We start from the raw sequence: 72,089 nt of genomic DNA, 5'->3' as shown, positions 1-72,089 counted from the left end.
GAAAAACATCGCGGGGTGGTGCGCATTGTATGGGTCTGTAATATTACACTCACTAGTAGGAGTGAGAAAAACATCCTGGGGTGGTGTGAATCATACGGTCTGAATTAGGATAGGCAGTGAGTGGCAATGTAGGATGGAGGAAAGCACCACGGCGTGGTCAGCATGTGGAGCTCAGGACACATGCAGTTGCAGTATAGGCTAGGTTTCTGAAAAACGTCGCGTGGTGGTGCGCATTGTATGGGTGTGTAACATTACTTTGACTAGGAGGAGTGAGAAAATCATCACGGGGTGATGTGAATCATAGTGTCTGAATTAGGATAGGCAGTGAGTGGCAACGTAGGATGGAGAAAAGCACCACGGGGTGGTCAGCATGGGGAGGTCAGGAAACATGCAGTGGCAAAGTTGAATAGCTTTCTGAAAAACCTCGCGGGGTGGTGCACATTGTATGGGTGTGTAACATTACATTCTCTAGTAGGAGTGAGAAAAACTTCACGGGGTGGTGTGAATCATAGAGTCTGAAATAGGATAGGCAGTGAGTGGCAATTTAGGATGGAGAAAAGCACCACGGGGTGGTCAGCATGGGGAGGTCAGGAAACATGCAGTGGCAAAGTTGAATAGCTTTCTGAAAAACCTCGCGGGGTGGTGCACATTGTATGGGTGTGTAACATTACATTCACTAGTAGGAGTGAGAAAAACTTCACGGGGTGGTGTGAATCATAGAGTCTGAAATAGGGTAGGCAGTGAGTAGCAATTTAGGATGGAGAAAAGGACCACGGGGTGGTCAGCTTGGGGAGGTCAGGAAACATGCGGTGGCAATGTGTGATAGTTTTCTGAAAAACATCGCGGGGTGGTGCACACTGTATGGGTCTGTAACATTACACTCACTAGTAGGAGTGAGAAAAACATCATGGCGTGCTGTGAACCATAGGGTCTGAATTAGGATAGGTAGTGAGTGGCAATGTAGGATGGAGAAAAGCACCACGGGGTGGTCAGCATGGGGAAGTCAGGACACATGCAGTGGCAATGTAGTATAGGTTTCAGAAAAACATAGCGGGGTGCTGCGCATTGTATGGGTGTGTAACATTACATTCACTATTAGGAGTGAGAAAAACATCACGGCTGGTGTGAATCATAAGGTCTGATTTAGGATAGGCAGTAAGTGGCAATGTAAGATGGAGAAAGGCACCACGGGGTGGTCACAATTGGGAGATCAGTAAACATGCAGTGGCAATTTAGGATAGGTTTCTAGAAAACATCGCGGGTTGGTGCGCATTGTATGGGTGTGTAACATTACATTCACTAGTAGGAGTGAGTAAAACATCACGTGGTGGTGGGATTTATAGGGTCTGAATTAGGATAGGCAGTGAGTGGCAATGTAGGATGGAGAAAAGCACCACGGGGTTGTCAGCATGGGGATGTCAGGAAACATGCAGTGGCAATGTAGGATAGGTTTCTGAAAAACATCGCAGGGTGGTGCGCATTGTATGGGTGTGTAACATTGCATTCACTAGGAGGAGAGAGAAAAACATCACGGGGTGGTTTGAATCATAGGGTCTGAATTAGGATAGGCAGTGAGTTCAATGTAGGATGGAGAAAAGCACCACGGAGTGGTCAGCATGTTGAGGTCAGGACACATACCGTGACAATATAGGATAGGTTTCTGAAAAACCTCGCGGTGTGGTGCGCATTGTATGGGTGTGTAACATTACTTTCACTAGTAGGAGTGAGAAAAACATCACGGGGTGGTGTGAATCATAGGGTCTGAATTAGGATAGGCAGTGAGTGGCAATGTAGGATTGAGAAAAGCACCGCGGGGTGGTCACCATGGGGAGGTCAGGGAACATGCAGTGGCAATGTAGGATAGGTTTGTGAAATACATCTTGGGGTGGTGCGCATTGTATGGGTGTGTAACATTACATTCACTAGTAGGAGTGAGAAAAGCTTCACGGGGTGGTGTGAATCGGAGGGTCTGAATTAGGATAGGCATTGAGTGGCAATGTAGGATGGAGAAAAGCACCGCGGGGTGGTCAGCATGTCGAGGTCAGGGAACATGCAGTGACAATGTAGGATTGGTTTCTGAAAAACATCGCGGGTTGGTGCACATTGTATGGGTGTGTAACATTACATTCACCAGTAGGAGTGAAAAAAACATGACAGGGTGGTGTGAATCGGAGGGTCTGAATTAGGATAGGCAGTGAGTGGCAATGTAGGATGGAGAAAAGCACCGCGGGTTGGTCAGCATGGGGAGGTCAGGGAACATGCAGTGGCAATGTAGGATAGGGTTCTGAAAAACATCGCGGGGTGGTGCGCATTGTATGGGTCTGTAGCATTACATTCACTAATAGGAGTGAGAAAAACATCACAGGGTGGTGCACATTGTATTGGTGTGTAACATTACATTCACTAGTAGGAGTGAGAAAAACATCATGGGGTGTTGTGAATCGGAGGGTATGAAATAGGATAGGCAGTGAGAGGCAATGTAGGATGGAGAAAAGCACCGCGGGGTGGTCAGCATGGGAAGGTCAGGGAACATGCAGTGGCAATGTAGGATAGGTTTCTGAAAAACATCGTGGGGTGGGGCGCATTGTATGGGTGTGTAACGTTACATTCACTAGTAGCAGTGAGAAAAACATCACGGGGTGGTGTGAATCGGAGGGTCTGAATTAGGATAGGCAGTGAGTGGCAATGTAGCATGGAGAAAAGCACCGTGGGGTGGTCAGCAAGGGGAGTCAGGAAACATGCAGTGGCAACGTAGGATATATTTCTGAAAAACATCGCGGGGTGGTGGGAATTGTATGGGTGTGTAACATTACATTCACAAGTAGGAGTGAGAAAAACATCACAGGGTGGTGCGCATTGTATGGGTGTGTAACATTACATTCACTAATAGGAGTTAGAAAAACATCACGGGGTGATGCGAATCGGACGGTCTGAATTAGGATAGGCAGTGAGTGGCAAAGTAGGATGGGGAAAAGCACCGCAGGGTGGTCACCATTGGGAGGTCAGGGAACATGAAATGGCAATGTAGGATAGGTTTCGGAAAAACATCCGGAGGTGGTGCGCATTGTATGGGTGTGTAACATTACATTCACTAGTAGGAGTGAGAAAAACAGCACGGGGTCGTGTGAATCGTAGGGTCTGAATTAGGATAGGCAGTGAGTGGCAATGTAGGATGGAGAAAAGCACCGTGGGGTGGCCAGCATGGGGAGGTCAGGGAACATGCAGTGGCAATGTAGGATAGGTTTGTGAAATACATCGTGGGGTGGTGCGCATTGAATGGGTGTGTAACATTACGTTCACTAGTAGGAGTGAGAAAAGCTTCACGGGGTGGTGTGAATCAGAGGGTCTGAATTAGGATAGGCATTGAGTGGCAATGTAGGATGGAGAAAAGCACCGCGGGGTGGTCAGCATGTCGAGGTCAGGGAACATGCAGTGACAATGTAGGATAGGGTTCTGAAAAACATCGCGGGGTGGTGCGCATTGGATGGGTGTGTAACATTACATTCACTAGTAGGAGTGAGAAAAACATAAAGGGGTGGTGTGAATCGGAGGGTCTGAATTAGGATAGGCAGTGAGTGGCAATGTAGGATGGAGAAAAGCACCGCGGGGTGGTCAGCATGGGGAGGTCAGGGAACATGCAGTGGCAATGTAGGATAGGTTTCTGAAAAACATCGCGGGTTTGGCGCATTGTATGGGTGTGTAACATTACATTCACCCGTAGGAGTGAGAAAAACATCACGGGGTGGTGTGAATCGGAGGGTCTGAATTAGGATAGGCAGTGAGTGGCAATGTAGGATGGAGAAAAGCACCGTGGGGTGGTCACCATGGGAAGGTCAGGGAACATGCAGTGGCAATGTAGGATAGGTTTCTGAAAAACATCGTGGGGTGGTGCGCATTGTATGGGTGTGTAATGTTATATTCACTAGTAGGAGTGAGAAAAACATCACGGGGTGGTGTGAATCGCAGGGTCTGAATTAGGATAGGCAGTGAGTGGCAATGTAGGATGGAGAAAAGCACCGCGGGGTGGTCAGCATGGGAAGGTCAGGGAACATGCAGTGGCAACGTAAGATATGTTTCTGAAAAACATCGCGGGGTGGTGTGAATTGTATGGGTGTGTAACATTACATTCACTAGTAGGAGTGAGAAAAACATCACAGGGTGGTGCGCATTGTATGGGTGTGTAACATTACATTCACTAGTAGGAGTGAGAAAAACATCACGGGGAGATGCAAATCGGACGGTCTGAATTAGGATAGGCAGTGAGTGGCAATGTAGGATGGGGAAAAGCACCGCGGGGTGGTCACCATTGGGAGGTCAGGGAACATGCAGTGGCAATGTAGGATAGGTTTCTGAAAAACATCCGGGGGTGGTTCGCATTGTATGGGTGTGTAACATTACATTCACTAGTAGGAGTGAGAAAAACATCACGGGGTGGTGTGAATCGTAGGGTCTGAATTAGGATAGGCAGTGAGTGGCAATGTAGGATAGAGAAAAGCACCGTGGGGTGGTCACCATGGGGAGGTCAGGGAACATGCAGTGGCAATGTAGGATAGGTTTGTGAAATACATCGTGGGGTGGTGCGCATTGTATGGGTGTGTAACATTACATTCACTAGTAGGAGTGAGAAAAGCTTCACGGGGTGGTGTGAATCGGAGGGTCTGAATTAGGATAGGCATTGAGTGGCAATGTAGGATGGAGAAAAGCACCGCGGGGTGGTCAGCATGCCGAGGTCAGGGAACATGCAGTGGCAATGTAGGATAGGTTTCTGAAAAACATCGCCTGGTGGTGCGCATTGCATGGGTGTGTAACATTACATTCACTAGAAACAGTGAGAAATACATCACAGGGTTGTGTGAATCGGAGGGTCTGAATTAGTATAGGCAGTGAGTGGCAATGTAGGATGGAGAAAAGCACCACGGGGTGGTCAGCATGGGGCTGGTCAGGGAACAAGCAGTGGCAATGTAGGATAGGGTTCTGAAAAACATCGCGGGGTGGTGCGCATTTATGGGTGTGTAACATTACATTCACCAGTAGGAGTGAGAAAAACATGACAGGGTGGTGTGAATCGGACGGCCTGAATAAGGATAGGCAGTGAGTGGCAATGTAGGATGGAGAAAAGCATGGCGGGGTGGTCAGCATGGGGAGGTCAGGGAACATGCAATGGCAATGTAGGATAGGTTTCTGAAAAACATCGCGGGGTGGTGGGAATTGTATGGGTGTGTAACATTACATTCACTAGTAGGAGTGAGAAAAACATCACAGGGTGGTGCGAATTGTATGGGTGTGTAACATTACATTCACTAGTATAAGTGAGAAAAACATCAGGAGGTGATGCGAATCGGAGGGTCTGAATTAGGATAGGCAGTGAGTGGCAATGTAGGATGGGGAAAAGCACCGCGGGGTGGTCACCATTGGGAGGTCAGGGAACATGCAGTGGCAATGTAGGATAGGTTTCTGAAAAACATCCGGGGGTGGTGCGCATTGTATGGGTGTGTAACATTACATTCACTAGTAACAGTGAGAAAAACATCACGGGGTGGTGTGAATCGTAGGGTCTGAATTAGTATAGGCAGTGAGTGGCAATCTAGGATGGAGAAAAGCACCACGGGGTGGTCACCATTGGGAGGTCCGGGAACATGCAGTGGCAATGTAGGATAGGTTTCTGAAAAACATCCGGGGGTGGTGCGCATTGTATGGGTGTGTAACATTACATTCACTAGTAACAGTGAGAAAAACATCACGGGGTGGTGTGAGTCGTACAGTCTGAATTAGGATAGGCAGTGAGTGGCAATGTAGGATGGAGAAAAGCACCACGGGGTGGTCACCATGGGGAGGTCAGGGAACATGCAGTCGCAATGTAGGATAGGTTTGTGAAATACATCGTGGGGTGGTGCGCATTGTATGGGTGTGTAACATTACATTCACTAGTAGGAGTGCGAAAAGCTTCACGGGGTGGTGTGAATCGGAGGGTCTGAATTAGGATAGGCATTGAGTGGCAACGTAGGATGGAGAAAAGCACCAAGGGGTGGTCAGCCTGTCGAGGTCAGGGAACATGCAGTGACAATGTAGAATAGGTTTCTGAAAAACATTGCAGGGTGGTGCGCATTGTATGGGTGTGTAACATTACATTCACTAGTAGGAGTGAGAAAAACATAAAGGGGTGGTGTGAATCGGAGGGTCTGAATTAGGATAGGCAGTGAGTGGCAATGTAGGATGGAGAAAAGGACCGCGGGGTGGTCAGCATGGGGAGGTCCGGGAACAGGCAGTGGCAATGTAGGAGAGGTTTCTGAAAAACATCGCGGGGAGGCGCGCATTGTATGGGTGTGTAACTTTACATTCACTAGTAGGAGTGAGAAAAACATCACGGGGTGGTGTGAATCAGAGGGTCTGAATTAGGATAGGCAGTGAGTGGCAATGTAGGATGGAGAAAACCATCGCGGCGTGGTCAGCATGGGGAGGTCAGGGAACATGCAGTGGCAATGTAGAATGGGTTTCTAAAAAACATCGCGGGGTGGTGATCATTGTATGGGTGTGTAACATTACATTCACTAGTAGGAGTGAGAAAAACATCACGGGGTGGTGTGAATCGGAGGGTCTGAATTAGGGTAGGCAGTGAGTGGCAATGTAGGATGGAGAAAAGCACCGCGGGGTGGTCAGCATGGGGAGGTAAGGGAACATGCAGTGGCAATGTAGAATGGGTTTCTGAAAAACATCGTGAGGTGGTGCGCATTGTATGGGTGTGTAACATTACATTCACCCGTAGGAGTAAGAAAAACATCATAGGGTAGTGTGAATCGGAGGGTCTGAATTAGGATAGGTAGTGAGTGGCAATGTAAGATGGAGAAAAGCATGGCGGGGTGGTCAGCATGGGGAGGTCAGGGAACATGCAGTGGCAATGTAGGATAGGTTTCTGAAAAACATCGCGGGGTGGTGGGAATTGTATGGGTGTGTAACATTACATTCACTAGTAGGAGTGAGAAAAACATCACAGGGTGGTGCGAATTGTATGGGTGTGTAACATTACATTCACTAGTATAAGTGAGAAAAACATCAGGAGGTGATGCGAATCGGAGGGTCTGAATTAGGATAGGCAGTGAGTGGCAATGTAGGATGGGGAAAAGCACCACGGTGTGGTCAGCATGGGGAGGTCAGGAAACATGCAGTGGCAATGTGTGATAGGTTTCTGAAAAACATCGCGGGGTGGTGCACATTGTATGGGTCTGTAACATTACACTCACTAGTAGGAGTGAGAAAAACATCCTGGGGTGCTGTGAATCATACGGTCTGAATTAGGATAGGCAGTGAGTGGCAATGTAGGATGGAGAAAAGCACCACGGCGTGGTAAGCATGTGGAGGTCAGGACACATGCAGTGGCAGTATAGGCTAGGTTTCTGAAAAACGTCGCGTGGTGGTGCGCATTGTATGGGTGTGTAACATTACTTTGACTAGGAGGAGTGAGAAAATCATCACGGGGTGATGTGAATCATAGGGTCTGAATTACGATAGGCAGTGAGTGGCAACGTAGGATGGAGAAAAGCACCACGGGGTGGTCAGCATGGGGAGGTCAGGAAACATGCAGTGGCAAAGTTGAATAGCTTTCTGAAAAACCTCGCGGGGTGGTGCACATTGTATGGGTGTGTAACATTACATTCTCTAGTAGGAGTGAGAAAAACTTCACGGGGTGGTGTGAATCATAGAGTCTGAAATAGGATATGCAGTGAGTGGCAATTTAGGATGGAGAAAAGCACCACGGGGTGGTCAGCATGGGGAGGTCAGGAAACAGGCAGTGGCAAAGTTGAATAGCTTTCTGAAAAACCTCGCGGGGTGGTGCACATTGTATGGGTGTGTAACATTACATTCACTAGTAGGAGTGAGAAAAACTTCACGGGGTGGTGTGAATCATAGTGTCTGAAATAGGATAGGCAGTGAGTGGCAATTTAGGAAGGAGAAAAGCACCACGGGGTGGTTAGCTTGGGGAGGTCAGGAAACATGCGGTGGCAATGTGTGATAGGTTTCTGAAAAACATCGCGGGGTGGTGCACATTGTATGGGTCTGTAACATTACACTCACTAGTAGGAGTGAGAAAAACATCATGGCGTGCTGTGAACCATAGGGTCTGAATTAGGATAGGTAGTGAGTGGCAATGTAGGATGGAGAAAAGCACCACGGGGTGGTCAGCATGGGGAAGTCAGGACACATGCAGTGGCAATGTAGGATAGGTTTCAGAAAAACATAGCGGGGTGCTGCGCATTGTATGGGTGTGTAACATTACATTCACTATTAGGAGTGAGAAAAACATCACGGCTGGTGTGAATCATAAGGTCTGATTTAGGATAGGCAGTAAGTGGCAATGTAAGATGGAGAAAGGCACCACGGGGTGGTCACAATTGGGAGATCAGTAAACATGCAGTGGCAATTTAGGATAGGTTTCTGGAAAACATCGCGGGTTGGTGCGCATTGTATGGGTGTGTAACATTACATTCACTAGTAGGAGTAAGTAAAACATCACGTGGTGGTGTGAATTATAGGGTCTGAATTAGGATAGGCAGTGAGTGGCAATGTAGGATGGAGAAAAGCACCACGGGGTTGTCAGCATGGGGATGTCAGGAAACATGCAGTGGCAATGTAGGATAGGTTTCTGAAAAACATCGCAGGGTGGTGCGCATTGTATGGGTGTGTAACATTGCATTCACTAGGAGGAGAGAGAAAAACATCACGGGGTGGTTTGAATCATAGGGTCTGAATTAGGATAGGCAGTGAGTGGCAATGTAGGATGGAGAAAAGCACCACGGAGTGGTCAGCATGTTGAGGTCAGGACACATACCGTGACAATGTAGGATAGGTTTCTGAAAAACCTCGCGGTGTGGTGCGCATTGTATGGGTGTGTAACCTTACTTTCACTAGTAGGAGTGAGAAAAACATCACGGGGTGGTGTGAATCATAGGGTCTGAATTAGGATAGGCAGTGAGTGGCAATGTAGGATGGAGAAAAGCCCCACGGGGTGGTCAGCATGAGGAGGTCAGGAAACATGCAGTGGCAATGTAGGATAGGTTTCTGAAAAACATTGCTGGGTGGTGTGCATTGTATGGGTGTGTAACATTACATTCACTAGTAGGAGTGAGAAAAATATCACGGGGTGGTGTGAATCATAGGGTCTAAATTACGATAGGCTGTGAGGGGCAATGTAGGATGGAGAAAAGCACCACGGGGTGGTCAGCATGGGGACGTCAGGAAACATGCAGTGGCAGTATAGGATAGGTTTCTGAAAAACATTGCGGGGTGCTGCGCATTGTATGGGTGTGTAACATTACATTCACTAGTATGAGTGAGAAAAACGTCACGGGGTGGTGTGAATCATAGGGTCTGAATTAGGATAGGCAGTGAGTGGCAATGTACGATGGAGTAAAGCACGACGGTGTGGTCAGCTTGGGGAAGTCAGGAAACATGCAGTGGCAATGTAGGATAGGTTTCTGAAAAACATCGCTGGGTGGTGCGCATTGTATGGGTGTGTAACATTACATTCACTAGTAGGAGTGAGAAAAATATCACGGGGTGGTGTGAATCATAGGGTCTGAATAAGTATAGGCATTAAGTGGCAATGTAGGATGGAGAAAAGCACCACGGGGTCGTCACCAAGGGAGGTCAAGAAACATGCAGTGGCAATGTAGGATAGGTTTCTGAAAAACCGCGTTGTGGTGAACATTGTATGGGTGTGTAACATTACATTGACTAGGAGGAGTGAGAAAAACATCACGGGGTGGTGTGAATCATAGGGTCTGAATGAGGATAGGCTGTGAGTGGCAATATAGGATGGAGAAAAGCACCACGGGGTGGTCAGCATGGGGATGTCAGGAAACATGCAGTGGCAATGTAGGATAGGTTTCTGAATAACATCCCGGGGTGGTGTGCATTGTATGGGTGTGTAACATTACATTCACTAGTAGGAGTTAGAAAAACATCACGGGGTGGTGTGAATCATAGTGTCTGAATTAGGATAAGCAGTGAGTGGAAATGTAGGAAGGAGAAAAGCACCACGGGGTGGTCAGCATGAGGAGGTCAGGAAACATGCAGTGGCAATGTATGATACGTTTCTGAAAAACATTGGTGGGTGGTACACATTGTATGGGTGTGTAACATTACATTCACTAGTAGGAGTGAGAAAAATATCACAGGGTGGTGTGAATCATAGGGTCTAAATTACGATAGGCTGTGAGGGGAAATGTAGGATGGAGAAAAGCACCACGGCGTGATCAGCATGGGGAGTTCAGGAAACATGCAGTGGCAATGTAGCATAGGTTTCTGAAAAACATCGCGGGGTGTTGTGCATTGTATGGGTGTGTAACATTACATTCACCAGTAGGAGTGAGAAATATATCACGGGGTTGTGTGAATCATAGGGTCTGAATAAGAATAGGCATTGAGTGGCAATGTAGGATTGAGAAAAGCACCACGGGGTCGTCAGCAAGGGGAGGTCAATAAACATGTAGTGGCATTATAGGATAGGTTTCTGAAAAACGTCGCGTGGTGGTGCACATTGTATGGGTGTGTAACATGATACTGACTAGGAGGAGTGAGAAAAACATCACGGGGTGGTGTGAATCATAGGGTCTGAATTAGGATAGGCAGTGAGTGGCAATGTAGGATGGAGAAAAGTACCACGGGGTGGTCAGCATGGGGAGGTCGGGAAACATGCAGTGGCATTATAGGATAGGTTTCTGAAAAACGTCGCGTGGTGGTGCATATTGTATGGGTGTGTAACATTACACTGACTAGGAGGAGTGAGAAAAACATCACGGGGTGGTGTGAATCATAGGGTCTGAATTAGGATAGTCAGTGAGTGGCAATTTAGGATGGAGAAAAGCACCACGGGGTGGTCAGCTTGGCGAGGTCAGGAAACATGCGGTGGCAATGTGTGATAGGTTTCTGAAAAACATCACGGGGTGGTGCACATTGTATGGGTCTGTAACATTACACTCACTAGTAGGAGTGAGAAAAACATCATGGGGTGGTGTGAATCATAGGGTCTGAATTAGGATAGGCAGTGAGTGGCAATGTAGGATGGAGAAAAGCACCACGGGGTGGTCAGCATGGGGAGGTCAGGACACATGCAGTGGCAATGTAGGATAGGTTTCAGAAAAACATAGCGGGGTGCTGTGCATTATATGGGTGTGTAACATTACATTCACTATTAGGATTGAGAAAAACATAACGGCTGGTGTGAATCATAAGGTCTGAATTAGGATTGGCAGTGAGTGGCAATGTAAGATGGAGAAAGGCCCCACGGGGTGGTCAGCATGGGGAGGTCAGTAAACATGCAGGGGCAATTTAGGATAGGTTTCTGAAAAACATTGCGGGGTCATGTGCATTGTATGGGTGTGTAACATTACATTCACTAGAAGGAGTGAGAAAAACATCACGGGGTGGGGTGAATTATAGGGTCTGAATTAGGATAGGCAGTGAGTGGCAATGTAGTATGGAGAAAAGCAACACGGGGTTGTCAGCATGGGGAGGTCAGGAAACATGCAGTGGCAATGTAGGATAGGTTTCTGAAAAACATCTCAGGGTGGTGCGCATTGGATGGGTGTGTAACATTACATTCACCAGTAGGAGTGAGAAAAATATCACAGGGAGGTGTGAATCATAGGGTCTGAATTAGGATAGGCAGTGAGTGGCAATGTAGGATGCAGAAAAGCACCACGGGGTGGTCAGCATGAGGAGGTCAGGAAACATGCAATGGCAATGTATGATAGGTTTCTGAAAAACATTGCTGGATGGTGCGCATTGTATGGGTGTGTAACATTACATTCACTAGTAGGAGTGAGAAAAATATCACGGGGTGGTGTCAATCATAGGATCTAAATTAAGATAGGCTGTGAGGGGCAATGTAGGATGGAGAAATGCTCCACGGGGTGATCAGCATGGGGAGTTCAGGAAACATGCAGTGGCAATGTAGGATAGGTTTCTGAAAAACATGGCGGGGTGGTGCGCATTGTATCGGTGTGTAACATTACACTGACTAGGAGGAGTGAGAAAAACAATCCGGGGTGTTGTGAATCATAGGGTCTGAATTAGGATAGGCAGTGAGTGGCAATGTAGGATGGAGAAAAGCACCGCGGGGTGATCAGCATGGGGAGTTCAGGAAACATGCAGTGGCAATGTAGGATAGGTTTCTGAAAAACATCGCGGTGTGTTGCGCATTGTATGGGTGTGTAGCATTACATTTATTACGAGGAGTGAGAAAAACATCACGGGGTGTGTGAATCATAGGGTCTGAATTAGGATAGGCAGTGAATGCAATGTAGGATGGAGAAAAGCACCAAGGGGTGGTTAGCATGGGGAGGACAGGAAACATGCAGTGGCAATGTAAGATACGTTTGTTAAAAACATCGCGGGGAGGAGCGCAGTGTATGGTGTGTAACATTTCATTCACTAGCAGCAGTGAGAAAAACATCACAGGGTGGTGTGAATCATAGGGTCTGAACTAGGATAGGCAGTGAGTGGCAATGTAGGATGGAGAAACGCACCACGGGGTGGTCAGCATGCGGAGGTCAGGAAACATGCAGTGGTAATGTAGGATAGGTTTCTGAAAAACATCGCGGGTTGGTGCGCATTGTATGGGTGTGTAACATTACATTCACTAGTAGGAGTGAGAAAAACATAAAGGGGTGGTGTGAATCGGAGGGTCTGAATTAGGATAGGCAGTGAGTGGCAATGTAGGATGGAGAAAAGCACCGCGCGGTGGTCAGCATGGGGAGGACAGGGAACATGCAGTGGCAATGTAGGATAGGTTTCTGAAAAACATCGCGGGTTGGTGCGCATTGTATGGGTGTGTAACATTACATTCACCAGTAGGAGTGAGAAAAACATCACGGGGTGTTGTGAATCGGAGGGTCTGAATTAGGATAGGCAGTGAGTGGCAATGTAGGATGGAGAAAAGTACCGCGGGATGGTCACCATGGGGAGGTCAGGGAACATGCAGTGGCAATGTAGGATAGGTTTCTGAAAAACATCGCGGGGTGGTGCGCATTGTATGGGTGTGTAAAATTACATTCACTAGAAGGAGTGAGAAAAACATCACGGGGTTGTGTGAATCGGAGGGTCTGAATTAGGATAGGCAGTGAGTGGCAATGTAGGATGGAGAAAAGCACCGCGGGGTGGTCAGCATGGGGAGGTCAGGGAAAAAGCAGTGGCAATGTAGATTAGGGTTCTGAAAAACATCGCGGGGTTGTGCCCATTGTATGGGTGTGTAACATTACATTCACCAGTAGGAGTGAAAAAAACATGACAGGGTGGTGTGAATCGGAGGGTCTGAATTAGGATAGGCAGTGAGTGGCAATGTAGGATGGAGAAAAGCACCGCGGTTTGGTCAGCATGGGGAGGTCAGGGAACATGCAGTGGCAATGTAGGATAGGGTTCTGAAAAACATCGCGGTGGTGCGCATTGTATGGGTGTGTAACATTCCTTTCACTACAAGGAGTGAGAAAAACATCACAGGGTGGTGTGAATCATAGGGTCTGAAATAGGATAGTCAGTGAGTGGCAATGTAGTATGGAGAAAAGCACCACGGTGTGGTCAGCATGGGGAGGTCAGGAAACATGCAGTGGCAATGTGTGATAGGTTTCTGAAAAACATCGCGGGGTGGTGCACATTGTATGGGTCTGTAATATTACACTCACTAGTAGGAGTGAGAAAAACATCCTGGGGTGGTGTGAATCATACGGTCTGAATTAGGATAGGCAGTGAGTGGCAATGTAGGATGGAGGAAAGCACCACGGCGTGGTCAGCATGTGGAGCTCAGGACACATGCAGTTGCAGTATAGGCTAGGTTTCTGAAAAACGTCGCGTGGTGGTGCGCATTGTATGGGTGTGTAACATTACTTTGACTAGGAGGAGTGAGAAAATCATCACGGGGTGATGTGAATCATAGTGTCTGAATTACGATAGGCAGTGAGTGGCAACGTAGGATGGAGAAAAGCACCACGGGGTGGTCAGCATGGGGAGGTCAGGAAACATGCAGTGGCAAAGTTGAATAGCTTTCTGAAAAACCTCGCGGGGTGGTGCACATTGTATGGGTGTGTAACATTACATTCTCTAGTAGGAGTGAGAAAAACTTCACGGGGTGGTGTGAATCATAGAGTCTGAAATAGGATAGGCAGTGAGTGGCAATTTAGGATGGAGAAAAGCACCACGGGGTGGTCAGCATGGGGAGGTCAGGAAACATGCAGTGGCAAAGTTGAATAGCTTTCTGAAAAACCTCGCGGGGTGGTGCACATTGTATGGGTGTGTAACATTACATTCACTAGTAGGAGTGAGAAAAACTTCACGGGGTGGTGTGAATCATAGAGTCTGAAATAGGTTAGGCAGTGAGTAGCAATTTAGGATGGAGAAAAGGACCACGGGGTGGTCAGCTTGGGGAGGTCAGGAAACATGCGGTGGCAATGTGTGATAGTTTTCTGAAAAACATCGCGGGGTGGTGCACACTGTATGGGTCTGTAACATTACACTCACTAGTAGGAGTGAGAAAAACATCATGGCGTGCTGTGAACCATAGGGTCTGAATTAGGATAGGTAGTGAGTGGCAATGTAGGATGGAGAAAAGCACCACGGGGTGGTCAGCATGGGGAAGTCAGGACACATGCAGTGGCAATGTAGTATAGGTTTCAGAAAAACATAGCGGGGTGCTGCGCATTGTATGGGTGTGTAACATTACATTCACTATTAGGAGTGAGAAAAACATCACGGCTGGTGTGAATCATAAGGTCTGATTTAGGATAGGCAGTAAGTGGCAATGTAAGATGGAGAAAGGCACCACGGGGTGGTCACAATTGGGAGATCAGTAAACATGCAGTGGCAATTTAGGATAGGTTTCTAGAAAACATCGCGGGTTGGTGCGCATTGTATGGGTGTGTAACATTACATTCACTAGTAGGAGTGAGTAAAACATCACGTGGTGGCGGGATTTATAGGGTCTGAATTAGGATAGGCAGTGAGTGGCAATGTAGGATGGAGAAAAGCACCACGGGGTTGTCAGCATGGGGATGTCAGGAAACATGCAGTGGCAATGTAGGATAGGTTTCTGAAAAACATCGCAGGGTGGTGCGCATTGTATGGGTGTGTAACATTGCATTCACTAGGAGGAGAGAGAAAAACATCACGGGGTGGTTTGAATCATAGGGTCTGAATTAGGATAGGCAGTGAGTTCAATGTAGGATGGAGAAAAGCACCACGGAGTGGTCAGCATGTTGAGGTCAGGACACATACCGTGACAATATAGGATAGGTTTCTGAAAAACCTCGCGGTGTGGTGCGCATTGTATGGGTGTGTAACATTACTTTCCCTAGTAGGAGTGAGAAAAACATCACGGGGTGGTGTGAATCATAGGGTCTGAATTAGGATAGGCAGTGAGTGGCAATGTAGGATGGAGAAAAGCACCACGGGGTGGTCACCATGGGGAGGTCAGGGAACATGCAGTCGCAATGTAGGATAGGTTTGTGAAATACATCGTGGGGTGGTGCGCATTGTATGGGTGTGTAACATTACATTCACTAGTAGGAGTGCGAAAAGCTTCACGGGGTGGTGTGAATCGGAGGGTCTGAATTAGGATAGGCATTGAGTGGCAACGTAGGATGGAGAAAAGCACCAAGGGGTGGTCAGCCTGTCGAGGTCAGGGAACATGCAGTGACAATGTAGAATAGGTTTCTGAAAAACATTGCAGGGTGGTGCGCATTGTATGGGTGTGTAACATTACATTCACTAGTAGGAGTGAGAAAAACATAAAGGGGTGGTGTGAATCGGAGGGTCTGAATTAGGATAGGCAGTGAGTGGCAATGTAGGATGGAGAAAAGGACCGCGGGGTGGTCAGCATGGGGAGGTCCGGGAACAGGCAGTGGCAATGTAGGAGAGGTTTCTGAAAAACATCGCGGGGAGGCGCGCATTGTATGGGTGTGTAACTTTACATTCACTAGTAGGAGTGAGAAAAACATCACGGGGTGGTGTGAATCAGAGGGTCTGAATTAGGATAGGCAGTGAGTGGCAATGTAGGATGGAGAAAACCATCGCGGCGTGGTCAGCATGGGGAGGTCAGGGAACATGCAGTGGCAATGTAGAATGGGTTTCTAAAAAACATCGCGGGGTGGTGATCATTGTATGGGTGTGTAACATTACATTCACTAGTAGGAGTGAGAAAAACATCACGGGGTGGTGTGAATCGGAGGGTCTGAATTAGGGTAGGCAGTGAGTGGCAATGTAGGATGGAGAAAAGCACCGCGGGGTGGTCAGCATGGGGAGGTAAGGGAACATGCAGTGGCAATGTAGAATGGGTTTCTGAAAAACATCGTGAGGTGGTGCGCATTGTATGGGTGTGTAACATTACATTCACCCGTAGGAGTAAGAAAAACATCATAGGGTAGTGTGAATCGGAGGGTCTGAATTAGGATAGGTAGTGAGTGGCAATGTAAGATGGAGAAAAGCATGGCGGGGTGGTCAGCATGGGGAGGTCAGGGAACATGCAGTGGCAATGTAGGATAGGTTTCTGAAAAACATCGCGGGGTGGTGGGAATTGTATGGGTGTGTAACATTACATTCACTAGTAGGAGTGAGAAAAACATCACAGGGTGGTGCGAATTGTATGGGTGTGTAACATTACATTCACTAGTATAAGTGAGAAAAACATCAGGAGGTGATGCGAATCGGAGGGTCTGAATTAGGATAGGCAGTGAGTGGCAATGTAGGATGGGGAAAAGCACCACGGTGTGGTCAGCATGGGGAGGTCAGGAAACATGCAGTGGCAATGTGTGATAGGTTTCTGAAAAACATCGCGGGGTGGTGCACATTGTATGGGTCTGTAACATTACACTCACTAGTAGGAGTGAGAAAAACATCCTGGGGTGCTGTGAATCATACGGTCTGAATTAGGATAGGCAGTGAGTGGCAATGTAGGATGGAGAAAAGCACCACGGCGTGGTAAGCATGTGGAGGTCAGGACACATGCAGTGGCAGTATAGGCTAGGTTTCTGAAAAACGTCGCGTGGTGGTGCGCATTGTATGGGTGTGTAACATTACTTTGACTAGGAGGAGTGAGAAAATCATCACGGGGTGATGTGAATCATAGGGTCTGAATTACGATAGGCAGTGAGTGGCAACGTAGGATGGAGAAAAGCACCACGGGGTGGTCAGCATGGGGAGGTCAGGAAACATGCAGTGGCAAAGTTGAATAGCTTTCTGAAAAACCTCGCGGGGTGGTGCACATTGTATGGGTGTGTAACATTACATTCTCTAGTAGGAGTGAGAAAAACTTCACGGGGTGGTGTGAATCATAGAGTCTGAAATAGGATATGCAGTGAGTGGCAATTTAGGATGGAGAAAAGCACCACGGGGTGGTCAGCATGGGGAGGTCAGGAAACAGGCAGTGGCAAAGTTGAATAGCTTTCTGAAAAACCTCGCGGGGTGGTGCACATTGTATGGGTGTGTAACATTACATTCACTAGTAGGAGTGAGAAAAACTTCACGGGGTGGTGTGAATCATAGTGTCTGAAATAGGATAGGCAGTGAGTGGCAATTTAGGAAGGAGAAAAGCACCACGGGGTGGTTAGCTTGGGGAGGTCAGGAAACATGCGGTGGCAATGTGTGATAGGTTTCTGAAAAACATCGCGGGGTGGTGCACATTGTATGGGTCTGTAACATTACACTCACTAGTAGGAGTGAGAAAAACATCATGGCGTGCTGTGAACCATAGGGTCTGAATTAGGATAGGTAGTGAGTGGCAATGTAGGATGGAGAAAAGCACCACGGGGTGGTCAGCATGGGGAAGTCAGGACACATGCAGTGGCAATGTAGGATAGGTTTCAGAAAAACATAGCGGGGTGCTGCGCATTGTATGGGTGTGTAACATTACATTCACTATTAGGAGTGAGAAAAACATCACGGCTGGTGTGAATCATAAGGTCTGATTTAGGATAGGCAGTAAGTGGCAATGTAAGATGGAGAAAGGCACCACGGGGTGGTCACAATTGGGAGATCAGTAAACATGCAGTGGCAATTTAGGATAGGTTTCTGGAAAACATCGCGGGTTGGTGCGCATTGTATGGGTGTGTAACATTACATTCACTAGTAGGAGTAAGTAAAACATCACGTGGTGGTGTGAATTATAGGGTCTGAATTAGGATAGGCAGTGAGTGGCAATGTAGGATGGAGAAAAGCACCACGGGGTTGTCAGCATGGGGATGTCAGGAAACATGCAGTGGCAATGTAGGATAGGTTTCTGAAAAACATCGCAGGGTGGTGCGCATTGTATGGGTGTGTAACATTGCATTCACTAGGAGGAGAGAGAAAAACATCACGGGGTGGTTTGAATCATAGGGTCTGAATTAGGATAGGCAGTGAGTGGCAATGTAGGATGGAGAAAAGCACCACGGAGTGGTCAGCATGTTGAGGTCAGGACACATACCGTGACAATGTAGGATAGGTTTCTGAAAAACCTCGCGGTGTGGTGCGCATTGTATGGGTGTGTAACCTTACTTTCACTAGTAGGAGTGAGAAAAACATCACGGGGTGGTGTGAATCATAGGGTCTGAATTAGGATAGGCAGTGAGTGGCAATGTAGGATGGAGAAAAGCCCCACGGGGTGGTCAGCATGAGGAGGTCAGGAAACATGCAGTGGCAATGTAGGATAGGTTTCTGAAAAACATTGCTGGGTGGTGTGCATTGTATGGGTGTGTAACATTACATTCACTAGTAGGAGTGAGAAAAATATCACGGGGTGGTGTGAATCATAGGGTCTAAATTACGATAGGCTGTGAGGGGCAATGTAGGATGGAGAAAAGCACCACGGGGTGGTCAGCATGGGGACGTCAGGAAACATGCAGTGGCAGTATAGGATAGGTTTCTGAAAAACATTGCGGGGTGCTGCGCATTGTATGGGTGTGTAACATTACATTCACTAGTATGAGTGAGAAAAACGTCACGGGGTGGTGTGAATCATAGGGTCTGAATTAGGATAGGCAGTGAGTGGCAATGTACGATGGAGTAAAGCACGACGGTGTGGTCAGCTTGGGGAAGTCAGGAAACATGCAGTGGCAATGTAGGATAGGTTTCTGAAAAACATCGCTGGGTGGTGCGCATTGTATGGGTGTGTAACATTACATTCACTAGTAGGAGTGAGAAAAATATCACGGGGTGGTGTGAATCATAGGGTCTGAATAAGTATAGGCATTAAGTGGCAATGTAGGATGGAGAAAAGCACCACGGGGTCGTCACCAAGGGAGGTCAAGAAACATGCAGTGGCAATGTAGGATAGGTTTCTGAAAAACCGCGTTGTGGTGAACATTGTATGGGTGTGTAACATTACATTGACTAGGAGGAGTGAGAAAAACATCACGGGGTGGTGTGAATCATAGGGTCTGAATGAGGATAGGCTGTGAGTGGCAATATAGGATGGAGAAAAGCACCACGGGGTGGTCAGCATGGGGATGTCAGGAAACATGCAGTGGCAATGTAGGATAGGTTTCTGAATAACATCCCGGGGTGGTGTGCATTGTATGGGTGTGTAACATTACATTCACTAGTAGGAGTTAGAAAAACATCACGGGGTGGTGTGAATCATAGTGTCTGAATTAGGATAAGCAGTGAGTGGAAATGTAGGAAGGAGAAAAGCACCACGGGGTGGTCAGCATGAGGAGGTCAGGAAACATGCAGTGGCAATGTATGATACGTTTCTGAAAAACATTGGTGGGTGGTACACATTGTATGGGTGTGTAACATTACATTCACTAGTAGGAGTGAGAAAAATATCACAGGGTGGTGTGAATCATAGGGTCTAAATTACGATAGGCTGTGAGGGGAAATGTAGGATGGAGAAAAGCACCACGGCGTGATCAGCCTGGGGAGTTCAGGAAACATGCAGTGGCAATGTAGCATAGGTTTCTGAAAAACATCGCGGGGTGTTGTGCATTGTATGGGTGTGTAACATTACATTCACCAGTAGGAGTGAGAAATATATCACGGGGTTGTGTGAATCATAGGGTCTGAATAAGAATAGGCATTGAGTGGCAATGTAGGATTGAGAAAAGCACCACGGGGTCGTCAGCAAGGGGAGGTCAATAAACATGTAGTGGCATTATAGGATAGGTTTCTGAAAAACGTCGCGTGGTGGTGCACATTGTATGGGTGTGTAACATGATACTGACTAGGAGGAGTGAGAAAAACATCACGGGGTGGTGTGAATCATAGGGTCTGAATTAGGATAGGCAGTGAGTGGCAATGTAGGATGGAGAAAAGTACCACGGGGTGGTCAGCATGGGGAGGTCGGGAAACATGCAGTGGCATTATAGGATAGGTTTCTGAAAAACGTCGCGTGGTGGTGCATATTGTATGGGTGTGTAACATTACACTGACTAGGAGGAGTGAGAAAAACATCACGGGGTGGTGTGAATCATAGGGTCTGAATTAGGATAGTCAGTGAGTGGCAATTTAGGATGGAGAAAAGCACCACGGGGTGGTCAGCTTGGCGAGGTCAGGAAACATGCGGTGGCAATGTGTGATAGGTTTCTGAAAAACATCACGGGGTGGTGCACATTGTATGGGTCTGTAACATTACACTCACTAGTAGGAGTGAGAAAAACATCATGGGGTGGTGTGAATCATAGGGTCTGAATTAGGATAGGCAGTGAGTGGCAATGTAGGATGGAGAAAAGCACCACGGGGTGGTCAGCATGGGGAGGTCAGGACACATGCAGTGGCAATGTAGGATAGGTTTCAGAAAAACATAGCGGGGTGCTGTGCATTATATGGGTGTGTAACATTACATTCACTATTAGGATTGAGAAAAACATAACGGCTGGTGTGAATCATAAGGTCTGAATTAGGATTGGCAGTGAGTGGCAATGTAAGATGGAGAAAGGCCCCACGGGGTGGTCAGCATGGGGAGGTCAGTAAACATGCAGGGGCAATTTAGGATAGGTTTCTGAAAAACATTGCGGGGTCATGTGCATTGTATGGGTGTGTAACATTACATTCACTAGAAGGAGTGAGAAAAACATCACGGGGTGGGGTGAATTATAGGGTCTGAATTAGGATAGGCAGTGAGTGGCAATGTAGTATGGAGAAAAGCAACACGGGGTTGTCAGCATGGGGAGGTCAGGAAACATGCAGTGGCAATGTAGGATAGGTTTCTGAAAAACATCTCAGGGTGGTGCGCATTGGATGGGTGTGTAACATTACATTCACCAGTAGGAGTGAGAAAAATATCACAGGGAGGTGTGAATCATAGGGTCTGAATTAGGATAGGCAGTGAGTGGCAATGTAGGATGCAGAAAAGCACCACGGGGTGGTCAGCATGAGGAGGTCAGGAAACATGCAATGGCAATGTATGATAGGTTTCTGAAAAACATTGCTGGATGGTGCGCATTGTATGGGTGTGTAACATTACATTCACTAGTAGGAGTGAGAAAAATATCACGGGGTGGTGTCAATCATAGGATCTAAATTAAGATAGGCTGTGAGGGGCAATGTAGGATGGAGAAATGCTCCACGGGGTGATCAGCATGGGGAGTTCAGGAAACATGCAGTGGCAATGTAGGATAGGTTTCTGAAAAACATGGCGGGGTGGTGCGCATTGTATCGGTGTGTAACATTACACTGACTAGGAGGAGTGAGAAAAACAATCCGGGGTGTTGTGAATCATAGGGTCTGAATTAGGATAGGCAGTGAGTGGCAATGTAGGATGGAGAAAAGCACCGCGGGGTGATCAGCATGGGGAGTTCAGGAAACATGCAGTGGCAATGTAGGATAGGTTTCTGAAAAACATCGCGGTGTGTTGCGCATTGTATGGGTGTGTAGCATTACATTTATTACGAGGAGTGAGAAAAACATCACGGGGGGTGTGAATCATAGGGTCTGAATTAGGATAGGCAGTGAATGCAATGTAGGATGGAGAAAAGCACCAAGGGGTGGTTAGCATGGGGAGGACAGGAAACATGCAGTGGCAATGTAAGATACGTTTGTTAAAAACATCGCGGGGAGGAGCGCAGTGTATGGTGTGTAACATTTCATTCACTAGCAGCAGTGAGAAAAACATCACAGGGTGGTGTGAATCATAGGGTCTGAACTAGGATAGGCAGTGAGTGGCAATGTAGGATGGAGAAACGCACCACGGGGTGGTCAGCATGCGGAGGTCAGGAAACATGCAGTGGTAATGTAGGATAGGTTTCTGAAAAACATCGCGGGTTGGTGCGCATTGTATGGGTGTGTAACATTACATTCACTAGTAGGAGTGAGAAAAACATAAAGGGGTGGTGTGAATCGGAGGGTCTGAATTAGGATAGGCAGTGAGTGGCAATGTAGGATGGAGAAAAGCACCGCGCGGTGGTCAGCATGGGGAGGACAGGGAACATGCAGTGGCAATGTAGGATAGGTTTCTGAAAAACATCGCGGGTTGGTGCGCATTGTATGGGTGTGTAACATTACATTCACCAGTAGGAGTGAGAAAAACATCACGGGGTGTTGTGAATCGGAGGGTCTGAATTAGGATAGGCAGTGAGTGGCAATGTAGGATGGAGAAAAGTACCGCGGGATGGTCACCATGGGGAGGTCAGGGAACATGCAGTGGCAATGTAGGATAGGTTTCTGAAAAACATCGCGGGGTGGTGCGCATTGTATGGGTGTGTAAAATTACATTCACTAGAAGGAGTGAGAAAAACATCACGGGGTTGTGTGAATCGGAGGGTCTGAATTAGGATAGGCAGTGAGTGGCAATGTAGGATGGAGAAAAGCACCGCGGGGTGGTCAGCATGGGGAGGTCAGGGAAAAAGCAGTGGCAATGTAGATTAGGGTTCTGAAAAACATCGCGGGGTTGTGCCCATTGTATGGGTGTGTAACATTACATTCACCAGTAGGAGTGAAAAAAACATGACAGGGTGGTGTGAATCGGAGGGTCTGAATTAGGATAGGCAGTGAGTGGCAATGTAGGATGGAGAAAAGCACCGCGGTTTGGTCAGCATGGGGAGGTCAGGGAACATGCAGTGGCAATGTAGGATAGGGTTCTGAAAAACATCGCGGTGGTGCGCATTGTATGGGTGTGTAACATTCCTTTCACTACAAGGAGTGAGAAAAACATCACAGGGTGGTGTGAATCATAGGGTCTGAAATAGGATAGTCAGTGAGTGGCAATGTAGTATGGAGAAAAGCACCACGGTGTGGTCAGCATGGGGAGGTCAGGAAACATGCAGTGGCAATGTGTGATAGGTTTCTGAAAAACATCGCGGGGTGGTGCACATTGTATGGGTCTGTAATATTACACTCACTAGTAGGAGTGAGAAAAACATCCTGGGGTGGTGTGAATCATACGGTCTGAATTAGGATAGGCAGTGAGTGGCAATGTAGGATGGAGGAAAGCACCACGGCGTGGTCAGCATGTGGAGCTCAGGACACATGCAGTTGCAGTATAGGCTAGGTTTCTGAAAAACGTCGCGTGGTGGTGCGCATTGTATGGGTGTGTAACATTACTTTGACTAGGAGGAGTGAGAAAATCATCACGGGGTGATGTGAATCATAGTGTCTGAATTACGATAGGCAGTGAGTGGCAACGTAGGATGGAGAAAAGCACCACGGGGTGGTCAGCATGGGGAGGTCAGGAAACATGCAGTGGCAAAGTTGAATAGCTTTCTGAAAAACCTCGCGGGGTGGTGCACATTGTATGGGTGTGTAACATTACATTCTCTAGTAGGAGTGAGAAAAACTTCACGGGGTGGTGTGAATCATAGAGTCTGAAATAGGATAGGCAGTGAGTGGCAATTTAGGATGGAGAAAAGCACCACGGGGTGGTCAGCATGGGGAGGTCAGGAAACATGCAGTGGCAAAGTTGAATAGCTTTCTGAAAAACCTCGCGGGGTGGTGCACATTGTATGGGTGTGTAAGATTACATTCACTAGTAGGAGTGAGAAAAACTTCACGGGGTGGTGTGAATCATAGAGTCTGAAATAGGTTAGGCAGTGAGTAGCAATTTAGGATGGAGAAAAGGACCACGGGGTGGTCAGCTTGGGGAGGTCAGGAAACATGCGGTGGCAATGTGTGATAGTTTTCTGAAAAACATCGCGGGGTGGTGCACACTGTATGGGTCTGTAACATTACACTCACTAGTAGGAGTGAGAAAAACATCATGGCGTGCTGTGAACCATAGGGTCTGAATTAGGATAGGTAGTGAGTGGCAATGTAGGATGGAGAAAAGCACCACGGGGTGGTCAGCATGGGGAAGTCAGGACACATGCAGTGGCAATGTAGTATAGGTTTCAGAAAAACATAGCGGGGTGCTGCGCATTGTATGGGTGTGTAACATTACATTCACTATTAGGAGTGAGAAAAACATCACGGCTGGTGTGAATCATAAGGTCTGATTTAGGATAGGCAGTAAGTGGCAATGTAAGATGGAGAAAGGCACCACGGGGTGGTCACAATTGGGAGATCAGTAAACATGCAGTGGCAATTTAGGATAGGTTTCTAGAAAACATCGCGGGTTGGTGCGCATTGTATGGGTGTGTAACATTACATTCACTAGTAGGAGTGAGTAAAACATCACGTGGTGGCGGGATTTATAGGGTCTGAATTAGGATAGGCAGTGAGTGGCAATGTAGGATGGAGAAAAGCACCACGGGGTTGTCAGCATGGGGATGTCAGGAAACATGCAGTGGCAATGTAGGATAGGTTTCTGAAAAACATCGCAGGGTGGTGCGCATTGTATGGGTGTGTAACATTGCATTCACTAGGAGGAGAGAGAAAAACATCACGGGGTGGTTTGAATCATAGGGTCTGAATTAGGATAGGCAGTGAGTTCAATGTAGGATGGAGAAAAGCACCACGGAGTGGTCAGCATGTTGAGGTCAGGACACATACCGTGACAATATAGGATAGGTTTCTGAAAAACCTCGCGGTGTGGTGCGCATTGTATGGGTGTGTAACATTACTTTCCCTAGTAGGAGTGAGAAAAACATCACGGGGTGGTGTGAATCATAGGGTCTGAATTAGGATAGGCAGTGAGTGGCAATGTAGGATTGAGAAAAGCACCGCGGGGTGGTCACCATGGGGAGGTCAGGGAACATGCAGTGGCAATGTAGGATAGGTTTGTGAAATACATCTTGGGGTGGTGCGCATTGTATGGGTGTGTAACATTACATTCACTAGTAGGAGTGAGAAAAGCTTCACGGGGTGGTGTGAATCGGAGGGTCTGAATTAGGATAGGCATTGAGTGGCAATGTAGGATGGAGAAAAGCACCGCGGGGTGGTCAGCATGTCGAGGTCAGGGAACATGCAGTGACAATGTAGGATAGGTTTCTGAAAAACATCGCGGGTTGGTGCACATTGTATGGGTGTGTAACATTACATTCACCAGTAGGAGTGAAAAAAACATGACAGGGTGGTGTGAATCGGAGGGTCTGAATTAGGATAGGCAGTGAGTGGCAATGTAGGATGGAGAAAAGCACCGCGGGTTGGTCAGCATGGGGAGGTCAGGGAACATGCAGTGGCAATGTAGGATAGGGTTCTGAAAAACATCGCGGGGTGGTGCGCATTGTATGGGTCTGTAGCATTACATTCACTAATAGGAGTGAGAAAAACATCACAGGGTGGTGCACATTGTATTGGTGTGTAACATTACATTCACTAGTAGGAGTGAGAAAAACATCATGGGGTGTTGTGAATCGGAGGGTATGAAATAGGATAGGCAGTGAGAGGCAATGTAGGATGGAGAAAAGCACCGCGGGGTGGTCAGCATGGGAAGGTCAGGGAACATGCAGTGGCAATGTAGGATAGGTTTCTGAAAAACATCGTGGGGTGGGGCGCATTGTATGGGTGTGTAACGTTACATTCACAAGTAGCAGTGAGAAAAACATCACGGGGTGGTGTGAATCGGAGGGTCTGAATTAGGATAGGCAGTGAGTGGCAATGTAGCATGGAGAAAAGCACCGTGGGGTGGTCAGCAAGGGGAGTCAGGAAACATGCAGTGGCAACGTAGGATATATTTCTGAAAAACATCGCGGGGTGGTGGGAATTGTATGGGTGTGTAACATTACATTCACAAGTAGGAGTGAGAAAAACATCACAGGGTGGTGCGCATTGTATGGGTGTGTAACATTACATTCACTAATAGGAGTTAGAAAAACATCACGGGGTGATGCGAATCGGACGGTCTGAATTAGGATAGGCAGTGAGTGGCAAAGTAGGATGGGGAAAAGCACCGCAGGGTGGTCACCATTGGGAGGTCAGGGAACATGAAATGGCAATGTAGGATAGGTTTCTGAAAAACATCCGGAGGTGGTGCGCATTGTATGGGTGTGTAACATTACATTCACTAGTAGGAGTGAGAAAAACAGCACGGGGTCGTGTGAATCGTAGGGTCTGAATTAGGATAGGCAGTGAGTGGCAATGTAGGATGGAGAAAAGCACCGTGGGGTGGCCAGCATGGGGAGGTCAGGGAACATGCAGTGGCAATGTAGGATAGGTTTGTGAAATACATCGTGGGGTGGTGCGCATTGAATGGGTGTGTAACATTACGTTCACTAGTAGGAGTGAGAAAAGCTTCACGGGGTGGTGTGAATCAGAGGGTCTGAATTAGGATAGGCATTGAGTGGCAATGTAGGATGGAGAAAAGCACCGCGGGGTGGTCAGCATGTCGAGGTCAGGGAACATGCAGTGACAATGTAGGATAGGGTTCTGAAAAACATCGCGGGGTGGTGCGCATTGGATGGGTGTGTAACATTACATTCACTAGTAGGAGTGAGAAAAACATAAAGGGGTGGTGTGAATCGGAGGGTCTGAATTAGGATAGGCAGTGAGTGGCAATGTAGGATGGAGAAAAGCACCGCGGGGTGGTCAGCATGGGGAGGTCAGGGAACATGCAGTGGCAATGTAGGATAGGTTTCTGAAAAACATCGCGGGTTTGGCGCATTGTATGGGTGTGTAACATTACATTCACCCGTAGGAGTGAGAAAAACATCACGGGGTGGTGTGAATCGGAGGGTCTGAATTAGGATAGGCAGTGAGTGGCAATGTAGGATGGAGAAAAGCACCGTGGGGTGGTCACCATGGGAAGGTCAGGGAACATGCAGTGGCAATGTAGGATAGGTTTCTGAAAAACATCGTGGGGTGGTGCGCATTGTATGGGTGTGTAATGTTATATTCACTAGTAGGAGTGAGAAAAACATCACGGGGTGGTGTGAATCGCAGGGTCTGAATTAGGATAGGCAGTGAGTGGCAATGTAGGATGGAGAAAAGCACCGCGGGGTGGTCAGCATGGGAAGGTCAGGGAACATGCAGTGGCAACGTAAGATATGTTTCTGAAAAACATCGCGGGGTGGTGTGAATTGTATGGGTGTGTAACATTACATTCACTAGTAGGAGTGAGAAAAACATCACAGGGTGGTGCGCATTGTATGGGTGTGTAACATTACATTCACTAGTAGGAGTGAGAAAAACATCACGGGGAGATGCAAATCGGACGGTCTGAATTAGGATAGGCAGTGAGTGGCAATGTAGGATGGGGAAAAGCACCGCGGGGTGGTCACCATTGGGAGGTCAGGGAACATGCAGTGGCAATGTAGGATAGGTTTCTGAAAAACATCCGGGGGTGGTTCGCATTGTATGGGTGTGTAACATTACATTCACTAGTAGGAGTGAGAAAAACATCACGGGGTGGTGTGAATCGTAGGGTCTGAATTAGGATAGGCAGTGAGTGGCAATGTAGGATAGAGAAAAGCACCGTGGGGTGGTCACCATGGGGAGGTCAGGGAACATGCAGTGGCAATGTAGGATAGGTTTGTGAAATACATCGTGGGGTGGTGCGCATTGTATGGGTGTGTAACATTACATTCACTAGTAGGAGTGAGAAAAGCTTCACGGGGTGGTGTGAATCGGAGGGTCTGAATTAGGATAGGCATTGAGTGGCAATGTAGGATGGAGAAAAGCACCGCGGGGTGGTCAGCATGCCGAGGTCAGGGAACATGCAGTGGCAATGTAGGATAGGTTTCTGAAAAACATCGCCTGGTGGTGCGCATTGCATGGGTGTGTAACATTACATTCACTAGAAACAGTGAGAAATACATCACAGGGTTGTGTGAATCGGAGGGTCTGAATTAGTATAGGCAGTGAGTGGCAATGTAGGATGGAGAAAAGCACCACGGGGTGGTCAGCATGGGGCTGGTCAGGGAACAAGCAGTGGCAATGTAGGATAGGGTTCTGAAAAACATCGCGGGGTGGTGCGCATTTATGGGTGTGTAACATTACATTCACCAGTAGGAGTGAGAAAAACATGACAGGGTGGTGTGAATCGGACGGCCTGAATAAGGATAGGCAGTGAGTGGCAATGTAGGATGGAGAAAAGCATGGCGGGGTGGTCAGCATGGGGAGGTCAGGGAACATGCAATGGCAATGTAGGATAGGTTTCTGAAAAACATCGCGGGGTGGTGGGAATTGTATGGGTGTGTAACATTACATTCACTAGTAGGAGTGAGAAAAACATCACAGGGTGGTGCGAATTGTATGGGTGTGTAACATTACATTCACTAGTATAAGTGAGAAAAACATCAGGAGGTGATGCGAATCGGAGGGTCTGAATTAGGATAGGCAGTGAGTGGCAATGTAGGATGGGGAAAAGCACCGCGGGGTGGTCACCATTGGGAGGTCAGGGAACATGCAGTGGCAATGTAGGATAGGTTTCTGAAAAACATCCGGGGGTGGTGCGCATTGTATGGGTGTGTAACATTACATTCACTAGTAACAGTGAGAAAAACATCACGGGGTGGTGTGAATCGTAGGGTCTGAATTAGGATAGGCAGTGAGTGGCAATCTAGGATGGAGAAAAGCACCACGGGGTGGTCACCATTGGGAGGTCCGGGAACATGCAGTGGCAATGTAGGATAGGTTTCTGAAAAACATCCGGGGGTGGTGCGCATTGTATGGGTGTGTAACATTACATTCACTAGTAACAGTGAGAAAAACATCACGGGGTGGTGTGAGTCGTACAGTCTGAATTAGGATAGGCAGTGAGTGGCAATGTAGGATGGAGAAAAGCACCACGGGGTGGTCACCATGGGGAGGTCAGGGAACATGCAGTCGCAATGTAGGATAGGTTTGTGAAATACATCGTGGGGTGGTGCGCATTGTATGGGTGTGTAACATTACATTCACTAGTAGGAGTGCGAAAAGCTTCACGGGGTGGTGTGAATCGGAGGGTCTGAATTAGGATAGGCATTGAGTGGCAACGTAGGATGGAGAAAAGCACCAAGGGGTGGTCAGCCTGTCGAGGTCAGGGAACATGCAGTGACAATGTAGAATAGGTTTCTGAAAAACATTGCAGGGTGGTGCGCATTGTATGGGTGTGTAACATTACATTCACTAGTAGGAGTGAGAAAAACATAAAGGGGTGGTGTGAATCGGAGGGTCTGAATTAGGATAGGCAGTGAGTGGCAATGTAGGATGGAGAAAAGGACCGCGGGGTGGTCAGCATGGGGAGGTCCGGGAACAGGCAGTGGCAATGTAGGATAGGTTTCTGAAAAACATCGCGGGGAGGCGCGCATTGTATGGGTGTGTAACTTTACATTCACTAGTAGGAGTGAGAAAAACATCACGGGGTGGTGTGAATCAGAGGGTCTGATTTAGGATAGGCAGTGAGTGGCAATGTAGGATGGAGAAAACCATCGCGGCGTGGTCAGCATGGGGAGGTCAGGGAACATGCAGTGGCAATGTAGAATGGGTTTCTAAAAAACATCGCGGGGTGGTGATCATTGTATGGGTGTGTAACATTACATTCACTAGTAGGAGTGAGAAAAACATCACGGGGTGGTGTGAATCGGAGGGTCTGAATTAGGGTAGGCAGTGAGTGGCAATGTAGGATGGAGAAAAGCACCGCGGGGTGGTCAGCATGGGGAGGTAAGGGAACATGCAGTGGCAATGTAGAATGGGTTTCTGAAAAACATCGTGAGGTGGTGCGCATTGTATGGGTGTGTAACATTACATTCACCCGTAGGAGTAAGAAAAACATCATAGGGTAGTGTGAATCGGAGGGTCTGAATTAGGATAGGTAGTGAGTGGCAATGTAAGATGGAGAAAAGCATGGCGGGGTGGTCAGGATGGGGAGGTCAGGGAACATGCAGTGGCAATGTAGGATAGGTTTCTGAAAAACATCGCGGGGTGGTGGGAATTGTATGGGTGTGTAACATTACATTCACTAGTAGGAGTGAGAAAAACATCACAGGGTGGTGCGAATTGTATGGGTGTGTAACATTACATTCACTAGTATAAGTGAGAAAAACATCAGGAGGTGATGCGAATCGGAGGGTCTGAATTAGGATAGGCAGTGAGTGGCAATGTAGGATGGGGAAAAGCACCGCGGGGTGGTCACCATTGGGAGGTCAGGGAACATGCAGTGGCAATGTAGGATAGGTTTCTGAAAAACATCCGGGGGTGGTGCGCATTGTATGGGTGTGTAACATTACATTCACTAGTAACAGTGAGAAAAACATCACGGGGTGGTGTGAGTCGTACAGTCTGAATTAGGATAGGCAGTGAGTGGCAATGTAGGATGGAGAAAAGCACCACGGGGTGGTCACCATGGGGAGGTCAGGGAACATGCAGTCGCAATGTAGGATAGGTTTGTGAAATACATCGTGGGGTGGTGCGCATTGTATGGGTGTGTAACATTACATTCACTAGTAGGAGTGCGAAAAGCTTCACGGGGTGGTGTGAATCGGAGGGTCTGAATTAGGATAGGCATTGAGTGGCAACGTAGGATGGAGAAAAGCACCAAGGGGTGGTCAGCCTGTCGAGGTCAGGGAACATGCAGTGACAATGTAGAATAGGTTTCTGAAAAACATTGCAGGGTGGTGCGCATTGTATGGGTGTGTAACATTACATTCACTAGTAGGAGTGAGAAAAACATAAAGGGGTGGTGTGAATCGGAGGGTCTGAATTAGGATAGGCAGTGAGTGGCAATGTAGGATGGAGAAAAGGACCGCGGGGTGGTCAGCATGGGGAGGTCCGGGAACAGGCAGTGGCAATGTAGGATAGGTTTCTGAAAAACATCGCGGGGAGGCGCGCATTGTATGGGTGTGTAACTTTACATTCACTAGTAGGAGTGAGAAAAACATCACGGGGTGGTGTGAATCAGAGGGTCTGAATTAGGATAGGCAGTGAGTGGCAATGTAGGATGGAGAAAACCATCGCGGCGTGGTCAGCATGGGGAGGTCAGGGAACATGCAGTGGCAATGTAGAATGGGTTTCTAAAAAACATCGCGGGGTGGTGATCATTGTATGGGTGTGTAACATTACATTCACTAGTAGGAGTGAGAAAAACATCACGGGGTGGTGTGAATCGGAGGGTCTGAATTAGGGTAGGCAGTGAGTGGCAATGTAGGATGGAGAAAAGCACCGCGGGGTGGTCAGCATGGGGAGGTAAGGGAACATGCAGTGGCAATGTAGAATGGGTTTCTGAAAAACATCGTGAGGTGGTGCGCATTGTATGGGTGTGTAACATTACATTCACCCGTAGGAGTAAGAAAAACATCATAGGGTAGTGTGAATCGGAGGGTCTGAATTAGGATAGGTAGTGAGTGGCAATGTAAGATGGAGAAAAGCATGGCGGGGTGGTCAGGATGGGGAGGTCAGGGAACATGCAGTGGCAATGTAGGATAGGTTTCTGAAAAACATCGCGGGGTGGTGGGAATTGTATGGGTGTGTAACATTACATTCACTAGTAGGAGTGAGAAAAACATCACAGGGTGGTGCGAATTGTATGGGTGTGTAACATTACATTCACTAGTATAAGTGAGAAAAACATCAGGAGGTGATGCGAATCGGAGGGTCTGAATTAGGATAGGCAGTGAGTGGCAATGTAGGATGGGGAAAAGCACCGCGGGGTGGTCACCATTGGGAGGTCAGGGAACATGCAGTGGCAATGTAGGATAGGTTTCTGAAAAACATCCGGGGGTGGTGCGCATTGTATGGGTGTGTAACATTACATTCACTAGTAACAGTGAGAAAAACATCACGGGGTGGTGTGAATCATAGGGTCTGAATTAGGATAGGCAGTGAGTGGCAATCTAGGATGGAGAAAAGCACCACGGGGTGGTCACCATTGGGAGGTCAGGGAACATGCAGTGGCAATGTAGGATAGGTTTCTGAAAAACATCCGGGGGTGGTGCGCATTTTATGGGTGTGTAACATTACATTCACTAGTAACAGTGAGAAAAACATCACGGGGTGGTGTGAGTCGTACGGTCTGAATTAGGATAGGCAGTGAGTGGCAATGTAGGATGGAGAAAAGCACCACGGGGTGGTCACCATGGGGAGGTCAGGGAACATGCAGTCGCAATGTAGGATAGGTTTGTGAAATACATCGTGGGGTGGTGCGCATTGCATGGGTGTGTAACATTACATTCACTAGTAGGAGTGCGAAAAGCTTCACGGGGTGGTGTGAATCGGAGGGTCTGAATTAGGATAGGCATTGAGTGGCAACGTAGGATGGAGAAAAGCACCAAGGGGTGGTCAGCATGTCGAGGTCAGGGAACATGCAGTGACAATGTAGAATAGGTTTCTGAAAAACATCGCGGTGTGGTGCGCATTGTATGGGTGTGTAACATTACATTCACTAGTAGGAGTGAGAAAAACATAAAGGGGTGGTGTGAATCGGAGGGTCTGAATTAGGATAGGCAGTGAGTGGCAATGTAGGATGGAAAAAAGGACCGCGGGGTGGTCAGCATGGGGAGGTCCAGGAACATGCAGTGGCAATGTAGGATAGGTTTCTGAAAAACATCGCGGGGAGGCGCGCATTGTATGGGTGTGTAACTTTACATTCACTAGTAGGAGTGAGAAAAACATCACGGGGTGGTGTGAATCGGAGGGTCTGAATTAGGATAGGCAGTGAGTGGCAATGTAGGATGGAGAAAACCATAGCGGCGTGGTCAGCATGGGGAGGTCAGGGAACATGCAGTGGCAATGTAGAATGGGTTTCTAAAAAACATCGCGGGGTGGTGATCATTGTATGGGTGTGTAACATTACATTCACTAGTAGGAGTGAGAAAAACATCACAGGGTTGTGTGAATCGGAGGGTCTGAATTAGGATAGGCAGTGAGTGGCAATGTAGGATGGAGAAAAGCACCGCGGGGTGGTCAGCATGGGGAGGTAAGGGAACATGCAGTGGCAATGTAGAATGGGTTTCTGAAAAACATCGTGAGGTGGTGCGCATTGTATGGGTGTGTAACATTACATTCACCCGTAGGAGTAAGGAAAACATCATAGGGTAGTGTGAATCGGAGGGTCTGAATTAGGATAGGTAGTGAGTGGCAATGTAGGATGGAGAAAAGCATGGCGGGGTGGTCAGCATGGGGAGGTCAGGGAACATGCAGTGGCAATGTAGGATAGGTTTCTGAAAAACATCGCGGGGTGGTGGGAATTGTATGGGTGTGTAACATTACATTCACTAGTAGGAGTGAGAAAAACATCACAGGGTGGTGCGAAGTGTATGGGTGTGTAACATTACATTCACTAGTATAAGTGAGAAAAACATCAGGAGGTAATGCGAATCGGAGGGTCTGAATTAGGATAGGCAGTGAGTGGCAATGTAGAATGGGGAAAAGCACCGCGGGGTGGTCACCATTGGGAGGTCAGGGAACATGCAGTGGCAATGTAGGATAGGTTTCTGAAAAACATCCGGGGGTGGTGCGCATTGTATGGGTGTGTAACATTACATTCACTAGTAACAGTGAGAAAAACATCACGGGGTGGTGTGAATCGTAGGGTCTGAATTAGGATAGGCAGTGAGTGGCAATCTAGGATGGAGAAAAGCACCACGGGGTGGTCACCATGGGGAAGTCAGGGAACATGCAGTCGCAATGTAGGATAGGTTTGTGAAATACAACGTGGGGTGGTGCGCATTGTATGGGTGTGTAACATTACATTCACTAGTAACAGTGAGAAAAACATCACGGGGTGGTGTGAATCGTAGGGTCTGAATTAGGATAGGCAGTGAGTGGCAATCTAGGATGGAGAAAAGCACCACGGGGTGGTCACCATGGGGAAGTCAGGGAACATGCAGTCGCAATGTAGGATAGGTTTGTGAAATACAACGTGGGGTGGTGCGCATTGTATGGGTGTGTAACATTACATTCACTAGTACGAGTGAGAAAAGCTTCACAGGGTGGTGTGAATCGGAGGGTGTGAATTAGGATAGGCATTGAGTGGCAACGTAGGATGGAGAAAAGCACCGAGGGGTGGTCAGCATGTCGAGGTCAGGGAACATGCAGTGACAATATAGAATAGGTTTCTGAAAAACATCGCGGGGTGGTGCGCATTGTATGGGTGTGTAACATTACATTCACTAGTAGGAGTGAGAAAAACATAAAGGGGTGGTGTGAATCGGAGGGTCTGAATTAGGATAGGCAGTGAGTGGCAATGTAGAATGGAGAAAAGGACCGCGGGGTGGTCAGCATGGGGAGGTCCGGGAACATGCAGTGGCAATGTAGGATAGGTTTCTGAAAAACATTGCGGGAGGTGGGCATTGTATGGGTGTGTAACTTTACATTCACTAGTAGGAATGAGAAAAACATCACGGGGTGGTGTGAATCGGAGGGTCTGAATTAGGATAGGCAGTGAGTGGGAATGTAGGATGGAGAAAACCATCGCGGCGTGGTCAGCATGGGGAGGTCAGGGAACATGCAGTGACAATGTAAAATGGGTTTCTAAAAACATGGCGGGGTGGTTATCATTGTATGGGTGTGTAACATTACATTCACTAGTAGGAGTGAGAAAAACATCACGGGGTGGTGTGAATCGGAGGGTCTGAATTAGGATAGGCAGTGAGTGGCAATGTAGGATGGAGAAAAGCACCGCGGGGTGGTCAGCATGGGGAGGTAAGGGAACATGCAGTGGCAATGTAGAATGGGTTTCTGAAAAACATCGTGAGGTGGTGTGCATTGTATGGGTGTGTAACATTACATTCACCCGTAGGAGTAAGAAAAACATCACAGGGTGGTGTGAATCGGAGGGTCTGAATTAGAATAGGTAGTGAGTGGCAATGTAGGATGGAGAAAAGCATGGCGGGGTGGTCAGCATGGGGAGGTCAGGGAACATGCAGTGGCAATGTAGGATAGGTTTCTGAAAAACATCGCGGCGTGGTGGGAATTGTATGGGTGTGTAACATTACATTCACTAGTAGGAGTGAGAAAAACATCACAGGGTGGTGCGAATTGTATGGGTGTGTAAAATTACATTCACTAGTATAAGTGAGAAAAACATCAGGGGTGATGCGAATCGGAGGGACTGAATTAGGATAGGCAGTGAGTGGCAATGTAGGATGGGGAAAAGCACCGCGGGGTGGTCACCATGGGGAGGTCAGGGAACATGCAGTTGCAATGTAGGATAGGTTTCTGAAAAACATCGCGGGGTGGTGCGCATTGTATGGGTGTGTAACATTACATTCACTAGTAGGAGTGAGAAAAACATCCCGGGGTGGTGTGAATCGGAGGGTCTGAATTAGGATAGGCGGTGAGTGGAAATGTAGGATGGAGAAAAGCACCGCGGGGTGGTCAGCATGGGGAGGTTAGGGAACATGCAGTGGCAATGTAGAATGGGTTTCGGAAAAACACCGTGGGGTGGTGAGCTTTGTATGGGTGTGTAACATTACATTCACCTGTAGGAGTGAGAAAAACATCACGGTGTGGTGTGAATCGGAGGGTATGAATTAGGATAGGCAGTGAGTGGCAATGTAGGATGGAGAAAAGCACCACGGGGTGGTGAGCATGGGGAGGTCAGGGAACATGCAGTGGCAATGTAGGATAGGTTTCTGAAAAACATTGCCCGATGGTGCGCATTGTATGGCTGTGTAACATTACATTCACTAGTAGGAGTGAGAAATACATCACAGGGTTGTGTGATTCGGAGGGTCTGAATTAGGATAGGCAGTGAGTGGCAATGTAGGATGGAGAAAAGCACCACGGGTGGTCAGCATTGGGAGGTCAGGAATCATGCAGTGTCAATGTAGGATAGGTTTCTGAAAAATATCGCGGGGTGGTGTGCATTGTATGGGTGTGTAACATTACATTCACCAGTAGGAGTGAGAAAAACATCACAGGGTGGTGTGAATCGGAGGGTCTGAAATAGGATAGGCAGTGAGTGGCAATGTAGGATGGAGAAAAGCACCGCGGGGTGGTCAGCATGGAGAGGTCAGGGATCATGCAGTGGCAATGTAGGATAGGTTTCTGAAAATCAGCGAAGGGTGGTGCGCATTGTATGGGTGTGTAACATTACATTCAGTAGTAGGAGTGAGAAAAACATCATGGGGTGGTGTGAATCAGAGGGTCTGGATTAGGATAGGCAGTGAGTGGCAATGTAGGATGGAGAAAAGCATCGCGGGGTGGTCAGCATGGGAGGTCAGGGCACATGCAGTGGCAATGTAGGATAGGTTTCTGAAAAACATCGCGGGGTGGTGCGTATTGTATGGTTGTGTAACATTACATTCACCAGTAGGACTGAGAAAAACATCACGGGGTGGTGTGAATCGGAGGGTCTGATTTAGGATAGGCAGTGATTGGCAATGTAGGATGGAGAAAAGCACTGCGGAGCGGTCAGCATGTGGAGGTCAGGGAATATGCAGTGGCAATGTAGGATAGGTTTCTGAAAAACATCGCGGGGTGGTGCACATTCTATGGATGTGTAAAAATACATTCACTAGTATGATTGAGAAAAACATCACGTGGTGGTGCGCATTGTATGGATGTGTAAAATTACATTCACTAGTAGGAGTGAGAAAAACATCAAGGGGTGGTGTGAATTGGAGGGTCTCAATTAGGATAGGCAGTGAGTGGCAATGTAGGATGGAGAAAAGCACCGCGGGGTGGTCAGCATGGGGAGGTCAGGGAACATGCAGTGGCAATGTAGGATAGGTTTCTGAAAAACATCGTGGGGTGGTGCGCATTGAATGGGTGTGTAACATTACGTTCACTAGTAGGAGTGAGAAAAGCTTCACGGGGTGGTGTGAATCAGAGGGTCTGAATTAGGATAGGCATTGAGTGGCAATGTAGGATGGAGAAAAGCACCGCGGGGTGGTCAGCATGTCGAGGTCAGGGAACATGCAGTGACAATGTAGGATAGGGTTCTGAAAAACATCGCGGGGTGGTGCGCATTGGATGGGTGTGTAACATTACATTCACTAGTAGGAGTGAGAAAAACATAAAGGGGTGGTGTGAATCGGAGGGTCTGAATTAGGATAGGCAGTGAGTGGCAATGTAGGATGGAGAAAAGCACCGCGGGGTGGTCAGCATGGGGAGGTCAGGGAACATGCAGTGGCAATGTAGGATAGGTTTCTGAAAAACATCGCGGGTTTGGCGCATTGTATGGGTGTGTAACATTACATTCACCCGTAGGAGTGAGAAAAACATCACGGGGTGGTGTGAATCGGAGGGTCTGAATTAGGATAGGCAGTGAGTGGCAATGTAGGATGGAGAAAAGCACCGTGGGGTGGTCACCATGGGAAGGTCAGGGAACATGCAGTGGCAATGTAGGATAGGTTTCTGAAAAACATCGTGGGGTGGTGCGCATTGTATGGGTGTGTAATGTTATATTCACTAGTAGGAGTGAGAAAAACATCACGGGGTGGTGTGAATCGCAGGGTCTGAATTAGGATAGGCAGTGAGTGGCAATGTAGGATGGAGAAAAGCACCGCGGGGTGGTCAGCATGGGAAGGTCAGGGAACATGCAGTGGCAACGTAAGATATGTTTCTGAAAAACATCGCGGGGTGGTGTGAATTGTATGGGTGTGTAACATTACATTCACTAGTAGGAGTGAGAAAAACATCACAGGGTGGTGCGCATTGTATGGGTGTGTAACATTACATTCACTAGTAGGAGTGAGAAAAACATCACGGGGAGATGCAAATCGGACGGTCTGAATTAGGATAGGCAGTGAGTGGCAATGTAGGATAGAGAAAAGCACCGTGGGGTGGTCACCATGGGGAGGTCAGGGAACATGCAGTGGCAATGTAGGATAGGTTTGTGAAATACATCGTGGGGTGGTGCGCATTGTATGGGTGTGTAACATTACATTCACTAGTAGGAGTGAGAAAAGCTTCACGGGGTGGTGTGAATCGGAGGGTCTGAATTAGGATAGGCATTGAGTGGCAATGTAGGATGGAGAAAAGCACCGCGGGGTGGTCAGCATGCCGAGGTCAGGGAACATGCAGTGGCAATGTAGGATAGGTTTCTGAAAAACATCGCCTGGTGGTGCGCATTGCATGGGTGTGTAACATTACATTCACTAGAAACAGTGAGAAATACATCACAGGGTTGTGTGAATCGGAGGGTCTGAATTAGTATAGGCAGTGAGTGGCAATGTAGGATGGAGAAAAGCACCACGGGGTGGTCAGCATGGGGCTGGTCAGGGAACAAGCAGTGGCAATGTAGGATAGGGTTCTGAAAAACATCGCGGGGTGGTGCGCATTTATGGGTGTGTAACATTACATTCACCAGTAGGAGTGAGAAAAACATGACAGGGTGGTGTGAATCGGACGGCCTGAATAAGGATAGGCAGTGAGTGGCAATGTAGGATGGAGAAAAGCATGGCGGGGTGGTCAGCATGGGGAGGTCAGGGAACATGCAATGGCAATGTAGGATAGGTTTCTGAAAAACATCGCGGGGTGGTGGGAATTGTATGGGTGTGTAACATTACATTCACTAGTAGGAGTGAGAAAAACATCACAGGGTGGTGCGAATTGTATGGGTGTGTAACATTACATTCACTAGTATAAGTGAGAAAAACATCAGGAGGTGATGCGAATCGGAGGGTCTGAATTAGGATAGGCAGTGAGTGGCAATGTAGGATGGGGAAAAGCACCGCGGGGTGGTCACCATTGGGAGGTCAGGGAACATGCAGTGGCAATGTAGGATAGGTTTCTGAAAAACATCCGGGGGTGGTGCGCATTGTATGGGTGTGTAACATTACATTCACTAGTAACAGTGAGAAAAACATCACGGGGTGGTGTGAATCGTAGGGTCTGAATTAGGATAGGCAGTGAGTGGCAATCTAGGATGGAGAAAAGCACCACGGGGTGGTCACCATTGGGAGGTCCGGGAACATGCAGTGGCAATGTAGGATAGGTTTCTGAAAAACATCCGGGGGTGGTGCGCATTGTATGGGTGTGTAACATTACATTCACTAGTAACAGTGAGAAAAATATCACGGGGTGGTGTGAGTCGTACAGTCTGAATTAGGATAGGCAGTGAGTGGCAATGTAGGATGGAGAAAAGCACCACGGGGTGGTCACCATGGGGAGGTCAGGGAACATGCAGTCGCAATGTAGGATAGGTTTGTGAAATACATCGTGGGGTGGTGCGCATTGTATGGGTGTGTAACATTACATTCACTAGTAGGAGTGCGAAAAGCTTCACGGGGTGGTGTGAATCGGAGGGTCTGAATTAGGATAGGCATTGAGTGGCAACGTAGGATGGAGAAAAGCACCAAGGGGTGGTCAGCCTGTCGAGGTCAGGGAACATGCAGTGACAATGTAGAATAAGTTTCTGAAAAACATCGCAGGGTGGTGCGCATTGTATGGGTGTGTAACATTACATTCACTAGTAGGAGTGAGAAAAACATAAAGGGGTGGTGTGAATCGAAGGGTCTGACTTAGGATAGGCAGTGAGTGGCAATGTAGGATGGAGAAAAGGACCGCGGGGTGGTCAGCATGGGGAGGTCCGGGAACAGGCAGTGGCAATGTAGGATAGGTTTCTGAAAAACATCGCGGGGAGGCGCGCATTGTATGGGTGTGTAACTTTACATTCACTAGTAGGAGTGAGAAAAACATCACGGGGTGGTGTGAATCAGAGGGTCTGAATTAGGATAGGCAGTGAGTGGCAATATAGGATGGAGAAAACCATCGCGGCGTGGTCAGCATGGGGAGGTCAGGGAACATGCAGTGGCAATGTAGAATGGGTTTCTAAAAAACATCGCGGGGTGGTGATCATTGTATGGGTGTGTAACATTACATTCACTAGTAGGAGTGAGAAAAACATCACGGGGTGGTGTGAATCGGAGGGTCTGAATTAGGGTAGGCAGTGAGTGGCAATGTAGGATGGAGAAAAGCACCGCGGGGTGGTCAGCATGGGGAGGTAAGGGAACATGCAGTGGCAATGTAGAATGGGTTTCTGAAAAACATCGTGAGGTGGTGCGCATTGTATGGGTGTGTAACATTACATTCACCCGTAGGAGTAAGAAAAACATCATAGGGTAGTGTGAATCGGAGGGTCTGAATTAGATAGGTAGTGAGTGGCAATGTAAGATGGAGAAAAGCATGGCGGGATGGTCAGCATGGGGAGGTCAGGGAACATGCAGTGGCAATGTAGGATAGGTTTCTGAAAAACATCGCGGGGTGGTGGGAATTGTATGGGTGTGTAACATTACATTCACTAGTAGGAGTGAGAAAAACATCACAGGGTGGTGCGAATTGTATGGGTGTGTAACATTACATTCACTAGTATAAGTGAGAAAAACATCAGGAGGTGATGCGAATCGGAGGGTCTGAATTAGGATAGGCAGTGAGTGGCAATGTAGGATGGGGAAAAGCACCGCGGGGTGGTCACCATTGGGAGGTCAGGGAACATGCAGTGGCAATGTAGGATAGGTTTCTGAAAAACATCCGGGGGTGGTGCGCATTGTATGGGTGTGTAACATTACATTCACTAGTAACAGTGAGAAAAACATCACGGGGTGGTGTGAATCGTAGGGTCTGAATTAGGATAGGCAGTGAGTGGCAATCTAGGATGGAGAAAAGCACCACGGGGTGGTCACCATTGGGAGGTCAGGGAACATGCAGTGGCAATGTAGGATAGGTTTCTGAAAAACATCCGGGGGTGGTGCGCATTGTATGGGTGTGTAACATTACATTCACTAGTAACAGTGAGAAAAACATCACGGGGTGGTGTGAGTCGTACGGTCTGAATTAGGATAGGCAGTGAGTGGCAATGTAGGATGGAGAAAAGCACCACGGGGTGGTCACCATGGGGAGGTCAGGGAACATGCAGTCGCAATGTAGGATAGGTTTGTGAAATACATCGTAGGGTGGTGCGCATTGCATGGGTGTGTAACATTACATTCACTAGTAGGAGTGCGAAAAGCTTCACGGGGTGGTGTGAATCGGAGGGTCTGAATTAGGATAGGCATTGAGTGGCAACGTAGGATGGAGAAAAGCACCAAGGGGTGGTCAGCATGTCGAGGTCAGGGAACATGCAGTGACAATGTAGAATAGGTTTCTGAAAAACATCGCGGTGTGGTGCGCATTGTATGGGTGTGTAACATTACATTCACTAGTAGGAGTGAGAAAAACATAAAGGGGTGGTGTGAATCGGAGGGTCTGAATTAGGATAGGCAGTGAGTGGCAATGTAGGATGGAAAAAAGGACCGCGGGGTGGTCAGCATGGGGAGGTCCAGGAACATGCAGTGGCAATGTAGGATAGGTTTCTGAAAAACATCGCGGGGAGGCGCGCATTGTATGGGTGTGTAACTTTACATTCACTAGTAGGAGTGAGAAAAACATCACGGGGTGGTGTGAATCGGAGGGTCTGAATTAGGATAGGCAGTGAGTGGCAATGTAGGATGGAGAAAACCATAGCGGCGTGGTCAGCATGGGGAGGTCAGGGAACATGCAGTGGCAATGTAGAATGGGTTTCTAAAAAACATCGCGGGGTGGTGATCATTGTATGGGTGTGTAACATTACATTCACTAGTAGGAGTGAGAAAAACATCACAGGGTTGTGTGAATCGGAGGGTCTGAATTAGGATAGGCAATGAGTGGCAATGTAGGATGGAGAAAAGCACCGCGGGGTGGTCAGCATGGGGAGGTAAGGGAACATGCAGTGGCAATGTAGAATGGGTTTCTGAAAAACATCGTGAGGTGGTGCGCATTGTATGGGTGTGTAACATTACATTCACCCGTAGGAGTAAGGAAAACATCATAGGGTAGTGTGAATCGGAGGGTCTGAATTAGGATAGGTAGTGAGTGGCAATGTAGGATGGAGAAAAGCATGGCGGGGTGGTCAGCATGGGGAGGTCAGGGAACATGCAGTGGCAATGTAGGATAGGTTTCTGAAAAACATCGCGGGGTGGTGGGAATTGTATGGGTGTGTAACATTACATTCACTAGTAGGAGTGAGAAAAACATCACAGGGTGGTGCGAAGTGTATGGGTGTGTAACATTACATTCACTAGTATAAGTGAGAAAAACATCAGGAGGTAATGCGAATCGGAGGGTCTGAATTAGGATAGGCAGTGAGTGGCAATGTAGAATGGGGAAAAGCACCGCGGGGTGGTCACCATTGGGAGGTCAGGGAACATGCAGTGGCAATGTAGGATAGGTTTCTGAAAAACATCCGGGGGTGGTGCGCATTGTATGGGTGTGTAACATTACATTCACTAGTAACAGTGAGAAAAACATCACGGGGTGGTGTGAATCGTAGGGTCTGAATTAGGATAGGCAGTGAGTGGCAATCTAGGATGGAGAAAAGCACCACGGGGTGGTCACCATGGGGAAGTCAGGGAACATGCAGTCGCAATGTAGGATAGGTTTGTGAAATACAACGTGGGGTGGTGCGCATTGTATGGGTGTGTAACATTACATTCACTAGTACGAGTGAGAAAAGCTTCACAGGGTGGTGTGAATCGGAGGGTGTGAATTAGGATAGGCATTGAGTGGCAACGTAGGATGGAGAAAAGCACCGAGGGGTTGTCAGCATGTCGAGGTCAGGGAACATGCAGTGACAATATAGAATAGGTTTCTGAAAAACATCGCGGGGTGGTGCGCATTGTATGGGTGTGTAACATTACATTCACTAGTAGGAGTGAGAAAAACATAAAGGGGTGGTGTGAATCGGAGGGTCTGAATTAGGATAGGCAGTGAGTGGCAATGTAGAATGGAGAAAAGGACCGCGGGGTGGTCAGCATGGGGAGGTCCGGGAACATGCAGTGGCAATGTAGGATAGGTTTCTGAAAAACATTGCGGGAGGTGCGCATTGTATGGGTGTGTAACTTTACATTCACTAGTAGGAATGAGAAAAACATCACGGGGTGGTGTGAATCGGAGGGTCTGAATTAGGATAGGCAGTGAGTGGCAATGTAGGATGGAGAAAACCATCGCGGCGTGGTCAGTATGGGGAGGTCAGGGAACATGCAGTGACAATGTAGAATGGGTTTCTAAAAACATCGCGGGGTGGTTATCATTGTATGGGTGTGTAACATTACATTCACTAGTAGGAGTGAGAAAAACATCACGGGGTGGTGTGAATCGGAGGGTCTGAATTAGGATAGGCAGTGAGTGGCAATGTAGGATGGAGAAAAGCACCGCGGGGTGGTCAGCATGGGGAGGTCAGGGAACATGCAGTGGCAATGTAGAATGGGTTTCTGAAAAACATCGTGAGGTGGTGTGCATTGTATGGGTGTGTAACATTACATTCACCCGTAGGAGTAAGAAAAACATCACAGGGTGGTGTGAATCGGAGGGTCTGAATTAGAATAGGTAGTGAGTGGCAATGTAGGATGGAGAAAAGCATGGCGGGGTGGTCAGCATGGGGAGGTCAGGGAACATGCAGTGGCAATGTAGGATAGGTTTCTGAAAAACATCGCGGGGTGGTGGGAATTGTATGGGTGTGTAACATTACATTCACTAGTAAGAGTGAGAAAAACATCACGGGGTGGTGTGAATCGTAGGGTCTGAATTAGGATAGGCAGTGAGTGGCAATGTAGGATAGAGAAAAGCACCGTGGGGTGGTCACCATGGGGAGGTCAGGGAACATGCAGTGGCAATGTAGGATAGGTTTGTGAAATACATCGTGGGGTGGTGCGCATTGTATGGGTGTGTAACATTACATTCACTAGTAGGAGTGAGAAAAGCTTCACGGGGTGGTGTGAATCAGAGGGTCTGAATTAGGATAGGCATTGAGTGGCAATGTAGGATGGAGAAAAGCACCGCGGGGTGGTCAGCATGCCGAGGTCAGGGAACATGCAGTGGCAATGTAGGATAGGTTTCTGAAAAACATCGCCTGGTGGTGCGCATTGCATGGGTGTGTAACATTACATTCACTAGAAACAGTGAGAAATACATCACAGGGTTGTGTGAATCGGAGGGTCTGAATTAGTATAGGCAGTGAGTGGCAATGTAGGATGGAGAAAAGCACCACGGGGTGGTCAGCATGGGGCTGGTCAGGGAACAAGCAGTGGCAATGTAGGATAGGGTTCTGAAAAACATCGCGGGGTGGTGCGCATTTATGGGTGTGTAACATTACATTCACCAGTAGGAGTGAGAAAAACATGACAGGGTGGTGTGAATCGGACGGCCTGAATAAGGATAGGCAGTGAGTGGCAATGTAGGATGGAGAAAAGCATGGCGGGGTGGTCAGCATGGGGAGGTCAGGGAACATGCAATGGCAATGTAGGATAGGTTTCTGAAAAACATCGCGGGGTGGTGGGAATTGTATGGGTGTGTAACATTACATTCACTAGTAGGAGTGAGAAAAACATCACAGGGTGGTGCGAATTGTATGGGTGTGTAACATTACATTCACTAGTATAAGTGAGAAAAACATCAGGAGGTGATGCGAATCGGAGGGTCTGAATTAGGATAGGCAGTGAGTGGCAATGTAGGATGGGGAAAAGCACCGCGGGTGGTCACCATTGGGAGGTCCGGGAACATGCAGTGGCAATGTAGGATAGGTTTCTGAAAAACATCCGGGGGTGGTGCGCATTGTATGGGTGTGTAACATTACATTCACTAGTAACAGTGAGAAAAACATCACGGGGTGGTGTGAGTCGTACAGTCTGAATTAGGATAGGCAGTGAGTGGCAATGTAGGATGGAGAAAAGCACCACGGGCTGGTCACCATGGGGAGGTCAGGGAACATGCAGTCGCAATGTAGGATAGGTTTGTGAAATACATCGTGGGGTGGTGCGCATTGTATGGGTGTGTAACATTACATTCACTAGTAGGAGTGCGAAAAGCTTCACGGGGTGGTGTGAATCGGAGGGTCTGAATTAGGATAGGCATTGAGTGGCAACGTAGGATGGAGAAAAGCACCAAGGGGTGGTCAGCCTGTCGAGGTCAGGGAACATGCAGTGACAATGTAGAATAGGTTTCTGAAAAACATCGCAGGGTGGTGCGCATTGTATGGGTGTGTAACATTACATTCACTAGTAGGAGTGAGAAAAACATAAAGGGGTGGTGTGAATCGGAGGGTCTGAATTAGGATAGGCAGTGAGTGGCAATGTAGGATGGAGAAAAGGACCGCGGGGTGGTCAGCATGGGGAGGTCCGGGAACAGGCAGTGGCAATGTAGGATAGGTTTCTGAAAAACATCGCGGGGAGGCGCGCATTGTATGGGTGTGTAACTTTACATTCACTAGTAGGAGTGAGAAAAACATCACGGGGTGGTGTGAATCAGAGGGTCTGAATTAGGATAGGCAGTGAGTGGCAATGTAGGATGGAGAAAACCATCGCGGCGTGGTCAGCATGGGGAGGTCAGGGAACATGCAGTGGCAATGTAGAATGGGTTTCTAAAAAACATCGCGGGGTGGTGATCATTGTATGGGTGTGTAACATTACATTCACTAGTAGGAGTGAGAAAAACATCACGGGGTGGTGTGAATCGGAGGGTCTGAATTAGGGTAGGCAGTGAGTGGCAATGTAGGATGGAGAAAAGCACCGCGGGGTGGTCAGCATGGGGAGGTAAGGGAACATGCAGTGGCAATGTAGAATGGGTTTCTGAAAAACATCGTGAGGTGGTGCGCATTGTATGGGTGTGTAACATTACATTCACCCGTAGGAGTAAGAAAAACATCATAGGGTAGTGTGAATCGGAGGGTCTGAATTAGATAGGTAGTGAGTGGCAATGTAAGATGGAGAAAAGCATGGCGGGGTGGTCAGCATGGGGAGGTCAGGGAACATGCAGTGGCAATGTAGGATAGGTTTCTGAAAAACATCGCGGGGTGGTGGGAATTGTATGGGTGTGTAACATTACATTCACTAGTAGGAGTGAGAAAAACATCACAGGGTGGTGCGAATTGTATGGGTGTGTAACATTACATTCACTAGTATAAGTGAGAAAAACATCAGGAGGTGATGCGAATCGGAGGGTCTGAATTAGGATAGGCAGTGAGTGGCAATGTAGGATGGGGAAAAGCACCGCGGGGTGGTCACCATTGGGAGGTCAGGGAACATGCAGTGGCAATGTAGGATAGGTTTCTGAAAAACATCCGGGGGTGGTGCGCATTGTATGGGTGTGTAACATTACATTCACTAGTAACAGTGAGAAAAACATCACGGGGTGGTGTGAATCGTAGGGTCTGAATTAGGATAGGCAGTGAGTGGCAATCTAGGATGGAGAAAAGCACCACGGGGTGGTCACCATTGGGAGGTCAGGGAACATGCAGTGGCAATGTAGGATAGGTTTCTGAAAAACATCCGGGGGTGGTGCGCATTGTATGGGTGTGTAACATTACATTCACTAGTAACAGTGAGAAAAACATCACGGGGTGGTGTGAGTCGTACGGTCTGAATTAGGATAGGCAGTGAGTGGCAATGTAGGATGGAGAAAAGCACCACGGGGTGGTCACCATGGGGAGGTCAGGGAACATGCAGTCGCAATGTAGGATAGGTTTGTGAAATACATCGTGGGGTGGTGCGCATTGCATGGGTGTGTAACATTACATTCACTAGTAGGAGTGCGAAAAGCTTCACGGGGTGGTGTGAATCGGAGGGTCTGAATTAGGATAGGCATTGAGTGGCAACGTAGGATGGAGAAAAGCACCAAGGGGTGGTCAGCATGTCGAGGTCAGGGAACATGCAGTGACAATGTAGAATAGGTTTCTGAAAAACATCGCGGTGTGGTGCGCATTGTATGGGTGTGTAACATTACATTCACTAGTAGGAGTGAGAAAAACATAAAGGGGTGGTGTGAATCGGAGGGTCTGAATTAGGATAGGCAGTGAGTGGCAATGTAGGATGGAAAAAAGGACCGCGGGGTGGTCAGCATGGGGAGGTCCAGGAACATGCAGTGGCAATGTAGGATAGGTTTCTGAAAAACATCGCGGGGAGGCGCGCATTGTATGGGTGTGTAACTTTACATTCACTAGTAGGAGTGAGAAAAACATCACGGGGTGGTGTGAATCGGAGGGTCTGAATTAGGATAGGCAGTGAGTGGCAATGTAGGATGGAGAAAACCATAGCGGCGTGGTCAGCATGGGGAGGTCAGGGAACATGCAGTGGCAATGTAGAATGGGTTTCTAAAAAACATCGCGGGGTGGTGATCATTGTATGGGTGTGTAACATTACATTCACTAGTAGGAGTGAGAAAAACATCACAGGGTTGTGTGAATCGGAGGGTCTGAATTAGGATAGGCAGTGAGTGTCAATGTAGGATGGAGAAAAGCACCGCGGGGTGGTCAGCATGGGGAGGTAAGGGAACATGCAGTGGCAATGTAGAATGGGTTTCTGAAAAACATCGTGAGGTGGTGCGCATTGTATGGGTGTGTAACATTACATTCACCCGTAGGAGTAAGGAAAACATCATAGGGTAGTGTGAATCGGAGGGTCTGAATTAGGATAGGTAGTGAGTGGCAATGTAGGATGGAGAAAAGCATGGCGGGGTGGTCAGCATGGGGAGGTCAGGGAACATGCAGTGGCAATGTAGGATAGGTTTCTGAAAAACATCGCGGGGTGGTGGGAATTGTATGGGTGTGTAACATTACATTCACTAGTAGGAGTGAGAAAAACATCACAGGGTGGTGCGAAGTGTATGGGTGTGTAACATTACATTCACTAGTATAAGTGAGAAAAACATCAGGAGGTAATGCGAATCGGAGGGTCTGAATTAGGATAGGCAGTGAGTGGCAATGTAGAATGGGGAAAAGCACCGCGGGGTGGTCACCATTGGGAGGTCAGGGAACATGCAGTGGCAATGTAGGATAGGTTTCTGAAAAACATCCGGGGGTGGTGCGCATTGTATGGGTGTGTAACATTACATTCACTAGTAACAGTGAGAAAAACATCACGGGGTGGTGTGAATCGTAGGGTCTGAATTAGGATAGGCAGTGAGTGGCAATCTAGGATGGAGAAAAGCACCACGGGGTGGTCACCATTGGGAGGTCCGGGAACATGCAGTGGCAATGTAGGATAGGTTTCTGAAAAACATCCGGGGGTGGTGCGCATTGTATGGGTGTGTAACATTACATTCACTAGTAACAGTGAGAAAAACATCACGGGGTGGTGTGAGTCGTACAGTCTGAATTAGGATAGGCAGTGAGTGGCAATGTAGGATGGAGAAAAGCACCACGGGGTGGTCACCATGGGGAGGTCAGGGAACATGCAGTCGCAATGTAGGATAGGTTTGTGAAATACATCGTGGGGTGGTGCGCATTGTATGGGTGTGTAACATTACATTCACTAGTAGGAGTGCGAAAAGCTTCACGGGGTGGTGTGAATCGGAGGGTCTGAATTAGGATAGGCATTGAGTGGCAACGTAGGATGGAGAAAAGCACCAAGGGGTGGTCAGCCTGTCGAGGTCAGGGAACATGCAGTGACAATGTAGAATAGGTTTCTGAAAAACATCGCAGGGTGGTGCGCATTGTATGGGTGTGTAACATTACATTCACTAGTAGGAGTGAGAAAAACATAAAGGGGTGGTGTGAATCGGAGGGTCTGAATTAGGATAGGCAGTGAGTGGCAATGTAGGATGGAGAAAAGGACCGCGGGGTGGTCAGCATGGGGAGGTCCGGGAACAGGCAGTGGCAATGTAGGATAGGTTTCTGAAAAACATCGCGGGGAGGCGCGCATTGTATGGGTGTGTAACTTTACATTCACTAGTAGGAGTGAGAAAAACATCACGGGGTGGTGTGAATCAGAGGGTCTGAATTAGGATAGGCAGTGAGTGGCAATGTAGGATGGAGAAAACCATCGCGGCGTGGTCAGCATGGGGAGGTCAGGGAACATGCAGTGGCAATGTAGAATGGGTTTCTAAAAAACATCGCGGGGTGGTGATCATTGTATGGGTGTGTAACATTACATTCACTAGTAGGAGTGAGAAAAACATCACGGGGTGGTGTGAATCGGAGGGTCTGAATTAGGGTAGGCAGTGAGTGGCAATGTAGGATGGAGAAAAGCACCGCGGGGTGGTCAGCATGGGGAGGTAAGGGAACATGCAGTGGCAATGTAGAATGGGTTTCTGAAAAACATCGTGAGGTGGTGCGCATTGTATGGGTGTGTAACATTACATTCACCCGTAGGAGTAAGAAAAACATCATAGGGTAGTGTGAATCGGAGGGTCTGAATTAGATAGGTAGTGAGTGGCAATGTAAGATGGAGAAAAGCATGGCGGGGTGGTCAGCATGGGGAGGTCAGGGAACATGCAGTGGCAATGTAGGATAGGTTTCTGAAAAACATCGCGGGGTGGTGGGAATTGTATGGGTGTGTAACATTACATTCACTAGTAGGAGTGAGAAAAACATCACAGGGTGGTGCGAATTGTATGGGTGTGTAACATTACATTCACTAGTATAAGTGAGAAAAACATCAGGAGGTGATGCGAATCGGAGGGTCTGAATTAGGATAGGCAGTGAGTGGCAATGTAGGATGGGGAAAAGCACCGCGGGGTGGTCACCATTGGGAGGTCAGGGAACATGCAGTGGCAATGTAGGATAGGTTTCTGAAAAACATCCGGGGGTGGTGCGCATTGTATGGGTGTGTAACATTACATTCACTAGTAACAGTGAGAAAAACATCACGGGGTGGTGTGAATCGTAGGGTCTGAATTAGGATAGGCAGTGAGTGGCAATCTAGGATGGAGAAAAGCACCACGGGGTGGTCACCATTGGGAGGTCAGGGAACATGCAGTGGCAATGTAGGATAGGTTTCTGAAAAACATCCGGGGGTGGTGCGCATTGTATGGGTGTGTAACATTACATTCACTAGTAACAGTGAGAAAAACATCACGGGGTGGTGTGAGTCGTACGGTCTGAATTAGGATAGGCAGTGAGTGGCAATGTAGGATGGAGAAAAGCACCACGGGGTGGTCACCATGGGGAGGTCAGGGAACATGCAGTCGCAATGTAGGATAGGTTTGTGAAATACATCGTGGGGTGGTGCGCATTGCATGGGTGTGTAACATTACATTCACTAGTAGGAGTGCGAAAAGCTTCACGGGGTGGTGTGAATCGGAGGGTCTGAATTAGGATAGGCATTGAGTGGCAACGTAGGATGGAGAAAAGCACCAAGGGGTGGTCAGCATGTCGAGGTCAGGGAACATGCAGTGACAATGTAGAATAGGTTTCTGAAAAACATCGCGGTGTGGTGCGCATTGTATGGGTGTGTAACATTACATTCACTAGTAGGAGTGAGAAAAACATAAAGGGGTGGTGTGAATCGGAGGGTCTGAATTAGGATAGGCAGTGAGTGGCAATGTAGGATGGAAAAAAGGACCGCGGGGTGGTCAGCATGGGGAGGTCCAGGAACATGCAGTGGCAATGTAGGATAGGTTTCTGAAAAACATCGCGGGGAGGCGCGCATTGTATGGGTGTGTAACTTTACATTCACTAGTAGGAGTGAGAAAAACATCACGGGGTGGTGTGAATCGGAGGGTCTGAATTAGGATAGGCAGTGAGTGGCAAGGTAGGATGGAGAAAACCATAGCGGCGTGGTCAGCATGGGGAGGTCAGGGAACATGCAGTGGCAATGTAGAATGGGTTTCTAAAAAACATCGCGGGGTGGTGATCATTGTATGGGTGTGTAACATTACATTCACTAGTAGGAGTGAGAAAAACATCACAGGGTTGTGTGAATCGGAGGGTCTGAATTAGGATAGGCAGTGAGTGGCAATGTAGGATGGAGAAAAGCACCGCGGGGTGGTCAGCATGGGGAGGTAAGGGAACATGCAGTGGCAATGTAGAATGGGTTTCTGAAAAACATCGTGAGGTGGTGCGCATTGTATGGGTGTGTAACATTACATTCACCCGTAGGAGTAAGGAAAACATCATAGGGTAGTGTGAATCGGAGGGTCTGAATTAGGATAGGTAGTGAGTGGCAATGTAGGATGGAGAAAAGCATGGCGGGGTGGTCAGCATGGGGAGGTCAGGGAACATGCAGTGGCAATGTAGGATAGGTTTCTGAAAAACATCGCGGGGTGGTGGGAATTGTATGGGTGTGTAACATTACATTCACTAGTAGGAGTGAGAAAAACATCACAGGGTGGTGCGAAGTGTATGGGTGTGTAACATTACATTCACTAGTATAAGTGAGAAAAACATCAGGAGGTAATGCGAATCGGAGGGTCTGAATTAGGATAGGCAGTGAGTGGCAATGTAGAATGGGGAAAAGCACCGCGGGGTGGTCACCATTGGGAGGTCAGGGAACATGCAGTGGCAATGTAGGATAGGTTTCTGAAAAACATCCGGGGGTGGTGCGCATTGTATGGGTGTGTAACATTACATTCACTAGTAACAGTGAGAAAAACATCACGGGGTGGTGTGAATCGTAGGGTCTGAACTAGGATAGGCAGTGAGTGGCAATCTAGGATGGAGAAAAGCACCACGGGGTGGTCACCATGGGGAAGTCAGGGAACATGCAGTCGCAATGTAGGATAGGTTTGTGAAATACAACGTGGGGTGGTGCGCATTGTATGGGTGTGTAACATTACATTCACTAGTACGAGTGAGAAAAGCTTCACAGGGTGGTGTGAATCGGAGGGTGTGAATTAGGATAGGCATTGAGTGGCAACGTAGGATGGAGAAAAGCACCGAGGGGTGGTCAGCATGTCGAGGTCAGGGAACATGCAGTGACAATATAGAATAGGTTTCTGAAAAACATCGCGGGGTGGTGCGCATTGTATGGGTGTGTAACATTACATTCACTAGTAGGAGTGAGAAAAACATAAAGGGGTGGTGTGAATCGGAGGGTCTGAATTAGGATAGGCAGTGAGTGGCAATGTAGAATGGAGAAAAGGACCGCGGGGTGGTCAGCATGGGGAGGTCCGGGAACATGCAGTGGCAATGTAGGATAGGTTTCTGAAAAACATTGCGGGAGGTGCGCATTGTATGGGTGTGTAACTTTACATTCACTAGTAGGAATGAGAAAAACATCACGGGGTGGTGTGAATCGGAGGGTCTGAATTAGGATAGGCAGTGAGTGGCAATGTAGGATGGAGAAAACCATCGCGGCGTGGTCAGCATGGGGAGGTCAGGGAACATGCAGTGACAATGTAGAATGGGTTTCTAAAAACATCGCGGGGTGGTTATCATTGTATGGGTGTGTAACATTACATTCACTAGTAGGAGTGAGAAAAACATCACGGGGTGGTGTGAATCGGAGGGTCTGAATTAGGATAGGCAGTGAGTGGCAATGTAGGATGGAGAAAAGCACCGCGGGGTGGTCAGCATGGGGAGGTAAGGGAACATGCAGTGGCAATGTAGAATGGGTTTCTGAAAAACATCGTGAGGTGGTGTGCATTGTATGGGTGTGTAACATTACATTCACCCGTAGGAGTAAGAAAAACATCACAGGGTGGTGTGAATCGGAGGGTCTGAATTAGAATAGGTAGTGAGTGGCAATGTAGGATGGAGAAAAGCATGGCGGGGTGGTCAGCATGGGGAGGTCAGGGAACATGCAGTGGCAATGTAGGATAGGTTTCTGAAAAACATCGCGGCGTGGTGGGAATTGTATGGGTGTGTAACATTACATTCACTAGTAGGAGTGAGAAAAACATCACAGGGTGGTGCGAATTGTATGGGTGTGTAACATTACATTCACTAGTATAAGTGAGAAAAACGTCAGGGGTGATGCGAATCGGAGGGACTGAATTAGGATAGGCAGTGAGTGGCAATGTAGGATGGGGAAAAGCACCGCGGGGTGGTCACCATGGGGAGGTCAGGGAACATGCAGTTGCAATGTAGGATAGGTTTCTGAAAAACATCGCGGGGTGGTGCGCATTGTATGGGTGTGTAACATTACATTCACTAGTAGGAGTGAGAAAAACATCCCGGGGTGGTGTGAATCGGAGGGTCTGAATTAGGATAGGCGGTGAGTGGAAATGTAGGATGGAGAAAAGCACCGCGGGGTGGTCAGCATGGGGAGGTTAGGGAACATGCAGTGGCAATGTAGAATGGGTTTCGGAAAAACACCGTGGGGTGGTGAGCATTGTATGGGTGTGTAACATTACATTCACCAGTAGGAGTGAGAAAAACATCACGGTGTGGTGTGAATCGGAGGGTATGAATTAGGATAGGCAGTGAGTGGCAATGTAGGATGGAGAAAAGCACCACGGGGTGGTGAGCATGGGGAGGTCAGGGAACATGCAGTGGCAATGTAGGATAGGTTTCTGAAAAACATTGCCCGATGGTGCGCATTGTATGGCTGTGTAACATTACATTCACTAGTAGGAGTGAGAAATACATCACAGGGTTGTGTGAATCGGAGGGTCTGAATTAGGATAGGCAGTGAGTGGCAATGTAGGATGGAGAAAAGCACCACGGGTGGTCAGCATTGGGAGGTCAGGGATCATGCAGTGTCAATGTAGGATAGGTTTCTGAAAAATATCGCGGGGTGGTGTGCATTGTATGGGTGTGTAACATTACATTCACCAGTAGGAGTGAGAAAAACATCACAGGGTGGTGTGAATCGGAGGGTCTGAAATAGGATAGGCAGTGAGTGGCAATGTAGGATGGAGAAAATCACCGCGGGGTGGTCAGCATGGAGAGGTCAGGGATCATGCAGTGGCAATGTAGGATAGGTTTCTGAAAATCAGCGAAGGGTGGTGCGCATTGTATGGGTGTGTAACATTACATTCACTAGTAGGAGTGAGAAAAACATCATGGGGTGGTGTGAATCAGAGGGTCTGGATTAGGATAGGCAGTGAGTGGCAATGTAGGATGGAGAAAAGCATCGCGGGGTGGTCAGCATGGGAGGTCAGGGCACATGCAGTGGCAATGTAGGATAGGTTTCTGAAAAACATCGCGGGGTGGTGCGTATTGTATGGTTGTGTAACATTACATTCACCAGTAGGACTGAGAAAAACATCACGGGGTGGTGTGAATCGGAGGGTCTGATTTAGGATAGGCAGTGATTCGCAATGTAGGATGGAGAAAAGCACTGCGGAGCGGTCAGCATGTGGAGGTCAGGGAATATGCAGTGGCAATGTAGGATAGGTTTCTGAAAAACATCGCGGGGTGGTGCACATTCTATGGATGTGTAAAAATACATTCACTAGTATGATTGAGAAAAACATCACGTGGTGGTGCGCATTGTATGGATGTGTAAAATTACATTCACTAGTAGGAGTGGGAAAAACATCAAGGGGTGGTGTGAATTGGAGGGTCTGAATTAGGATAGGCAGTGAGTGGCAATGTAGGATGGAGAAAAGCACCGCGGGGTGGTCAGCATGGGGAGGTCAGGGAACATGCAGTGGCAATGTAGGATAGGTTTCTGAAAAACATCGCAGGGTGGTGCGCATTGTATGGGTGTGTAACATTACATTCACTAGTAGGAGTGAGAAAAACATCACGGGGTGGTGTGAATCGGAAGGTCTGAATTAGGATAGGCAGTGAGTGGCAATGTAGGATGGAGAAAACCATCGCGGCGTGGTCAGCATGGGGAGGTCAGGGAAAATGCAGTGGCAATGTAGAATGGGTTTCTAAAAAACATCGTGGGGTGGTGCTCATTGTATGGGTGTGTAACATTACATTCACTAGTAGGAGTGAGAAAAACATCACGGGGTGGTGTGAATCGGAGGGTCTGAATTAGGATAGGCAGTGAGTGGCAATGTAGGATGTAGAAAAGCACCGCGGGGTGGTCAGCATGGGGACGTAAGGGAACATGCAGTGGCAATGTAGAATGGGTTTCTGAAAAACATCGTGAGGTGGTGCGCAATGTATGGGTGTGTAACATTACATTCACCCGTAGGAGTAAGAAAAACATCACAGGGTGGTGTGAATCGGAAGGTCTGAATTAGGATAGGCAGTGAGTGGCAATGTAGGATGGAGAAAAGCACGGCGGGGTGTTCACCATGGGGAGGTCAGGGAACATGCAGTGGCAATGTAGGATAGGTTTCTGAAAAACATCGCGGGATGGTGGGAATTGTATGGGTGTGTAACATTACATTCACAAGTAGGAGTGAGAAAAACATCACAGGGTGGTGCGCATTGTATGGGTGTGTAACATTACATTCACTAGTAGGAGTGAGAAAAACATCAGGGGGTGATGCGAATCGGAGGGTCTGAATTTGGATAGGCAGTGAGTGGCAATGTAGGATGGGGAAAAGCACCGCGGGGTGGTCACCATGGGGAGGTCAGGGAACATGCAGTTGCAATGTAGGATAGGTTTCTGAAAAACATCGCGGGGTGGTGCGCATTGTATGGGTGTGTAACATTACATTCACTAGTAGGAGTGAGAAAAACATCCCGGAGTGGTGTGAATCGGAGGGTCTGAATTAGCATAGGCGGTGAGTGGCAATGTAGGATGGAGAAAAGCACCGCGGGGTGGTCAGCATGGGGAGGTTAGGGAACATGCAGTGGCAATGTAGAATGGGTTTCGGAAAAACACCGTGGGGTGGTGCGCATTGTATGGGTGTGTAACATTACATTCACCAGTAGGAGTGAGAAAAACTTCACGGGGTGGTGTGAATCGGAGGGTCTGAATTAGGATAGGCAGTGAGTGGCAATGTAGGATGGAGAAAAGCAGCACGGGGTGGTCAGCATGGGGAGGACAGGGAACATGCAGTGGCAATGTAGGATAGGTTTCTGAAAAACATTGCCCGATGGTGCGCATTGTATGGGTGTGTAACATTACATTCACTAGTAGCAGTGAGAAATACCTCACAGGGTTGTGTGAATCGGAGGGTCTGAATTAGGATAGGCAGTGAGTGGCAATGTAGGATGGAGAAAAGCACCACGGGTGGTCAGCATGGGGAGGTAAGGGATCATGCAGTGTCAATGTAGGATAGGTTTCTGAAAAATATCCCGGGGTGGTGTGCATTGTATGGGTGTGTAACATTACATTCACCAGTAGGAGTGAGAAAAACATCAGAGGGTGGTGTGAATCCTAGGGTCTGAAATAGGATAGGCAGTGAGTGGCAATGTAGGATGGAGAAAAGCACCGCGGGGTGGTCAGCATGGAGAGGTCAGGGAACATGCAGTGGCAATGTAGGATAGGTTTCTGAAAAACAGCGCGGGGTGGTGCGCATTGTATGGGTGTGTAACATTACATTCACTAGTAGGAGTGAGAAAAACATCATGGGGTGGTTTGAATCAGAGGGTCTGAATTAGAATAGGCAGTGAGTGGCAATGTAGGATGGAGAAAAGCATCGCGGGGTGGTCAGCATGTGGAGGTCAGGGCACATGCAGTGGCAATGTAGGATAGGTTTCTGAAAAACATCACGGGGTGGTGCGTATTGTATGGTTGTGTAACATTACATTCACCAGTAGGACTGAGAAAAACATCATGGGGTGGTGTGAATCGGAGGGTCTGAATTAGGATAGGCAGTGATTGGCAATATAGGATGGAGAAAAGCACTGCGGAGCGGTCAGCATGGGTAGGTCAGGGAATATGCAGTGGCAATGTAGGATAGGTTTCTGAAAAACATCGCGGGGTGCTGCGCATTGTATGGATGTGTAAAAATACATTCACTAGTATGATTGAGAAAAACATCACATGGTGGTGCGCATTGTATGGATGTGTAACATTACATTCACTAGTAGGAGTGAGAAAAACATCAAGGGGTGGTGTGAATTGGAGGGTCTCAATTAGGATAGGCAGTGAGTGGCAATGTAGGATGGAGAAAAGCACCGCGGCATGGGGAAGTCAGGGAACATGCAGTGGCAATGTAGGATAGGTTTCTGAAAAACGTCGCGGGGTGGTGCGCATTGTATGGGTGTGTAACATTACATTCACTAGTAGGAGTGAGAAAAACATCGCGGGGTGTTGCGCATTGTATGGGTGTGTAACATTACATTCACTAGTAGGAGTGAGAAAAACATCACGGGGTGGTGTGAATCAGAGGGTCTGAATTAGGATAGGTTTTGAGTGGCAATGTAGGATGGAAAAAAGCACCACGGGGAGGTCAGCATGTGGAGGTCAGGAAACATGCAGTGACAATGTAGAATAGGTTTGTGAAATACATCGTGGGGTGGTGCGCATTGAATGGGTGTGTAACATTGCGTTCACTAGTAGGAGTGAGAAAAGCTTCACGGGGTGGTGTGAATCAGAGGGTCTGAATTAGGATAGGCATTGAGTGGCAATGTAGGATGGAGAAAAGCACCGCGCGGTGGTCAGCATGTCGAACTCAGGGAACATTCAGTGACAATGTAGGATAGGGTTCTGAAAAACATCGCGGGGTGGTGCGCATTGGATGGGTGTGTAACATTACATTCACTAGCAGGAGTGAGAAAAACATAAAGGGGTGGTGTGAATCGGAGGGTCTGAATTAGGATAGGCAGTGAGTGGCAATGTAGGATGGAGAAAAGCACCGCGGGGTGGTCAGCATGGGGAGGTCAGGGAACATGCAGTGGCAATGTAGGATAGGTTTCTGAAAAACATCGCAGGGTGGTGCGCATTGTATTGGTGTGTAACATTACATTCACTAGTAGGTGTGAGAAAAACATCACGGGGTGGTGTGAATCGGAAGGTCTGAATTAGATTAGGCAGTGAGTGGCAATGTAGGATGGAGAAAACCATCGCGGCGTGGTCAGCATGGGGAGGTCAGGAAACATGCAGTGACAATGTAGAATAGGTTTGTGAAATACATCGTGGGGTGGTGCGCATTGAATGGGTGTGTAACATTACGTTCACTAGTAGGAGTGAGAAAAGCTTCACGGGGTGGTGTGAATCAGAGGGTCTGAATTAGGATAGGCATTGAGTGGTAATGTAGGATGGAGAAAAGCACCGCGGGGTGGTCAGCATGTCGAGGTCAGGGAACATGCAGTGACAATGTAGGATAGGGTTCTGAAAAACATCGCGGGGTGGTGCGCATTGGATGGGTGTGTAACATTACTTTCACTAGTAGGAGTGAGAAAAACATAAAGGGGTGGTGTGAATAGGAGGGTCTGAATTAGGATAGGCAGTGAGTGGCAATGTAGGATGGAGAAAAGCACCGCGGGGTGGTCAGCATGGGGAGGTCAGGGAACATGCAGTGGCAATGTATAATAGGTTTCTGAAAAACATCGCAGGGTGGTGCGCATTGTATGGGTGTGTAACATTACATTCACTAGTAGGAGTGAGAAAAACAACACGGGGTGGTGTGAATCGGAAGGTCTGAATTAGGATAGGCAGTGAGTGGCAATGTAGGATGGAGAAAACCATCGCGGCGTGGTCAGCATGGGGAGGTCAGGGAAAATGCAGTGGCAATGTAGAATGGGTTTCTAAAAAACATCGTGGAGTGGTGCTCATTGTATGGGTGTGTAACATTACATTCACTAGTAGGAGTGAGAAAAACATCACGGGGTGGTGTGAATCGGACGGTCTGATTTAGGATAGGCAGTGAGTGGCAATGTACGATGGAGAAAAGCACCGCGGGGTGGTCAGCATGGGGACGTAAGGGAACATGCAGTGGCAATGTAGAATGGGTTTCTGAAAAACATCGTGAGGTGGTGCGCAATGTATGGGTGTGTAACATTACATTCACCCGTAGGAGTAAGAAAAACATCACAGGGTGGTGTGAATCGGAGGGTCTGAATTAGGATAGGCAGTGAGTGGCAATGTAGGATGGAGAAAAGCACGGCGGGGTGTTCACCATGGGGAGGTTCAGGGAACATGCAGTGGCAATGTAGGATAGGTTTCTGAAAAACATCGCGGGATGGTGGGAATTGTATGGGTGTGTAACATTACATTCACAAGTAGGAGTGAGAAAAACATCACAGGCTGGTGCGCATTGTATGGGTGTGTAACATTACATTCACTAGTAGGAGTGAGAAAAACATCAGGGGGTGATGCGAATCGGAGGGTCTGAATTTGGATAGGCAGTGAGTGGCAATGTAGGATGGGGAAAAGCACCGCGGGGTGGTCACCATGGGGAGGTCAGGGAACATGCAGTTGCAATGTAGGATAGGTTTCTGAAAAACATCGCGGGGTGGTGCGCATTGTATGGGTGTGTATCATTACATTCACTAGTAGGAGTGAGAAAAACATCCCGGAGTGGTGTGAATCGGAGGGTCTGAATTAGCATAGGCGGTGAGTGGCAATGTAGGATGGAGAAAAGCACCGCGGGGTGGTCAGCATGGGGAGGTTAGGGAACATGCAGTGGCAATGTAGAATGGGTTTCGGAAAAACACCGTGGGGTGGTGCGCATTGTATGGGTGTGTAACATTACATTCACCAGTAGGAGTGAGAAAAACATCACGGGGTGGTGTGAATCGGAGGGTCTGAATTAGGATAGGCAGTGAGTGGCAATGTAGGATGGAGAAAAGCACCACGGGGTGGTCAGCATGGGGAGGACAGGGAACATGCAGTGGCAATGTAGGATAGGTTTCTGAAAAACATTGCCCGATGGTGCGCATTGTATGGGTGTGTAACATTACATTCACTAGTAGCAGTGAGAAATACCTCACAGGGTTGTGTGAATCGGAGGGTCTGAATTAGGATAGGCAGTGAGTGGCAATGTAGGATGGAGAAAAGCACCACGGGTGGTCAGCATGGGGAGGTCAGGGATCATGCAGTGTCAATGTAGGATAGGTTTCTGAAAAATATCGCGGGGTGGTGTGCATTGTATGGGTGTGTAACATTACATTCACCAGTAGGAGTGAGAAAAACATCAGAGGATGGTGTGAATCGGAGGGTCTGAAATAGGATAGGCAGTGTGTGGCAATGTAGTATGGAGAAAAGCACCGCGGGGTGGTCAGCATGGAGAGGTCAGGGAACATGCAGTGGCAATGTAGGATAGGTTTCTGAAAAACAGCGCGGGGTGGTGCGCATTGTATGGGTGTGTAACATTACATTCACTAGTAGGAGTGAGAAAAACATCATGGGGTGGTTTGAATCAGAGGGTCTGAATTAGAATAGGCAGTGAGTGGCCATGTAGGATGGAGAAAAGCATCGCGGGGTGGTCAGCATGGGGAGGTCAGGGCACATGCAGTGGCAATGTAGGATAGGTTTCTGAAAAACATCACGGGGTGGTGCGTATTGTATGGTTGTGTAACATTACATTCACCCGTAGGAGTGAGAAAAACATCAAGGGGTGGTGTGAATTGGAGGGTCTCAATTAGGATAGGCAGTGAGTGGCAATGTAGGATGGAGAAAAGCACCGCGGCATGGGGAAGTCAGGGAACATGCAGTGGCAATGTAGGATAGGTTTCTGAAAAACGTCGCGGGGTGGTGCGCATTGTATGGGTGTGTAACATTACATTCACTAGTAGGAGTGAGAAAAACATCGCGGGGTGTTGCGCATTGTATTTGTGTGTAACATTACATTCACTAGTAGGAGTGAGAAAAACATCACGGGGTGGTGTGAATCAGAGGGTCTGAATTAGGATAGGTTTTGAGTGGCAATGTAGGATGGAAAAAAGCACCGCGGGGAGGTCAGCATGTGGAGGTCAGGAAACATGCAGTGACAATGTAGAATAGGTTTGTGAAATACATCGTGGGGTGGTGCGCATTGAATGGGTGTGTAACATTACGTTCACTAGTAGGAGTGAGAAAAGCTTCACGGGGTGGTGTGAATCAGAGGGTCTGAATTAGGATAGGCATTGAGTGGCAATGTAGGATGGAGAAAAGCACCGCGGGGTGGTCAGCATGTCGAGGTCAGGGAACATGCAGTGACAATGTAGGATAGGGTTCTGAAAAACATCGCGGGGTGGTGCGCATTGGATGGGTGTGTAACATTACATTCACTAGTAGGAGTGAGAAAAACATAAAGGGGTGGTGTGAATCGGAGGGTCTGAATTAGGATAGGCAGTGAGTGGCAATGTAGGATGGAGAAAAGCACCGCGGGGTGGTCAGCATGGGGAGGTCAGGGAACATGCAGTGGCAATGTAGGATAGGTTTCTGAAAAACATCGCGGGTTTGGCGCATTGTATGGGTGTGTAACATTACATTCACCCGTAGGAGTGAGAAAAACATCACGGGGTGGTGTGAATCGGAGGGTCTGAATTAGGATAGGCAGTGAGTGGCAATGTAGGATGGAGAAAAGCACCGTGGGGTGGTCACCATGGGAAGGTCAGGGAACATGCAGTGGCAATGTAGGATAGGTTTCTGAAAAACATCTTGGGGTGGTGCGCATTGTATGGGAGTGTAATGTTACATTCACTAGTAGGAGTGAGAAAAACATAACGGGGTGGTGTGAATCGGAGGGTCTGAATTAGGATAGGCAGTGAGTGGCAATGTAGGATGGAGAAAAGCACCGCGGGTTGGTCAGCATGGGAAGGTCAGGGAACATGCAGTGGCAACGTAAGATATGTTTCTGAAAAACATCGCGGGGTGGTGTGAATTGTATGGGTGTGTAACATTACATTCACTAGTAGGAGTGAGAAAAACATCACAGGGTGGTGCGCATTGTATGGGTGTGTAACATTACATTCACTAGTAGGAGTGAGAAAAACATCACGGGGAGATGCAAATCGGACGGTCTGAATTAGGATAGGCAGTGAGTGGCAATGTAGGATGGGGAAAAGCACCGCGGGGTGGTCATCATTGGGAGGTCAGGGAACATGCAGTGGCAATGGAGGATAGGTTTCTGAAAAACATCAGGGGGTGGTTCGCATTGTATGGGTGTGTAACATTACATTCACTAGTAGGAGTGAGAAAAACATCACGGGGTGGTGTGAATCGTAGGGTCTGAATTAGGATAGGCAGTGAGTGGCAATGTAGGATAGAGAAAAGCACCGTGGGGTGGTCACCATGGGGAGGTCAGGGAACATGCAGTGGCAATGTAGGATAGGTTTGTGAAAAACATCACGGAGTGGTGCGTATTGTATGGTTGTGTAACATTACATTCACCAGTAGGACTGAGAAAAACATCATGGGATGGTGTGAATCGGAGGGTCTGAATTTGGATAGGCAGTGATTGGCAATGTAGGATGGAGAAAAGCACTGCGGAGCGGTCAGCATGGGTAGGTCAGGGAATATGCAGTGGCAATGTAGGATAGGATTCTGAAAAACATCGCGGGGTGCTGCGCATTGTATGGATGTGTAAAAATACATTCACTAGTATGATTGAGAAAAACATCACATGGTGGTGCGCATTGTATGGATGTGTAACATTACATTCACTAGTAGGAGTGAGAAAAACATCAAGGGGTGGTGTGAATTGGAGGGTCTCAATTAGGATAGGCAGTGAGTGGCAATGTAGGATGGAGAAAAGCACCGCGGCATGGGGAAGTCAGGGAACATGCAGTGGCAATGTAGGATAGGTTTCTGAAAAACGTCGCAGGGTGGTGCGCATTGTATGGGTGTGTAACATTACATTCACTAGTAGGAGTGAGAAAAACATCGCGGGGTGTTGCGCATTGTATGGGTGTGTAACATTACATTCACTAGTAGGAGTGAGAAAAACATCACGGGGTGGTGTGAATCAGAGGGTCTGAATTAGGATAGGTTTTGAGTGGCAATGTAGGATGGAAAAAAGCACCGCGGGGAGGTCAGCATGTGGAGGTCAGGAAACATGCAGTGACAATGTAGAATAGGTTTCTGAAAAACATCGCGGGGTGGTGCGCATTGAATGGGTGTGTAACATTACATTCACTAGTAGGAGTGAGAAAACCTTCACGGGGTGATGCGCATTGAATGGGTGTGTAACATTACATTCACTAGTAGGAGTGAGAAAAACATCACGGGGTGGTGTGAATTGCAGGGTCTGAATTAGGATAGGCAGTGAGTGGCAATGTAGGATGGGGAAAAGCACCTCGGGTTGGTCAGCATGTGGAAGTCAGGGAGCTTGCAGTGGCAATGTAGGATAGGTTTCTGAAAAACATCGTGGGGTGGTGCACATTGTTAGGTTGAGTAACATTACATTAACTAGTAGGAGTGAGAAAAACATCACGGTGTGGTCTGAATTGGAGGGTCTGAATTAGGATAGGCAGTGAGTGGCAATGTAGGATGGAGAAAAGCTCCGCGGGCTGTTCAGCATGGGGAGGTCAGGGAACATGCAGTGGCAATGTAGGATAGGTTTCTGAAAATCATCGCGGTGTAGTGCGCATTGTATGGGTGTGTAACATTACATTCACTAGTAGGAGTGAGAAAAACATCACGGGGTGGTGCGCATTGTATGGGTGTGTTACATTACATTCACTAGAAGGAGTGATAAAAACATCACGGGGTGGTGTGTATCTGAGGGTCTGAATTAGGATAGGAAGTGAGTGGCAATGTAGGATGGAGATAAGCACCGCGGGTTGGTCAGCATGGGGAGGTCAGGGAACATGCAGTGGCAATGCAGGAGAGGTTTCTGAAAAAAATCCAGGGTGGGTGCGCATTGTATGGGTGTGTAACATTACATTCACAAGTAGAAGTGAGAAAAACATCATGGGGTGGGGTGAATCGTAGGGTCTGAATTAGGATAGACAGTGAGTGACAATGTAGGATGGAGAAAAGCACCGCGGGGTGGTCAGCATGGGGAGATCAGGGAACATGAAGTGGCAATGTAAGTTAGGTTTCTGAAAAACATGGCGGGTTGGTGCGCATTGTATGGTTGTGTAACATTACATTCACTAGTAGGAGTGACAAAAACATCACGGGGTGGTGTGAAACAGAAGGTCTGAATTAGGATAGGAAGTGAGTGGCAATGTAGGATGGAGAAAAGCACCGCGGGGTGGTCAGCATGGGGAGGTCAGGGAACATGCAGTGGCAATGTAGGATAGCTTTCTGAAAAACATCGCGGGGTGGTACGCATTGTATCGGTGTGTAACATTACATTCAGTAGTAGGAGTGAGAAAAACATCATGGAGTGGTGTGAATCGGAGGGTCGGAATTAGGATAGGCAGTGAGTGGCAATGTAGGATGGAGAAAAGCACTGCGGGGTGGTCAGCATGGGGAGGTCCGGGAATATGCAGTGGCAATGTAGGATAGTTTTCTGAAAAACATCGCGGCGTGGTGTGCATTGTATGGGTGTGTAACATAACATTCACTAGTAGGAGTGAGAAAAACCTCACGGGGTGGTGCGCATTTTATGGGTGTGTAACATGACATTCACTAGTAGAAGTGACAAAAACATCACAGGCTGGTGTGAATTGGAGGGTCTGAATTAGGATAGGCAGTGAGTGGCAATGTAGGATGGAGAAAAGCACTGCGGGGTGGTCAGCATGGTGAGGTCCGGGAATATGCAGTGGCAATGTAGGATAGGTTTCTGAAAAACATCGCGGGGTGGTGTGCATTGTATGGGTGTGTAACATTACAGTCACTAGTAGGAGTGAGAAAAACATCGCGGGGTGTTGCGCATTGTATGGGTGTGTAACTTTACATTCACTAGTAGGAGTGAGAAAAACATCACGGGGTTGTGTGATTTGGAGGGTCTGAATTAGGATAGGCAGTGAGTGGCAATGTAGGATGGAGAAAAGCACCGCGGGTTGGTCAGCTTGTGGAAGTCAGGGAACATGCAGTTGCATTGTAGGATAGGTTCCTGAAAAAACCGCGGGGTGGTGCGCATTGTATGGGTGTGTAACATTACATTCACTAGTAGGAGTGAGAAAAACATCACGGGGTGGTGCGCATTGTATGGGTGTGTAACATTACATTCACTAGTAGGAGTGAGAAAAACATCACAGGGTGGTGTGAATCGGAGGGTCTGAATTCGGATAGGCAGTGAGTGGCAATGTAGGATGGAGAAAAGCACCGCGGGGTGGTCAGCATGGGGAGGTCAGGGAACATGCAGTGGCAATGTAGGATAGGTTTCTGAAAAACATCGCGGGGTGGTGCGCATTGTATGGGTGTGTAACATAACATTCACTAGTAGGAGAGAGAAAAACATCACGGGGTGGTGTGAATCGGTGGGTCTGAATTAGGATATGCAGTGAGAGGCAATGTAGGATGGAGAAAAGCACCGCGGGGTGGTCAGCATGGGAAAGTCTGGGAACATGCAGTGGCAATGTAGGATAGGTTTCTGAAAAACATCGCGGGGTGGTGCGAAATGTATGGGTGTGTAACATTACATTCACTAGTAGGAGTGAGAAACACATCATGCGGTGTTGCGCATTGTATGGGTGTGTAACATTACATTCACAAGTAGGAGTGAGAAAAACATCATGGGGTGGTTTTAATCGGAGGGTCTGAATTAGGATAGGCAGTGAGTCGCAATGTAGGATGGAGAAAAACACCGCGGGGTGGTCAGCATGGGGAGGTCAGGGAACATGCAGTGGAAATGTAGGATAGGTTTCTGAAAAAACATCGCGGGGTGGTTCGCATTGTATGTGTGTGTAACATTACCTTCACTAGTAGGAGTGAGAAACACATCATGGGGCGGTGCGCATTGTATGGGTGTGTAACATTACATTCACAAGTAGGAGTGAGAAAAACATCATGGGGTGGTTTGAATCGGAGGGTCTGAATTAGGATAGGCAGTGAGTGGCAATGTAGGATGGAGAAAAACACCGCGGGGTGGTCAGCATGGGGAAGTCATGGAACATGCAGTGGTAATGTAGGATAGGTTTCTGAAAAACAGCGAGGGGTGGTGCGCATTGTATGGATGTGTAACATTACATTCACTAGTAGGAGTGAGAAAAACATCACTGGGTGGTGTGAATTGGATGGTCTGAATTAGGATAGGCAGTGAGTTGCAATGTAGGACGGGGAAAAGCACTGCGGGCTGGTCAGCATGGGGAAGTCGGGGAACATGTAGTGGCAATGTAGGATAGGTTTCTGAAAAACATCGCGGGGTGTGGCACATTGTATGGGTGTGTAACATTACATTCACTAGTAGGAGTGAGAAAAACATCACAGGGTGGTGCGCATTGTATGGGGGTGTAACATTACATTCACAAGTAGGAGTGAGAAAAACATCACGGAGTGATGCCAATCAGAGGGTCTGAATTAGGATAGGCAGTGAGTGGCAATGTAGGATGGGGAAAAGCACCGCGGGTTGGTCACCATTGGGAGGTCAGGGAACATGCAGTGGCAATGTAGGATAGGTTTCTGAAAAACATCCGGGGGTGGTGCGCATTGCATGGGTGTGTAACATTACATTCACTAGTAGGAGTGAGAAAAATATCACGGGGTGGTGTGAATCGTAGGGTCTGAATTAGGATAGGCAGTGAGTGGCAATGTAGGATGGAGAAAAGCACCGCGGGGTGGTCACCATGGGGAGGTAAGGGAACATGCAGTGGCAATGTAGAATGGGTTTCTGAAAAACATCGTGAGGTGGTGCGCATTGTATGGGTGTGTAACATTACATTCACCCGTAGGAGTAAGAAAAACATCACAGGGTGGTGTGAATCGGAGGGTCTGAATTAGGATAGGTAGTGAGTGGCAATGTAGGATGGAGAAAAGCATGGCGGGGTGGTCAGCATGGGGAGGTCAGGGAACATTCAGTGGCAATGTAGGATAGGTTTCTGAAAAACATCGCGGGGTGGTGGGAATTGTATGGGTGTGTAACATTACATTCACTAGTAGGAGTGAGAAAAACATCACAGGGTGGTGCGAATTGTATGGGTGTGTAACATTACATTCACTAGTATAAGTGAGAAAAACATCAGGGGGTGATGCGAATCGGAGGGACTGAATTAGGATAGGCAGTGAGTGGCAATGTAGGATGGGGAAAAGCACCGCGGGGTGGTCACCATGGGGAGGTCAGGGAACATGCAGTTGCAATGTAGGATAGGTTTCTGAAAAACATCGCGGGGTGGTGCGCATTGTATGGGTGTGTAACATTACATTCACTAGTAGGAGTGAGAAAAACATCCCGGGGTGGTGTGAATCGGAGGGTCTGAATTAGGATAGGCAGTGAGTGGAAATGTAGGATGGAGAAAAGCACCGCGGGGTGGTCAGCATGGGGAGGTTAGGGAACATGCAATGGCAATGTAGAATGGGTTTCGGAAAAACACCGTGGGGTGGTGAGCATTGTATGGGTGTGTAACATTACATTCACCAGTAGGAGTGAGAAAAACATCACGGTGTGGTGTGAATCGGAGGGTATGAATTAGGATAGGCAGTGAGTGGCAATGTAGGATGGAGAAAAGCACCACGGGGTGGTCAGCATGGGGAGGTCAGGGAACATGCAGTGGCAATGTAGGATAGGTTTCTGAAAAACATTGCCCGATGGTGCGCATTGTATGGCTGTGTAACATTACATTCACTAGTAGGAGTGAGAAATACATCACAGGGTTGTGTGAATCGGAGGGTCTGAATTAGGATAGGCAGTGAGTGGCAATGTAGGATGGAAAAAAGCACCACGGGTGGTCAGCATTGGGAGGTCAGGGATAATGCAGTGTCAATGTAGGATAGGTTTCTGAAAAATATCGCGTGGTGGTGTGCATTGTATGGGTGTGTAACATTACATTCACCAGTAGGAGTGAGAAAAACATCACAGGGTGGTGTGAATCGGAGGGTCTGAAATAGGATAGGCAGTGAGTGGCAATGTAGGATGGAGAAAAGCACCGCGGGGTGGTCAGCATGGAGAAGTCAGGGAACATGCAGTGGCAATGTAGGATAGGTTTCTGAAAAACAGCGAAGGGTGGTGCGCATTGTATGGGTGTGTAACATTACATTCACTAGTAGGAGTGAGAAAAACATCATGGGGTGGTGTGAATCAGAGGGTCTGGATTAGGATAGGCAGTGAGTGGCAATGTAGGATGGAGAAAAGCATCGCGGGGTGGTCAGCATGGGAGGTCAGGGCACATGCAGTGGCAATGTAGGATAGGTTTCTGAAAAACATCGCGGGGTGGTGCGTATTGTATGGTTGTGTAACATTACATTCACCAGTAGGACTGAGAAAAACATCACGGGGTGGTGTGAATCGGAGGGTCTGAATTAGGATAGGCAGTGATTGGCAATGTAGGATGGAGAAAAGCACTGCGGAGCGGTCAGCATGTGGAGGTCAGGGAATATGCAGTGGCAATGTAGGATAGGTTTCTGAAAAACATCGCGGGGTGGTGCACATTCTATGGATGTGTAAAAATACATTCACTAGTATGATTGAGAAAAACATCACGTGGTGGTGCGCATTGTATGGATGTGTAAAATTACATTCACTAGTAGGAGTGGGAAAAACATCAAGGGGTGGTGTGAATTGGAGGGTCTGAATTAGGATAGGCAGTGAGTGGCAATGTAGGATGGAGAAAAGCACCGCGGGGTGGTCAGCATGGGGAGGTCAGGGAACATGCAGTGGCAATGTAGGATAGGTTTCTGAAAAACATCGCAGGGTGGTGCGCATTGTATGGGTGTGTAACATTACATTCACTAGTAGGAGTGAGAAAAACATCACGGGGTGGTGTGAATCGGAAGGTCTAAATTAGGATAGGCAGTGAGTGGCAATGTAGGATGGAGAAAACCATCGCGGCGTGGTCAGCATGGGGAGGTCAGGGAAAATGCAGCGGCAATGTAGAATGGGTTTCTAAAAAACATCGTGGGGTGGTGCTCATTGTATGGGTGTGTAACATTACATTCACTAGTAGGAGTGAGAAAAACATCACGGGTGGTGTGAATCGGAGGGTCTGAATTAGGATAGGCAGTGAGTGGCAATGTAGGATGGAGAAAAGCACCGCGGGGTGGTCAGCATGGGGACGTAAGGGAACATGCAGTGGCAATGTAGAATGGGTTTCTGAAAAACATCGTGAGGTGGTGCGCAATGTATGGGCGTGTAACATTACATTCACCCGTAGGAGTAAGAAAAACATCACAGGGTGGTGTGAATCGGAGGGTCTGAATTAGGATAGGCAGTGAGTGGCAATGTAGGATGGAGAAAAGCACGGCGGGGTGTTCACCATGGGGAGGTCAGGGAACATGCAGTGGCAATGTAGGATAGGTTTCTGAAAAACATCGCGGGATGGTGGGAATTGTATATGTGTGTAACATTACATTCAGAAGTAGGAGTGAGAAAAACATCACAGGGTGGTGCGCATTGTATGGGTGTGTAACATTACATTCACTAGTAGGAGTGAGAAAAACATCAGGGGGTGATGCGAATCGGAGGGTCTGATTTTGGATAGGCAGTGAGTGGCATTGTAGGATGGGGACAAGCACCGCGGGGTGGTCACCATGGGGAGGTCAGGGAACATGCAGTTGCAATGTAGGATAGGTTTCTGAAAAACATCGCGGGGTGGTGCGCATTGTATGGGTGTGTAACATTACATTCACTAGTAGGAGTGAGAAAAACATCCCGGAGTGGTGTGAATCGGAGGGTCTGAATTAGCATAGGTGGTGAGTGGCAATGTAGGATGGAGAAAAGCACCGCGGGGTGGTCAGCATGGGGAGGTTAGGGAACATGCAGTGGCAATGTAGAATGGGTTTCGGAAAAACACCGTGGGGTGGTGCGCATTGTATGGGTGTGTAACATTACATTCACCAGTAGGAGTGAGAAAAACATCACGGGGTCGTGTGAATCGGAGGGTCTGAATTAGGATAGGCAGTGAGTGGCAATGTAGGATGGAGAAAAGCACCACGGGGTGGTCAGCATGGGGAGGACAGGGAACATGCAGTGCCAATGTAGGATAGGTTTCTGAAAAACATTGCCCGATGGTGCGCATTGTATGGGTGTGTAACATTACATTCACTAGTAGCAGTGAGAAATACCTCACAGGGTTGTGTGAATCGGAGGGTCTGAATTAGGATAGGCAGTGAGTGGCAATGTAGGATGGAGAAAAGCACCACAGATGGTCAGCATGGGAAGGTCAGGGATCATGCAGTGTCAATGTAGGATAGGTTTCTGAAAAATATCGCGGAGTGGTGTGCATTGTATGGGTGTGTAACATTACATTCACCAGTAGGAGTGAGAAAAACATCAGAGGGTGGTGTGAATCGGAGGGTCTGAAATAGGATAGGCAGTGAGTGGCAATGTAGGATGGAGAAAAGCACCGCGGGGTGGTCAGCATGGAGAGGTCAGGGAACATGCAGTGGCAATGTAGGATAGGTTTCTGAAAAACAGCGCTGGGTGGTGCGCATTGTATGGGTGTGTAACATTACAATCACTAGTAGGAGTGAGAAAAACATCATGGGGTGGTTTGAATCAGAGGGTCTGAATTAGAATAGGCATTGAGTGGCAATGTAGGATGGAGAAAAGCATCGCGGGGTGGTCAGCATGGGGAGGTCAGGGCACATGCAGTGGCAATGTAGGATAGGTTTCTGAAAAACATCACGGGGTGGTGCGTATTGTATGGTTGTGTAACATTACATTCACCAGTAGGACTGAGAAAAACATCATGGGGTGGTGTGAATCGGAGGGTCTGAATTAGGATAGGCAGTGATTGGCAATGTAGGATGGAGAAAAGCACTGCGGAGCGGTCAGCATGGGTAGGTCAGGGAATATGCAGTGGCAATGTAGGATAGGATTCTGAAAAACATCGCGGGGTGCTGCGCATTGTATGGATGTGTAAAAATACATTCACTAGTATGATTGAGAAAAACATCACATGGTGGTGCGCATTGTATGGATGTGTAACATTACATTCACTAGTAGGAGTGAGAAAAACATCAAGGGGTGGTGTGAATTGAGGGTCTCAATTAGGATAGGCAGTGAGTGGCAATGTAGGATGGAGAAAAACACCGCGGCATGGGGAGTCAGGGAACATGCAGTGGCAATGTAGGATAGGTTTCTGAAAAACGTCGCGGGGTGGTGCGCATTGTATGGGTGTGTAACATTACATTCACTAGTAGGAGTGAGAAAAACATCGCGGGGTGTTGCGCATTGTATGGGTGTGTAACATTACATTCACTAGAAGGAGTGAGAAAAACATCACGTGGTGGTGTGAATCAGAGGGTCTGAATTAGGATAGGTTTTGAGTGGCAATGTAGGATGGAAAAAAGCACCGCGGGGAGGTCAGCATGTGGAGGTCAGGAAACATGCAGTGACAATGTAGAATAGGTTTCTGAAAAACATCGCGGTGTGGTGCGCATTGTATGGGTGTGTAACATTACATTCACTAGTAGGAGTGAGAAAAACTTCACGGGGTGATGCGCATTGAATGGGTGTTAACATTACATTCACTAGTAGGAGTGAGAAAAACATCACGGGGTGGTGTGAATTGCAGGGTCTGAATTAGGATAGGCAGTGAGTGGCAATGTAGGATGGGGAAAAGCACCTCGGGTTGTTCAGCATGTGGAAGTCAGGGAGCTTGCAGTGGCTATGTAGGATAGGTTTCTGAAAAACATCGCGGGGTGGTACGCATTGTATTGGTGTGTAACATTACATTCAGTAGTAGGAGTGAGAAAAACATCATGGAGTGGTGTGAATCGGAGGGTCGGAATTAGGATAGGCAGTGAGTGGCAATGTAGGATGGAGAAAAGCACTGCGGGGTGGTCAGCATGGGGAGGTCCGGGAATATGCAGTGGCAATGTAGGATAGTTTTCTGAAAAACATCGCGGCGTGGTGTGCATTGTATGGGTGTGTAACATAACATTCACTAGTAGGAGTGAGAAAAACCTCACGGGGTGGTGCGCATTTTATGGGTGTGTAACATGACATTCACTAGTAGAAGTGAGAAAAACATCACAGGCTGGTGTGAATTGGAGGGTCTGAATTAGGATAGGCAGTGAGTGGCAATGTAGGATGGAGAAAAGCACTGCGGGGTGCTCAGTATGGTGAGGTCCGGGAATATGCAGTGGCAATGTAGGATAGGTTTCTGAAAAACATCGCGGGGTGGTGTGCATTGTATGGGTGTGTAACATTACAGTCACTAGTAGGAGTGAGAAAAACATCGCCGGGTGTTGCGCATTGTATGGGTGTGTAACTTTTCATTCACTAGTAGGAGTGAGAAAAACATCACGGGGTTGTGTGATTTGGAGGGTCTGAATTAGGATAGGCAGTGAGTGGCAATGTAGGATGGAGAAAAGCACCGCGGGTTGGTCAGCTTGTGGAAGTCAGGGAACATGCAGTTGCATTGTAGGATAGGTTCCTGAAAAAATCGCGGGGTGGTGTGCATTGTATGGGTGTGTAACATTACATTCACTAGTAGGAGTGAGAAAAACATCACGGGGTGG

The sequence above is a fragment of the Cavia porcellus genome, unplaced genomic scaffold (assembly GCF_034190915.1).
Source record: "Cavia porcellus strain 051 isolate PalLab524CR breed Dunkin Hartley unplaced genomic scaffold, mCavPor4.1 scaffold_19, whole genome shotgun sequence".
Lineage (NCBI taxonomy): Eukaryota > Metazoa > Chordata > Mammalia > Rodentia > Caviidae > Cavia > Cavia porcellus.
This window is presented reverse-complemented; position numbering follows the sequence as displayed.